Source organism: Azolla caroliniana, unplaced genomic scaffold (genome assembly GCF_043228905.1).
Source record: "Azolla caroliniana isolate FFs.n. ecotype wild unplaced genomic scaffold, voAzoCaro1.0.p SCAF_6, whole genome shotgun sequence".
Lineage (NCBI taxonomy): Eukaryota > Viridiplantae > Streptophyta > Polypodiopsida > Salviniales > Salviniaceae > Azolla > Azolla caroliniana.
Window position 1 is genome coordinate 1,205,181 of NW_028230441.1, and position 72,089 is coordinate 1,277,269.

At 37.1% G+C, this 72,089-nt stretch overlaps 6 protein-coding genes, 1 long non-coding RNA gene and 1 pseudogene across 9 annotated transcripts in view; 3 read left to right on the forward strand and 5 right to left on the reverse strand.

Annotated features, from left to right (window-relative positions):
- Positions 1 to 1,532: 1,532 nt before the first annotated feature.
- LOC147862435 (uncharacterized) lies at positions 1,533 to 2,821 on the reverse strand. The gene is made up of 3 exons (XR_015529900.1): positions 2,432 to 2,821; positions 2,263 to 2,294; positions 1,533 to 1,989 (listed from the first exon to the last, which is right to left on the reverse strand). It is a non-coding gene; the product is annotated as an uncharacterized LOC147862435 (long non-coding RNA).
- Positions 2,822 to 7,224: 4,403 nt separating this feature from the next.
- On the forward strand, positions 7,225 to 11,469 carry LOC147862436 (uncharacterized). Its single transcript, XM_087321101.1, has 5 exons — positions 7,225 to 7,296; positions 7,389 to 7,484; positions 9,393 to 9,503; positions 10,232 to 10,439; positions 10,577 to 11,469. Exons 1-5 carry the CDS (start codon positions 7,225 to 7,227, stop codon positions 11,467 to 11,469), a joined length of 1,380 nt encoding a protein of 459 aa, XP_087177227.1.
- Positions 11,470 to 12,170: 701 nt separating this feature from the next.
- Positions 12,171 to 17,318, reverse strand: DAL1 (E3 Ubiquitin ligase family protein). Its single transcript, XM_087321580.1, has 11 exons — positions 17,151 to 17,318; positions 16,927 to 16,979; positions 14,216 to 14,340; positions 13,932 to 14,027; positions 13,699 to 13,836; positions 13,539 to 13,604; positions 13,290 to 13,402; positions 13,105 to 13,215; positions 12,974 to 13,020; positions 12,771 to 12,885; positions 12,171 to 12,536 (listed from the first exon to the last, which is right to left on the reverse strand). The coding sequence occupies exons 1-11, from the start codon at positions 17,222 to 17,224 to the stop codon at positions 12,434 to 12,436; spliced, it is 1,041 nt and encodes a 346-aa protein (XP_087177706.1). The 5' UTR covers positions 17,225 to 17,318; the 3' UTR covers positions 12,171 to 12,433.
- A 4,036-nt stretch (positions 17,319 to 21,354) lies between these two features.
- LOC147862438 (uncharacterized) lies at positions 21,355 to 30,564 on the reverse strand. 3 transcript variants are annotated; one of them, XM_087321628.1, is made up of 21 exons: positions 30,276 to 30,564; positions 29,231 to 29,327; positions 28,982 to 29,062; positions 28,678 to 28,785; positions 28,483 to 28,581; positions 27,501 to 27,584; positions 27,290 to 27,379; positions 27,130 to 27,179; positions 25,405 to 25,513; positions 25,216 to 25,284; positions 24,204 to 24,266; positions 24,034 to 24,120; positions 23,867 to 23,953; positions 23,701 to 23,775; positions 23,576 to 23,625; positions 23,006 to 23,057; positions 22,758 to 22,895; positions 22,548 to 22,673; positions 22,383 to 22,454; positions 22,185 to 22,214; positions 21,355 to 22,032 (listed from the first exon to the last, which is right to left on the reverse strand). In XM_087321628.1, exons 1-21 carry the CDS (start codon positions 30,284 to 30,286, stop codon positions 21,880 to 21,882), a joined length of 1,731 nt encoding a protein of 576 aa, XP_087177754.1. In that variant the 5' UTR covers positions 30,287 to 30,564; the 3' UTR covers positions 21,355 to 21,879. The 3 variants fall into 3 exon arrangements, with proteins under 3 accessions (XP_087177754.1, XP_087177756.1, XP_087177755.1); XM_087321630.1 differs by lacking the exon at positions 27,290 to 27,379; XM_087321629.1 differs by lacking the exon at positions 25,216 to 25,284.
- A 1,486-nt stretch (positions 30,565 to 32,050) lies between these two features.
- LOC147862439 (protein PHR1-LIKE 2-like) lies at positions 32,051 to 34,488 on the reverse strand. Its single transcript, XM_087321667.1, has 6 exons — positions 34,266 to 34,488; positions 33,667 to 33,743; positions 33,519 to 33,576; positions 33,344 to 33,404; positions 33,073 to 33,142; positions 32,051 to 32,734 (listed from the first exon to the last, which is right to left on the reverse strand). Exons 1-6 carry the CDS (start codon positions 34,486 to 34,488, stop codon positions 32,336 to 32,338), a joined length of 888 nt encoding a protein of 295 aa, XP_087177793.1. The 3' UTR covers positions 32,051 to 32,335.
- A 12-nt stretch (positions 34,489 to 34,500) lies between these two features.
- LOC147862440 (uncharacterized) lies at positions 34,501 to 41,220 on the forward strand (annotated as a pseudogene).
- Positions 41,221 to 46,572: 5,352 nt separating this feature from the next.
- Positions 46,573 to 50,919, reverse strand: LOC147862441 (pentatricopeptide repeat-containing protein At2g39620-like). The gene has a single exon (XM_087321299.1). The coding sequence runs from the start codon at positions 50,753 to 50,755 to the stop codon at positions 47,540 to 47,542; it is 3,216 nt and encodes a 1,071-aa protein (XP_087177425.1). The 5' UTR covers positions 50,756 to 50,919; the 3' UTR covers positions 46,573 to 47,539.
- Positions 50,920 to 67,213: 16,294 nt separating this feature from the next.
- Positions 67,214 to 72,089, forward strand: part of LOC147862442 (electron transporter, putative (Protein of unknown function, DUF547)) — a 4,980-nt gene continuing 104 nt past the window's right edge. Inside the window, exons 1-11 of the mRNA XM_087321485.1 lie at positions 67,214 to 67,497; positions 67,858 to 67,942; positions 68,035 to 68,097; positions 68,193 to 68,309; positions 68,854 to 69,219; positions 69,507 to 69,925; positions 70,080 to 70,179; positions 70,308 to 70,367; positions 70,610 to 70,696; positions 70,796 to 70,924; positions 71,178 to 72,089. The exon at positions 71,178 to 72,089 is cut by the window's right edge and continues 104 nt beyond it. Of these exons, the coding sequence (XP_087177611.1) occupies positions 67,364 to 67,497; positions 67,858 to 67,942; positions 68,035 to 68,097; positions 68,193 to 68,309; positions 68,854 to 69,219; positions 69,507 to 69,925; positions 70,080 to 70,179; positions 70,308 to 70,367; positions 70,610 to 70,696; positions 70,796 to 70,924; positions 71,178 to 71,519 (1,902 nt within the window). The 5' untranslated portion in view covers positions 67,214 to 67,363 and the 3' untranslated portion in view covers positions 71,520 to 72,089. The remainder of the gene's footprint in view (positions 67,498 to 67,857; positions 67,943 to 68,034; positions 68,098 to 68,192; positions 68,310 to 68,853; positions 69,220 to 69,506; positions 69,926 to 70,079; positions 70,180 to 70,307; positions 70,368 to 70,609; positions 70,697 to 70,795; positions 70,925 to 71,177) is intronic.

Sequence of the window (72,089 nt, forward strand, 5' to 3'; positions counted from 1 at the left end):
GAAGCATCCATAGCTTTTATATGTTGACTTGAAACAAACTTCATAAGAAAATGTTTTTGGGAACAAAATTCTCGGTTTATACGTATAATGTTTTGAAATTTATTGCATGGATGGTTATGGGCCATGGCCAAATGAAATTAATGTTGATTTGTATAATTGTGAGGCTGAAGAGCCTTTTTAAACTATATAAGTAACAAGGTTGATGTCACATAAAGTGTATGATCCTCTAGGACTCATGTAATGTAAGTTCATTTTGTTAGGAAACATGTTTAGACCAAACTATGTTGGGCTTGGTTTGGTGTGATACTAGTACTTAAAGCACTTAACTATTAGAGGCATGGAATAAATAACCCTACATCAAAACAATTTATTTTTTAACTATGACACGTTGAACAGAACATTGGTACAATCAAGCATAAACGTTACTATGAGTAAAATGTTGACACCTAATTATTACAGTGGTACTTTGGATCAATATGACACGAGGCTTATAATTACATATAATATTATTGTGGCATTTGAATCCCATCATTTTTATAGTTTGGCAATATATTGTGACACAAAGTTTACTAATGTTTGTACACAATGAGATGAAGTTGTACCAATACTGGAATTGGTTAAAAGTTGCCTACCTTTGGACTTGCTATAAGAGGCGTGTATACTTAGTTTTCCCAAGTATTTACCATGTGAATAAATGGTTAGCCTGTCAAATTCCTACCTTTTACTCAATATAGATGACTCTTGTATTATGTTGGTTTCCCATACTCTCCAACAACATCATCACCTTTTCAATCCATATAAATGGATGACATCATAAGTGGGGTTCCCTCATGTTTTGCATAAATTTGCAAACATATAAGATAGCTGATATTTTAAAGAAGGTCTTGAAAACAAAATCCTATCTTCCCCAAAAATATAATTTCACTTTAATGAACTCAATGTAGACAATTATTTATAACACAATAGAAGAAGAAAATGTGTATCCACATCTCTAGAAAGGCCAATATGGACTATGGGATCAAAACAACATGCACCATGTGACATTTTTGCTTATTCACGAAAGTTAAGTATATGGTATGCATGGTCTGTAGTGGAAGGGGAGACAAACCTTGAGAGGGAATAACTAGAATGGAGATATATATGAAGCTCGTTAGATCAAAACATAAGTCACTCAATTTAGTTTATCATTTGCAAAGTAGATCTGAATCTATGACATCATGGAAATCATTCAGAGTGTCTTTGCATTTGATACTCATCATGGGGTTGGCCATCACGTAACACGTTGTTTAGATCAAGGAGATGCCAATATAGCAGTTTCACGCTTGCAGATATTTTACACTACAAGGACCGTTGGGCAAATCGATGTGGCGCCAATGAATGTGACACGAGATTGTTGTCATTGTGATTTTTTGGTACAAAGATCTACAAAGAAAGAGGATTAATAAAAGGGTTTACATCTCTAGGTAATTTAGATTACATGATAATTCCAAAATGTAGACCACCACATATCATGTAAGAGAGAACTTTATAAGGTGCAAGTAAACATGATTTTTATTTAGTCAAAAATTGAATTATATAAGCACATTCACAATCATTTCATGTTGAGTTTCACTCTAGGTGTGCGAGCTGGACTCGAACAACCTAAGAGTCATCAATGGTTCTTATAAAGAAAAACACACGGGCCTCTGAAATATTTTATGGCCAATTGAAACATCAAAAGATGCACGCACACGACCATATGGCATGGGCATGGCCATTGGAGATATACAAGGGTCTTGGTTGACACACCCCTTGGCAGTTACCACATCCTCCACGACATTTTGGGGGTCGTGAACCAATCTTCATCGACGACGACGAGTGCATGGGATTGGTAAAGGAAATGGATGTCAAATGATTATGTCCCCTCGCTTTCATTCTCCTCTGAATTGGCCGCCTTGGAACATGGATCATTCGACTCCTCTTGTGGTGAGATACCAAGACATGTCGATGCTATACACGATTTAAACGTGAAATTTTTAGCTTATGCACATGATCTTATCGAATAGAATTGGATGCTTCTCAATGTCAAATCGAATTAATCATGTGTAGAATCAATATAAAATGGGTTTGGATCGAAGCTCTTATTTGACATAGTAAGAATCAATTACAGATATCTTCACCAATTTGCGGAAAAGTAGCGTGAACATGAAAGAGCTTAATCAAGGTTACATAATGAAGAAGAGCAAAATATTGTTATGAAGAAAGGTTAGTTTGAAGGGTTACCTTGGGCGAAGTAGCTTCGGGAACGTGATCACCTAGTGACGAAGAAAAGAGAAAGAAAGAAGATTTTGTGGTTACATGAGTGAAAAGACATTAGGAGTTAGTTATAATAATGGTCATAATGAAAAAAACCCATAGCCATAAGAAAACGCGGAAGAAGAAAGAATGTTACCAGGAGATTGAACGTGTTTGGATTGAATGCGTTGAGTGGAGGAGGAGGAGGAGGAGGATGAGGTCTCATTAATGAAGAAAAGAGTGACGATTAGGAGCATATTAAGGAGAACAATTAAAGAAGAAGAAGAAGAAGATTTACTAAAGGTTTGTGAAGGTCCCATCAATCAATACCAATCAACTGAAATTATTATTAATCCTCCTTTCATCAAACCTGTCTTTCTTGGCTTCTCTATTGCTACGCAAGGCACATATGTACAAGCATGAAGTTAGCTTAACTGGCTAGTAATAGTTAGGCTCTTAATTTACTAGCTAGGTTCTTAGAGAGAGTGAGAGCTGCTTGGGTTTTCATTAAGAGGAAGAGAAGGATATGCATATATATAAAGGGATAAAGTGCCTTCCTATTTGGTTGTGCATTTACTCATGTTTTGTTTTTTCATTAGACCCAATGATTTATGAAGCTTACATGTGTTCTTTACTCTTGGCTCAATTTTGTTCGGTGGGAGCTCCTCTAATTATTCAAACTCTTGTATACGTTGACACTGATTAAACGAAACTTGAGTCTAGCTCGAAACCGAGATTAGTCTCTATCAACCTACCAACCTACCAGTCTAACCTTTGAGGAGAATGTGGCACACCATTGTATGTTACATCACTATCATGTACCTAACTAGATCCATGTAGCATGGTCACATCTTGTCCTTTGACCCTTAGCAAATGTATTGAGTATTCGTCTAGGCATTGTAATAATGTGTCAACGAATTTATGTTGTGGCATGTATTTTGTTGGCATTGCTCAAGGATGAGATGTTATTATTTTCAACCCCTCGGTTGTTACACTCTATGCATGTATTAAGTGTTCACATTTGTTTGCACTCAATGTGTGTGCATGCATGTATACATACATACTACTTTTATGTGTAAATAATAAGAGGTAATAGCTTCATATAACGAGTATTGTCTCATTTCGTTTCTTTTTTTTATTCATGGAGGTTATTGAAGGCGTGAGAGACAAGAACGTTGAATAGAATTACCCAACTTTCTATTAATGTATACCATGTAGTGTTGACTACCTACATAGAGTGCATATCACATACTGTATAGACTATATTGGAGTATATAAGGTAGTCCAAATGACTACCATATGTTGTGGGGGTTGAGATGGTTGCTTCACGTCTCCACGAGAATTTGATGGCGGAGGTTAGCTTTGGACTTCCACACCATATTGCACATATTGCCTTGCATGCTTGGGAAATATAGAAAATCACCCTCACACCCTTGCAACTTGCTTTCACAATGTAATGACACTTTGAGCTTACTAATTTATTTATCCTCCTTAGTTTGGTCCTCTAATTTGAGAACGATTGGCACAAGAAGGCCATAATTTGCAAATGAAAGGATTTGGGACCACACCTTTTCCTTGTGTGAAAATGACTTATCAAAATCTTCCAAAACTTACCATTATCATTTTCAAAAAGACATCATACAAATGACATGCTCTACTACAACCATTCTCTAAAAAGATATAATTTTAAAGAAAAATTCACGATGCTGCATGAGCACCTACCGAAACAAATAAAGAAGTTATAAGCAAAATAGTACTACATGAAAGTGACAATATCTCTACATCTTTCGAATCATTTTCCATGCAATTATCTTTGTTATAATCAACGTACACTAGTAGAAAACTTTCAATTCACACTTTCTTGATGTTGTCCTGCAATTGATAAATTTGAAATCGATATATGTTTGCAAAGATGATCTTTAAAGGAACATAATGCTTTTAAGAATTCTTGCCTTTACAGTTGGATTTCCACCACTTCATTCTGGTGCAGCCTACTTTGATTGCATTCAACTTCCACCAACTTGAGGCGATGTGCAATAACATGATATACACCCTCTAAACAAGATCGCAAAGTGATTTTGTTTTGTAATTGTGGAAATATATTGAATCTAAAGTCTATCCAAGCTAAGATAAGTATAATATATATAAAGTATCCCCATTCATTACAAGATTGCACATTACAATTCGATGGCACATATCATGTCACATCATCTTTAAATGAATTAATTCCAAAGGTTGTGCCCTCCATAGGAGTTCACTCATAAATATGTAACTAAAACATGTGAGCTCAACATATGGGGAGAATTTGAAGCCCCTTTTTACATATTTACCAACAAAAAGGTGTCGTTTAAAGGATTGTATGTAGAAATGAAAGGTTGCATTTTATTCATTAAAAATACACAAGGAAATTTTTTAATAACCCCTGAATGCACCTAGTGTAGAGGCTTTAATTTCGGTGTGCCCTATGAGAGTTTACTTTTGTAGTATGCTTTTAATGCCATAATCGACCCCTCCATGTGACTAAGAAACATTTCTCTAAGGATTAAACAAAACATTTTACTTGCTTCTTTCGATCATGAACTTTGTTAAAAGCATTTAATTCTACTAGTGTATGTGCTGCAAAATAATATGGTATACTTCTTTACTATGGAAGCATAAAGTACTTAGATCACCGAAGATTCTACAATACCATTTGTGTATGAAAGACACGATTGAATGTAATCATGTGGTAGGAATTTTGACAAAATCTATTTGAGTTTCGTATTTGGTATCACTGTCATATTTGCCAAATTAGATGATTTATGCTCAATAGAAAACCAAACATGTGACTGTAGCATGTCCCTACTAGAGATCAACATTTAAACCAATAACCTAGGCATAATTACATGAAAACCAAGGATAATTCAAAAGCCAAATGGATGAAAAAGCTTTATGGCACCAAGGGTTCCTCCTCAAGTAATTGATAGTAGTAGAAACTCATATGGTGTTCAATGGAAAACATTTGTGCTCAACCACTTTGATATAACCTAAATGCTCATATTGCTTTTGCCCCTAGATCAACCCCTACATCAAACATCAAGAATTAGTACACATTATACTTCTTCACACGTAAGCCTAACGATTCAAAAAAACTATGGTAATAAAGTCCATTTTATTGAATTGATGGATAATATTCACAATTGTATTCTCAAATGTTTTTAACTTCATAGGGTTGTGCAATCACTCCATCGTATCTACTTTTATACCTAGGGAACATTCCTATAAAGAGAATGAATGAACTTACGATTTGAAAGGCTATTTTTAATATCCCGGTATATGGAGGCTATGACTTTTAAAGTATATAAACATAGATGAGATTGTAACAATGCCTCGTCTTTTTATAATAATGAGATATGGCCAGACCATCTCATAGTTGACCCTTTAGAGATACTTCACATTAAGAAAATACACACTTATATTATGAACGGAGGATTATAGATTCGCTACAATATACATAATACTAGATAAGCAATACAAAAGTGAGTGTTGATCAATATTATTTACATTTTTCATAATGTTGAGTGTTGATCAATATTATTTACATTTTTCATAATGTTGATATGAGCCAATATGTCTTATTTTTTGGGAGATGATTCTTTCATATCATATTTGCATCATAACTTCCTCAAAGATATATTAGTGTACGCGTTAGATAGAGAGCTAATATTTTGTGAATTGCATGATGGACTAGGGTCTTTATTGGGTGGTTTGAAAGTACTCTTTCACACATTATTTACATATTAATGATGGACATTTTCCTCTTTATAGGTAAATAATGTGTAAAAGAGTACTTTCAAACGACCTTTATGTTGCATACTTGCTAATGACGACAATCTGGAACCGCATACCATTGTAATCCATTAAGGGCTTACCTTTGGAATCCATAACGGCATCATTTGTCCATATCACATTTAGTAATGGTTGTTCAACTACATTCCATTGAAAACATTTCGGCTAAGATGTCCCAATTTTTCTTCAACTTTTTGGAATCTAAAGTTTCTTTTATTGCCAATGGTTTGTACCCAAAGTATGTGGACGTTCCTTCAACTATCTTGTCTTTTTCTTATGTGATGCGTGAAGGCAATGCTTCAATATCATGTGGTAACACATAATGCCTTGTTCGGTATTACCTTAAGGCACCATTGCTTTTGTTTCCAACCTTGGGTTGTAGAAAGTGATTTGTAAAGCTATATTTAAAGTAGTGCAACATTAATGTGCATTATTCCAAACTAGAGAAACCAAAAAATACTTCATTGAAAAGACTTAAACGGTATTGGCCTTGACTTCAACTCACAATCTTAAAGTTTTGAAGTACAAACTTTACCACTACACAATCATGTTTACGTTAAAATGTTTGAAAAACTTATCAAATTGAGGAAGTAAAAAGGCAATGCTCTCACATTGTCCTTGTTTTTGGTCACCGTCGACTGACAAAGTAACAAGGTTGGTTCTTGGAACAAGTATCTCTAATCAATGCCAACATTAAATTCCCCTTGACATGACTCCTATTCATCACAAAGTCAACGTTGCATTAGAACAATTTTTTTGATCCTACAACCACATACTCTAGCCCTCTTTGAAAAACCACAATTAGCCTTTGCATTCATAATAGAATGGTTTATATTTATGTGCAAGTGGTATATGTTGTGTAGGAGGATTATGAGTGAGTTCATATTTGGCATAAGTATATTGGCCATTGACCTTATATGTTTAAAAAAAACATTCGATAAACTTCTTTTTTATTTACCTATCCATAGTTATGAAATGAGAATTATGGTTTTCCTTAGCATCAATTCCCTTTATTTGGTTCTTATGGGTCAAATTCCAGAAAACCACTTAAGGCCATTGTTGGAAGGTTCAAATGGTCAATCTTGCCATGGGAAATGAAGCTTCATCTGCATTCTGAAAGAGATGGGCAACCTCATTGCATTGGTTAGCTTAGCTATTTGGAAGGTTCAAATGGTCAATCTTGTTATGGGAAATGTAGCTCTCATTGAGAAGTTTTCATTCCATATGATCATTGATGGGCTTTTTGGATCAAAGTTCATCAATAACTTAAAAGCCATTTGCGAAAGGCCCAAATGATCAATCTTGCTATGGAAAATGTAGCTCCCCTTGAGAAGATTGCATTCTTAATTATCATTGATGGCCTTTATTTTGCGTTATACACTGTAAGTAGTCAATGATTAGAAGCAACTAATGTAAGCATTTGTCTGATCACTTGGAATCAAGGCTATATTTTCTTGAGTAGGGAATATGGTCAAGGAGAGCACGAGATCAAACGAGACATGTTGGTACTTAAGTGCTATGAAGGATAAGAAATGTGGTCATAATTGAGTAGTATATAATGTCGTGGTTGATTGTTTTGCCAAGGATGACATGAAGATGAACCTTAAAAACTCTTTTTAACAATGATATTATGACTTAAAGTAATCATTGTTTTTTGAATTCGCTATATTGGAAGAAAGCTTTTGAACTTTATGACAATGTAAAGGGAACACATTCATCCTAAGTTGTGATTGATGTGTCTTGCCTATAATTTTGCATATGGTCTACTGTGCAACAAGAATGCTTCCTACTTATACATTGGAGAAAGAAATCAACATGCTTGAAATGAAATGTATCTATTGAGACTTTAGTCTAAATTGAAATGATCATAAGCACATGAGAAAATTGTCATTGTAGGATCTTGTTATTGGATTGACTCTATGTTGACATGATTGCTTCTACAACCATCTCATTTTGATGCACCAGTTAATGCATTAAAGGGCATGAAAAGTACATTGTTAATACATTGAAGAGCATGAAAAGTGCATTCACGTCATTCAACAAGCACAAGAGTTATCGATCTGATCACAATAATCACTTGACCCAAGACATCGCATATGCAGCTAGGCATGTGGTGCCACCTCTATCAAAGCTTGTGTGATGTTCAAGAAACACAATAAAATGCTCAGCATAATTGTCGGATTCATTCGAACACCTTGAATTTCTTGATTGAAATGATTATAGAGGGAATTGACTTTTTTATTTGGCTTGTTCGTAAAAGAATTGTCACTTTGTAAACTTTCCTTGGTGGAAGGTATCTTCATGTATCACATGTCGATACATAATTGTTGCCTCATTGAAAACACCCTTTAAGGCAACACATTTAGACCTTCTGGACTTGATGCGACTTGGCATGCGCATGAACCTGAAATTCACCCTAATGAAAAATATGAACTCATTTTTAATCCAAGTATATTCTAGACATTTACACCCATGTCATGAGGAAGGTTCTTTAGTGATCTATCGTACGGAACGAAACGATGACTTCAAGCTTAAAATAATCACACGTGACCAAAAACACGTTATTGTGCTAGAGAGGAAATTTCTAGATTTCTATACCTTTTTTTATAAGAGGAAGTTCCTAGAGTTTCACCCGACAGACAAATCGTACTGGAGGAGGAAACATCCACAATGGTTGGACCACAAACATGGATAAACACATATATACAAACACGTCGACATCGGCATACATCCATGTCCATGAATAAACACATGCACATGGCACATATGCATATGCATAGACGTAGACATCCACATCCTAATACACACACAACGCATACATACACATAGGTGTGATATACAACTATGTACATTATTTCCCAAAACACAAGTATACATGCATGCAATGAACTACGGATACATACATATAAATGTACGTTGGTACATAATGTATGTATACAAATACGAACATTTTCGTACATATACATACATACATACATACATACATACATACATACATACATATGTATGTATACAAATACAAACATTTTCGTACATATGTATGTATGTATGTATATGTATACGATACAAAAACACACATTTTGTTCATATTGTCTTTCCAAAAGGCGCCCCATCATTTCTCTCTCGCTGTCTGTCTGTCTGTCTGTCTCTCGATCTGTCTGTCGAGTGGCTCGCTCCCATGTATGTATGTAGCCCACCACTGCAACAACTATCTACAACGATGATGGCGATGGCGGCGACAATAATGATGATGATGATGATGATGGGTTCATTAACACAGGGCATGATAGAGTGAGGAATTGGGCGTGGGAGAGTGTGCCTTCGCTATAGCATCCTCTGGTGCTCGATGCTTCCTGCACAAGCACATCAACAAGAATGCACGATTTCAATACACTTGTCAGGTCCTCCTGTTTTTTTTTTTGTTACTATAAACAATAACATCACATTCTCTCTGTCTCTGTCTTTGTCTCTCTCAACGTCTTTTTTTTCTTTACATGGTACCATATTACCCCTTGTAGCACTACATTGTCCCCACTCCTGCCGGTTATGTCCTTCACATTGTTGTATGATGTATCAATCAACAATATAAGGAAGGTAACTATTGTGTTGAACGCATCATGTAGTCCAGAATGAGGAAAAGGGTGTCTTTGTTCCAATCATGAACAACAAATACAACTTCCTGTTGGGGAAACAAATTTGGCATGCACAAAAAATAGTGAACGACAACTTTCCTAGTGTGAAACGGGTCATCTTTTGTGAAACCCTTGCACTAGGTAAGAAAATGTGCTCCATGTCACAAAATAGCAATTGTGGTAAGAACGTGTCAGAAGAAAAGGTCTTGTACACTAGGTCCTCAATACATTGGAAATAACTCGCCATATCAATGATTTTGTTTTGTACAATATGAAGTCTCAAGTTGTGAGAACATTGATTGTCTCAACTGCGAGAAAAAGACATGGAGAACTTCTTTTGTGTCAAGTCTGCACCAATGCAATTATTGTGGTTTCACATAGATAAACTACATAGAATTATCAATGTAAAACCCATTCTAAATTACAATTATTCATATGAAAATTTCCATTATGTATATAATAGTAGGTTCCAACATGTTTCTTCTAAGATGGTGTAGACATCAAATATGATGGCTGAGAGGGGTGCAATTGAGTGGATTGAAACTGACGCATGCATAAAGGCATGTGGTTTAAAAAGGCTCTCCAATGGCTTCTCAAGTGAGGAACTGCTGCAGCACACATTCATTAAAGGGATTTGCTCAAACCCATGCAAAGATAATTGCCCTAACATCATGGATCTCTATACTAAACTTGCAGCTTCAGAAGGTATACCTTATTTCTGATAAGAAGTGATAGGTACAAAGTAGCTAGACATAACAAACTTTCTACTTGTCCTACATCATGCAATAGTTCAAATGCCTTCACATATGTTTGAAATCATCATATATTGATGGTGGTTGTAGGTATCTATTTACCGAACCTTTGTGATTCCTTTGAAGATTACAATGAAAAGCAGAGTTATATGGAAGTGCCTTTGAAAGAAAAGGGTCTACATGAGAACATGTCCCAAAAAGTGAGATACTATCTTGCAAGCGCCAATTATTTACAATCACCATCTCCTTCTGAACAATATCCAGCACCAATTCCACATGATAACGGTGTAGACACACCACTCCCATCGGAATCACCTACTGATAATACTTTCCTGCCGTCACCTCCCCAAATCCCACAAAACGACAACATACAATCACCTTATGTGTCACCACCACCACTAAACTATAATGAAGACTCTTCATCTCCACCAACTTATGCTTATAGTGCAGAACCACCAGAGAATTATAATGTGTATACACCATATAGGTATAACCCACAACTACCAATGTATGGTAATGGTGTAGAGCCACCATATAATTATAATGTAGAGTCGCCATACAATTACAATGTAGAGCCACCTTATGGGTATAATGCACCAACACCAACATATGCTTATAGTTTAGAGCCACCATACAATTATAATGAAGGACCATCACCAACATATGGTTATAATGTAGAACCACCATATGGGTATAGTCCACAACCACCAACATATGATTTCAGTGTAGAGCCACCATACAATTATAATATAGAATCACCATATGGGTACAATCCACAACCACCAACATACAGCGAAGGTGTAGAGACACCCTACAATTACAATGTAGAACCACCAAATGTTGATAATGGAACACCACCACCACCTCCACCATATGATTATGATGCACCAGCACCCTATGTCGAATATTCACCAACTCCTATTTATATTCAACCTGAACCTACCTTGAGTGTACCAATCCTACCACCTTTTTTTGGTATATGATATAATTTATGTTTACTTAAACAAATAAAAAATTACACCATAGATTCTTCTAAACTTTTGATTCTAACCTGAGTGCAGTAGTTTTGAGCATTTTTTTGAAACATGGACTGTGCCACTGATTTTGCCAATTGGTCATAATACTACTTGTGAACATGGAAACTAATATAGATTTTTTCATCAACAAACAATTAGGTTGAGAATGCTCTATAAAGTTTTCCATGAGAGATGCTAGCTTATAGAAACTCTTCAACTGCTTTGATATACTTCTCACCCAATTCCATTAAAAAATAAGTCTATTATTGATTACACAATGATAAACACATTCCTTGGAAACCAAATAGTCGTTGAATAAAAAGTTAATCTGATAATACACCATTTACGCATATATGATTTCTCATCTTTCTTTATATACATATATATATATATATGCATTTTTACAAGAGACATTATCATGGACCTGAATACACTCAGAATGATCCCATGTGAAATAAATGCACACCACCATTTTACACAAACATGATTTCTCATTTTTCTTTGCATATATCTACATTTTGACTAAAAACATTATTGTGGATTGATCCCATCTGAAATAAATGTATCTCACCTCTAAAATAAAAAACAATCATGAATCTCTCTCCATAATCATCAGATGGTGGTAAAGTCATCCAATTGAAAACAATAACAAAAACATAATACCGTCATTAGACAAAACTAATTGTACTGATAGATTAAACTGCTGCACATTCATAACTACTGTTTTTAATATAAGTGAAATCATGATGTGTATACAACTATACAGAGATCAGTAACAATACAATGCCTTGCATTAGCAAACCCCACATTTGGCTTTTGTAGGTTATTGTATGGCACCTGAAATAACTGCATAAGTAAAATGTAATGATGTTACAAGCAATGTAGAATATCTGAAGTTCAAACTTAGTCCTTGTCCATGCTTGAACTGGGACTAATGTCGATATGTCCGAACAACTTGTTCAATGCGTCTCCGACACAAAGGACAATTTGAAAGTTGGGTTGAACAAGATGTGCAAGAGCACATATGCCCACACCTGCAAAACAAAAGTCTCCCTCTTATTTCAATAGAATGAAATCGTATTAATAAACACTAAGAACCCTCTCTCTAGATAAAAAAAACCTAGTGTTCTGATGATTTGGATGCAATCCATCTTTCCCTTCTCAAAATTTTCAAAATCTGAATCTATTGCATATCAAGGCCAAATTTCAATACGCACTAAAAAAATAAATGTAGTTATTTTGAGTGTTCAGTATCACGAGAAGCTTACGGAACAAAAACAGCATTGTACTCTTGCTCGAGGCATATTACACAAAGATCAGGCACAGCGGCATCCAGTTTTGATGAGATGATATTCTCTCCAAGACCTACAGTTTCCGTATTCCCTGAAAGATCAGACAAACAAGCAATATATGGTAATTGAGACAATCTATAAATGCATACAGAATCATCAGAAGATTTAGTTCATTTTACCTTCACCTTGCCGTTGTTCACGCCTCTGTGCAACTGCTGCTTGAACCCTAGAAATTTGTTGCAAATTAGAAATTCAGGAAGAACTGATCCATACAGTTCATTTTTTCTTATATTCAAATTATTTGTCATACCTCCTATTAAAAGCTGCCCTTCGGCGTCTTTCTAGGAAATACTTAACCGCATGGGAAGTGACAAGATACATTCCAAATACTGTGAAGCCCAATGACATGTACTTGTACCATCTGAAACGCCATGTTATGGCAACTGTTAAGTTTCTTTCTTTTAGATCCAAAACATTCAACAAAACAGCACGAACCTCGACCATTTTCCAAGATTGGCTATAAGTTCATCAATGCTCTTTGGAGAGACATAAAAAGGTCCTTTATGTGGCTTTTGAATTCGTATTGTGCCTAAATCGTCTCGAACTGCCTGATCAAAATGTGTAAAGTAAACGCTGTAAGAATACCAAGACATTGATGGCTAAAACTTGTGTACAATTAATTGACATGCAAAAAACAATATCAGATAATATACTTCATTCATTCAAGAAAACAAATTTACTCACCTCACCTACTACAGTCAAAGCTGTGCCCACAGGTAGCACCCTCTCCACCCGCTTAACTCCAAGCATCTATGAATTAATACAATCAGAAAACCTTAGAACCTCTGTATAAATTGCAAATCATCGAACCAATCTAGACCTCATAGAATGTACAAGTTACAACCTTGAGCCCTTGCAAATAGTCCAGAGTCCCACGAACCAGAGATCGCCCTGATTCCTCAAACACCTCACTAGCAATAGGCAACTCTAATCCATGAGCACCACGTGCTCCAACAATAAAAACCCTTCCTGTACCATCCTCCTTCCATGCAAAAAATTCATCATAAGAAATATGTATATATATACATATATGGTACACCTTTGATACCCATCATTTACCGGGAAATATATACTCACCAAATACCAGGGCACTTCCTTACTCATTGCAAGCATCAATGCAGAATCTTGTATCCATGATCCAGTTTCATTGTGTTTCAAGAAGTGTTGTTCTGCCTGCAGGAGCAAACATCAAACCCTCTAATAAGAAAAAATCGAAAATGTGAATAAACTGCATGCGAGCAATTTCACTTTATGCACAGACCAGGTGTGTATATGATCATTCACTTTATGAACAGACCAGGGAAATACAGTTGAGAAGAAAAGGGATTAAAGTTCAAGTAATATTGGGTTTAAATCATTACAATCTCCTCAAGGATGACCCCACGCAAGCTGCTATGTTCGCAATTTATCGGAGTATCAGACCCAACCCTTCCTGCGACAGTCACTACCAATGGGAGTGCTTTGCACGCCGATTCCAGTAAGATTGCTACAAAGATGAAAGAACGGATCAGATATAAAAGACCAAAATCACCTACCTCATGAACAGCATGAACTCTGTATTAAGTGGTTCTGTATTTCAAACTGAATACTGTTTTTCATTTTATTCCACAGAAAAATTGGCTTTCACCAAAAGTGTCAGGGTACCATTTTCTGCACGTCAATTACAACAGGAGGATAGCAGGGAACTTTTCCTGATCCCCACAGTCAGTTAATGTGGAACGCATGAAAGGAGGCAGATAAAAATAAACTCGTCTTAGAATGCATCAAAGGAGAACACACAATGCTTTCGATTAGGAGAAATCATATTCATTGGGCAATTTAATACAAGAATCTAAAGGTACACACAGCACACCATTTGAATTAGGTCATCTATAAAGAGACAAAAGAGCATTTTCAGCTAAGTCAAGCAATGACAACCAGCAACAGGAAATTGTTGCAGCCATGGGAAACAAAGGTACCTGAAGTTCAGATATCCACATGGAGTATGCAGCAGCATTGTGGATTATATTTTAGGATTTTCTGTGACATTTCAGCTCATTTTTAACTTTTGTACAACCTTCTGCTCATCACACACATTTCTCTCATATTATTTACCTCAGTTTTCCTATCTCCAGTCTTAATGAAACAAGCCAAATACACACTGTAACAGAAGCTTTGAAAGTGACAAGGATGAGATAGCTGGCTAACTGCTACACAGATTTTGCTGCATCTTTCTGTTAGCCAGGAGAATATATGGTTTAATTCAATTTTGTAGGAATTGCAAGGATATTCATAAAGGTTTTGTAAATAATCAATAACCTTTATCAACAATCGAAGATCTGATAGATCAACTGCATGGTGAAGTACTTCACCAAAATCCATTATAGTTATGGATTTCAGCAGATCAAAGTCGTAACTGACTTCCGAGGATGCGTCAACACAGATTTTTGGTGAAGTACTTCATCAAAATCCATTATTGTTATGGATTTCAGAAGATCGAAGTTGTAACTGACGTCCGAGGATGTGTCAACACAGATTTTTACATATCGTATGGCCATTATCAATATCTTTCCAATTTGGATTGGCCAATGGTCTTGCCACATTCCTAGACATGAGAATGGACTTTTGTATCATATTTAGTATAGTATTTCTTGGTTTTCGTAGATGATTTAAAATCAACCATTAAAACATGTGAAACACTTTAGACTTGCATAGGTGCAACTAAAACAAGAAAACTTTATTATCCCTCAAGAAAAGATCAGGATTCATCTGAAAGTCTAGACAACAGTCAAGTGGCTAATTCTGATGACAAGGAGGTAAAAGGGTACCATTTTTTTCATAAAATGGCATTTTGGCTTGCCACTTATGCCATGGGCAGTTTCTACGTACGAAGAATGGAGAAAGTAGCCAAGTGGAATGCCGATTGAAAAGAGTAGAAAGTACCTTCTCTCATTTGGGCATGGATGGTTGAAATCAATGATCGTGCGCAATGCACTGGACAAACAAAGAAACCTTGGGGCCCATCTCATTCCACTGAGTTCAGATCAGTATATTTGATTCCACTAAGTTCATGCCCATATGTAGACAATCCAAAATATATAGAGTGATATACTTATGCTATGCGATGGAAATCATTCGCATATTTGAGCATATTGTACTGCCAACTTTACAGAGCCCTTACTGTCTCAGATCACCTGATGGATTTACATTCAGCCTTCTTACATATGAACATCTCTCTCACGTGCAATCTTCAGCTCAGCTTTATCCTTCCAAGGCTCAGGTGACTGAGAGAACAATATGCCATACCCATACACCAGGTTCTAGGACAACGATTGACATGGAAGAACATTATGTATCCTTTTTCACTATATTATCGCAGACCACGATGAGATGAATGCCTCCCAAATGGAGGGCTTCTGCCCCTCTCTCTCTCTCTCTGAAAGGTCAAGCCACAAGCTGGCACAACCAGTCCCCCCCCCCCCAAATACACAAGGTTGTTTCTGCGTTTTGCCACACTACAAAGTTATTTTTACACATATACTGCTAAAAGTCAAACCCTAATGAAGCAATCAAAACAACGTTACAACACTCAACAATGGCCCAACGAGAGTCCAGTTCATCACTTGATTCCATCAATTATTCCATATGGCATAAACTAACCTACGAATCCACAGAAGATGAAATCAAGAGCATATGTTTAAATGCATAATGTGACCAGTTGCAGAAAAAACAAAAGGAAAAAATGCAGCAAAATTATAGAAATTTTCTACAAAATTCCAATTGCTTTGGAATGTTTTCCTGTACATTAAAAGGAGAACCAGATGAGAACAAAACTCCAACAAATAATATGTAAGTATTCTAATAAATTCACATATAATTTCCTACCAAATCATACTTATTTGGGGCAATCAATAAATGAAAGGTTTGCAAACACCACATGACAACAGATGAGAAAAAATGGCAATATATTCACAGAATTCTAACAAATTATACAAAAGAATGAACCTTTTCAAATATTTCAAAAACAATAAAGAAATCTCTTCAGAAAATAAATCAAGCCAAAAGAAAAAAACAGGTATTTTTATGATGTTACCTAAATCTTTGAGTTGATTAAATCTCTTCACGGAACTCAAAGCAGCAGCATCTCTGTCCAAAAAGTTAGGGTTTCATTTCTCACTTTCTCTCTCCCTCACACACAGAAATAAATAAATAAACAAACAGAAGCGGAAAAGATCGATCAAAAGCATTAGGGAAACAGAGCACCAGAAGGCAACGATATTATATGCAGTAAATAGAGTGAGCTGTGCATAGTTATACCTCCCAGTGTTGCGAGATAAACAGTATATGGCGGCTCCACTGAGACAGAAAGTAATTCCTCCCCATGAAATCATGATTCGTCAAGTTACAGTCAAGAAGCATCGTCTGTGTTTTCCATGGACAGGGCTAATTCATATACTCTCAAGTTCAACAACCAATAAATCGATCATTTGCACACACTGCCAAAAGAGTATTCATTATTACGTTTAATTTATGTATATACATATTTAAAGGACTCCTCCAATACCTGTCTCGCTCGGGTTCTCTATAAGTCTTGTTCTCGTCCTCGAGCCCGAGTTCGGCTTTTACCCTCCTTTGCAGCCTTTGCCTGAACCCTGTGTCTCCTGGCCTTGGACTCGAGCTCTTTTGCTACCCTATGTTAGCCCAGTTTCAGCTACAACCTCATGTGTTGTACTATTCTATCATTTGTGGCACAAAGCTTGTCTTGTTACATTGTTATGCTTTTTTATTGAACTCTGTGTTTCTCGGTCTGGGCCATAGGTTCTTTTGTTATCCTACGTTGCATCAATCTTCATCCGCAAGCTCTATGTATTTACTATTCTTTGATTCCTTGCCCAAAGCTTGTATTGTTACATTGTTATGCTTTTGATCGACGATTCTGCTCCTAAGCTCAAGTCAGATGCTAAAATAAATTAAACATGTGTAACCTTCTTCAACATTATTACTTTTGATCGTCTAGTTGTTCTTGGTTTTCCTTGGTTCAACCTTCATAATTTCGAGATTAACTGAAGACATTGTACAATCAAAGAGTACCAAGTCATCAAGGAGTTAGAGAGATGGCATTTCCGAGTCCCTTTCATCAACCACGGTCAAATTTCAAGATCCCATCATATCTCGGTCATCTTACCACAAAGTTTATCTAAACAAGGATCACCAATCAAGGAAGTGTTCATCATGTTGGCAACTCCAACTCTCAATCAATAGAAGTCAAAGATCGTACTTCAAACTACACATTGAGAATCCAAAGAACTCTTCAACAAATGTGAAGGCAAATACTCTTCTAGAACATTGACCTTATTGTTTATCCTATCGACCTACAACGTGAGAAAGAACCACCATGGGGCCTAATTATTTAACATTTTTGAAGCCCGTTAGGTACACCCATCTTCTTTGTCATGAAGAAAGACATTTATCTTCATTCAGTTGTGGACACTGAAGGCTCGATAAGGTCGTGATTCAAAATGAATTTGCCTAGCCATTCATCTCAAGTTTATGGGAGCATCGTAATGGAGCCAAATATTTCACAAAGGTGGACATTTGAGGTCATATATAACCTTGTTGAGATCCATTGAGGAGGTGAATACAAATTGTTTTCTGCACTTGATGCAGACATTTCAAGTACATAGTGATTTGTTTCGGTCTCACCAATGTACCAATACTTGTCCAACAAATAGTGAATGATATTTTATTATACTTCTCGGACATCTTCACCTAGTCTATCGAGATGACATCTCACTCTATTCAAGGACTCAAGAAGAGGCATGATATGCATGTTCATCGAGTCTTACAATAGTTCTAGGATATGAACTCTATCCCAAATTCAAGAAGTGTAATTTTGATTATAACCAAGTACAACTCTTAGGGTATGTGGTATTGGCGAAAGGTATATATTATGGACCCATCGAAGGTTCAAATAGTTTTGTACTACTAAGCACTATGTTCAATGTGTGAGCTTCAATGCTCATTGCCATTTGCAAATTTCTACAACAAATTCTTCAAGAATTACTTGAAGATCATATTGCCATAGAGTTTACATGGAAGAACCAAACCTTTACATGGAGTTCAAGTGTAGTTAAAGTTTTCACCACTTGAAGTAGGCGGATGTATCTAATTTTTCAATTTGGACTCCAAGGTCATGCATAACAAACTCTATTACTTGGTGGATTGGTTAGCCCATATACCCAATGATTGGACATGGGCATCCATTGAGAACATCTTCGATGCCCAAACTCTTGTAAAAGAATTTCATGATGGTTATCCCGACAAGCCAAGTCCTAGTTTTATGCCTTGCAACTCGTGGAACTCAACTTCAAAATAGGGGGATAGTATCATGAGCAATGACATAACTTTTTGAGATTTGACCCCCTTAAAAGTGCTATAATATTTTATACATAATCCTATACATGCGTGTAGTGATATACATACATTGCAAAATACGAATGGTATGGCTTGATCACCAAGTGGAATCATGCATGACAACTAGGTGGCACCATTCATAACTTCAATGTTATTTATATTATCAAACCATATCAATTCAAATTAAGACTGACATGCATTCGTGTAATCTTGTCTTTTGTTGATAGAAATGTCTTTTCTAATTTACATATTGATATTGGCTTCCGTCGATAGAAATTACTAAGTGTGGCAAGAAAATGCCCAAACTTAGATATAGACAACCATAGAGGGTGCAATGCACCATCATGATGATGCGCTATGCTAACACATTGAATATATAATGGAGAGTTGAAGGATAAACAAAAGAAGAGGACATATGACCTATGTGTTACCTCAATCTACGAAAAACATAAGTAGCTCAATCTTTGACTATTTGCTTGTGCTAGCTAGAGAGTTCCTCAAAACTCATTATTGGATGGGTCCTTTTGATGAGAGGTACAAGCCATAGGCTTCTAGAAATCCGGTATTTTCGAATCTTTGTAGGGTGAGTATAGAGACACATAATCCTTGGTTATTTGAACCTAAATATCCTGGATATTTTATATTCCACCTAAATCCATCATGATAGGGAGTAAGATCTTACAATTAATGAGAAGGTAATGTTATAGCAACCCATCTTGTAAGGTGTTTGTTCATTATATAATTTTATTCAAACATACATAATTTTATTTTGTATAGTCACACACACACAAAATCCAAATAGACATAGATATCTTTATCCTAATGCATGAGAACTATGGTAACTATAGAATTGTTTAGTTATTTATATTTCCTTCTATATTAGACAATGTAACCAAACTAGGAAAGGTCAACATACTAAAACTCGATGTGTAGCTTAATTGTTCAATCAACTTTTACATTTTGATTTTACTCTACAATTTCAAAATCCCATACCTACACATATGGGGTGAGCAATCTATAACACTTGGGTGATAAAAATTACGTCACCGTCATCTATCTTTGTCTCACACGTTGCATAGAAGCCATCAAGAGTCTATGTAATGTTGCCCCTTTGCACAAAAATCTTAACAAGCCATTACATGCTAAAGTACAATGTGAAGGTATTGCTTATCTACAGCATATAAAAAACTTCACATGTCCCCCAAAAAAGGTTTCCTACAAATTCACATGGTAGCTATTTAAATTCTAAATTTGTGGTGTTGCAAACAAGAATGGCTCTATAAAATTGAGATTGACATTTTTCTATAATGCAAGGAGTGAAGGGTATCGGATTTTTGCTTGTTGAGCTACCATGCATTCTATAGAAAGTTTGAAAACAACGAGCCTAAGGGATGCACCAAAACTCAATAACCAAAGAACTTAGGGGATTATAATTAACCTTTTGCTCACATTAACAAAGAAATTTCAAAAGCTAACATTCATTATAAAGAAAAAGAAGAGATCGATGAATGATTAATAATGTGGCATTAGGCACTTGTGCAAAAAGAACCATGTCTCCAAGTCAATTTAATGATCATGGACATTTTCATAAATTGCTCAAGAAGTAACCTTGCAAACATAACTAAATTAGTTACTGGATCTTATCAATGCACAATGTGTTTGTAAATTAGCTCCATATTTTGATTCATTAAATGGGCAATCATCCAATCATGGAGAAACATTCAACACAATGTTGTTTGAAGGTCACTACGTGATATTTTCAAGAACTTCCATGACATGATCAGAAAAGCATGTTTAAGTTTAATCATTAAGGATACAAAATGGAATTAACTACTAATGTTGGAGTCTATGAGACATTAATGAAAAACACAGGTTTTAAATACTAATATTAATTTGTTTCAGTTTCACTATAGCCTTAGGCTTACAATATCATGGTAGAGAACCTAATTCTTGTCTAAGTTCCACATTTCTCTTCAGTTGTAGGAGAGTGAGTTCATTTCTGGTACTCTGCAACAAGTTCATTTGTTGGAGAACTTTTCCTTCTAGCTTTCATAATTGCGAGTGACACATTTCCATTGCTCGTGGAAATACTCAATTATACAACCAATGCAGAACATGGATATAAATATAAATTTACATACCCAAAAGGGTCCATGATTTAACCAACATTATAAGTTACAATTTGGAAACTAATAATCGTATATCATATCAATGCTAAAGTTTATCGTCTTCTTTCCCAAAAATATCTTTGAAAGAGAGTAAAGATCGTACCAAAAGAATTTATCACAAAACCCTTGGAAATATGTCCCATAATAAATATACATGAAAGCGAGAGGTATGCTTTTTTGCAAAATCGTTGCCTAGACCCTTCATTCCTACATAGAAGAACGCGCTTTCCCAAAACAGTTGTCATATTGCCTTACAATATTGAGATAATGCAAATATTGAACATATCCCTCCTTGGCTATAAAAAGCTTTGTTAGATCAATCCACTCCTACTCCATGGTTGCCAAAGGATTTGTTTGTCCCAACATCCATCATTCCGACCCTTTATTTCGGACCACTCCTGATTCATGTTGCCAAACATTTATTTGTCCCAAGATTCATCATTCTGAGACTTTGGTTTCCAATTTTAGAATCCCACAAGAACCTCGTGCTTTTCTGACCAACCTTCATTATACATGTCAAACCTCGTCCTTCTAATATGACATGCTAATGACTGATCCATAGCATAAATCATGTCGATCAGATCATCAGCCATTGTCATGATGAGCTTGTTGGCATCCTAGGAAGAACACATGTACAGGATTGATAATATTACTTGCCTCTCTGTCCTATTTTTTCATCCGTAAGGATAACGTACACACATGAATTTGCTATGAAGCACAATATAACAATGTATGCAACTGAACAACGTTCTACACATGTACTAAATACCTGGGAGAGTTCCAAGATGAAGCTTGCAGCCTGCAAAAAATAAACTTCTCAAATTCAATTCTTTATCTAAGCGTTATAAGGTTTAAAATATACATCTGTACGTACATATGTATGTTATCTATATGCATGTATATTTATGTATCTATATATAAATATATATTGATAATCTACCATTTTGTTTGTTCGATCGAGATTTACCTGTTCAAATATCTCGAGAAAAGCTTCACGGGTTGAATCAAAAGCAAGGAATCGTATCATGGCATACATGCACTGAACCATTACAAATGGATGAAGCATTAATAGCAACAGAATTAATTTGGCATAAATTAGATTTAACCAACAGTAGGGGGTTCAGGACTTTACCTGCAAAATTATATCAGTATCAGTAAGCCTCTGCATGAAGACATCACAAACAGTTGAGACAATGCCAACTTGAGAGAGCTTGGGTGCACTGACATCTGAACACACTCCTCCAATAAAGACGATTATCTGTCATAGTGAAATACTAATTGAAGTGAATCTCTTGATGATAGTTATATACCATATGATATATGTAATTTAATGTTTGTATACCTGAAGATTAATATCATCTTCTTGGTTTGAAGCATGCAATTGAGTTGAAAGGTAATGGAGAAGGCCCGAGTTCAGAAGCAATGAATCATGCAACGCTTCTAGGTAAGTTAAATTATTCAATGTCCCCATCACTTCAACCTTAATCAATTTATGTATCATATGATTATCATAAGAGACTGTAAAACCACTGCTATTAATCTCTATGCTAAAGATAAATACCATAACCATGAATTGGAATTATAGCTAACCTGAATAGAAGACTCAGATTGCAGAAGGGACTCCACAAGTGCTGGCAAGAACCTGCATCAGGATTTGCTAACACATCATGACCAAATATAAAAACCAAATGCACCCAGAAGGATGGATGAATATATTCATGTTTTCACATGTCTTCAATCAGCCAAGCTATTCATCAATGTTTGCATGTAAGTATGGGCACCTATCCAACAAGATAAGAGTACGTGCAAACGTCCTTTCATTGGAATATCAATAAGCAGAAATTGACGAGAAGTTCCAAAAATAAACTAGCTATACCCAAATGACCAGTGGGTTAAAATGCATATACAAGAACTAATAAGTATGTTCAGATTCATGAGATCAAAACTAAGATCTCTACCTTGGGCTTCCCCAAGATGGAGAGAGATTGCAGTATGTGGACTTGATCACATAAATCTCCATGTCTAACAATATCTGAGTGCATAATGAAAAGATAATGCATAGCAAGCATTTAATACTGTTGTTTCTTAAAGAGTATCTTATATTATAATGTATGAGAAATAGAATTTCAATGCATGGTCAGCCCAAGCCAACAGACTTACGTAGCCCACTGAATTCCAGTGTTTTCTATGGAACTCAAGTTCTTGACAGTCTGTCAAAACCACATATCATTTAGTTGACAAAAAATAATAATTTTCAAGAATTCTTAAAGCCCTGTCACCAATACCTTGAATAATAGCACATTATTTGTCTGGACAACATACAATATAAACTTCTCGCATACCAAAATATCTAAATTCAGCTGCAAAAACATAAATATAAAAAATCGCCCATCAAATTTCATCCATATGGGTTGTATAAAGTGAACCAATAATTTTTCTTAGAAATTATACCATAGCTGTTTTGGATACGCAAGTCAAGTTGACAATAAGAGCATTTAGCTCTTGTGACAAATTGTCTTCTTCTTCACAAATAATTTTCTGTTTCAGGGGAATTGTACACTTACAAATTCAGTATGCAATGTAAACACGTTGCAAACATGTTTTACAGATATAAATACCTCCAGAAGGTTTGACAGAATATTTGATTCCAAAATTTTATAACGCAAGTCTAAATCCCTCGATAAATTGTACAGCAAACAAGATATCTGTACTGAACTATGATTTCAGATTTCTTTCAAAGAGAGCATCCAATTCACCATCTTGGAAAGATTCAAAAAATGAAATATACCAAGTTTGTGAATTTCTGTTCTTCAATTAAAGCATCAAAAATTTGTAGACATCCACAATGTACCTGAAACAGAATTTAAAGTTGAATTGGGTTCTTAAAATAACAATTCATCTTTTTAAATACAGAACCATCTTTGAACAAGTTAGTTCCTTCAGTCATAAGAGTCAACCCAACTGCCAGAAATAGATACGAGAACTGTAAACCAAACAATGACTGGAAATTAGACCTGTCAGCCAGCATAGTAGTCCTCATAATTACCATCAACTCAATGAATGTGCACCCATGGAGAGATGTCATTCAGTTGCGACACATAAATTTCATCATGAACTATAAAAACATGTTTTAAACCATAAAGTAAACTATCTCCAATCTACTATATACGGCATGTGCCATCAACAGCCCCCAGGACCCGGCATTCAGTAGCGACACATAAATTTCATCATGAACTATAAAAATATGTTTTAAACCATAAAGTAAACTATCTTCAATCTACCATATACGGCATGTGCCATCAACAGCCCCCAGGACCCAGCATTAGCATATCATTGAATAAGTCATGATATTAACAAATTGGTGCAACTGAGTAACTTCTCAGTGGTAAGGAATTAAGATGAGAAGTTAGCGTAATATACCTTGGATTTAGGGATACATGGTAGTTATTCAGAGCACAATTATAAGGATTAGTGCTCTTCGGAACATGATCCAAATAATCATCATGGAAGAATTTTTTGCCTAAAATATTTATACATAATGATACAAGGTAGCCATAATCACAGTGAATTGAGTTAATAGTCTCTTGGACAAAACAGATCAGACTGGTGATCCATCAATGATATGTCAAATATTTAACTAGGTTGGCTATGGATGAGACAACTTCTTACATATGTCATTCCTTTTAAATTTTAAGTTTCATCACACATTTGGGTTTCTATAATGTGCATTTCAAAAACTCAAGACAACAATGTCAAAGAAAAACATATTAAATAAGAAGTTAAAGCAGGTTCAACTATACCATGTCTTCTCTAAATCCTCTATCAAACGACAGATTCATAAGAAGTTGCAACGTAGCACATGACAAAGACTGAAAACATAAGACAGTTATTGCTTAAAATTGGAGAAATGATGAATTTCTCAGCAAAAAATGGATTCAGTGCTCTAACTTAGAATATATAGTATGATTAAAATACTAGATGAAACCAACCTCGTCATTGAAATGAAGCATGTGAAGAAGTTTGAAGGTAACCGCATTCTCTCTTATGACAGCAAGATTTTCCTTGTATGCGCTTAGCCTTCTCAAAAATGAGATTGTTCTGTAAGAACAGTAATTTATAAATTTCTCATATCTAATGCAAATTTGACACATTACAGATAAATGTTACAATGCCCAAATCAGCAGTCTTCTCCCCATAATTTCAGAGACAGATTGTGCAAATAAAAAAAACTTGCAGTTGCCTCTATGGTTATCATAAACCTAGACTCGGAAGACAAAGTAGCTATAGGGTATAGATCCGAAGAGTTGCTCTTATAATTGGTCAAGGGTCTTCTTTAAAGAAGGCATGGTAAAAATGCGCCTTCAAGATGGAGATTATAGAAAATTAGACCTAAATATGATGGTTTATAATCTGCACAACAAAATGTAAGCGTGTGTACGGAACATGTATTTTACTTTGTTGGTCACATTCCTCATTCTACCTGATTGTATAAGGGAGTAAGAAGAAATTTTGCATGTAAAAAGACATGGTTCCAAATAGAAAAACAGTGTAAGATAAGCCTTGGGCATGGCCTGCTTTGGAAGGAATTATATGACACGAGAAACCCATGGCAACTCAATGGACTATAATATTGTATAAAATAAAAAGGTACCAACTAGAAAAACAGTATAAGATAGAATTGAGCACGACCTGCTTCAGAAGGAAGCAGACCAAATAGAAAAACAGTGTAAGATAGAATTGATCACCACCTGCTTCCGAAGGAAGTATATGACTACAGATCACCAATGGCCACCCAATGGACTATATTATTGAGCATTGAGTATGGTACCAAATAGAAAAACAGTGTATGATAGAATTGAGCACAGCCTGCTTCAGAAGGAAGTATATGACTAGAGATCACCCGTGGCCACTCAACAGACTATAATATTGAATAAAATATAAGGATCCACAAAGAGGTACAGCTAAAAATCTGGTCTAACCATCGACTACAACAGAAAGATACTGCTGCATGTTGCAACTTGCAATTATCGCACTGGGAAACACATGTACCAGATGTGCTCTTAATGATGGAAAGAGACAGACTGTTCATGAATATGATTCATCTATATACCATGTGAGCATCAACAAGGAAAGGACTGTGTGGAAAAAATGAAAATACAAACTCAGAGTGATAGAGATGTGAGTCTTTGTGCAAGGAACAAAGAAAATGCACTGAGAAGGACCCATGTCAAAGAGACTCAAATGGCTGAAATAACGATCTACATGTCATGAAACTGGACATGACAAGAGTATTATCTTCAGCGGACAAAAAACAACACAGACCAATAAAATATGCCTTTTAGAGATATTGCTGTATTTTTCATTCGTGTACAGTACTTATTTGTAGTTATAGTCTATTAGTCTTTCATCATTTACTATTTTTGCTTTATTCTCTTGTAGTTATAGTCTATGTCTTTCATCGTTTACTATTTATGCTTTGTCCTCATATTAATGATGATTTGTACTTGTTCTACAAATCTTATCATGGACTTTTACACCATGTATACTTCTTTATCCTATTATTTATTTGGGCATCAGCCATTCTAATAATGTATTTCAGTTAGTCATATCTTATCAACATACATTAAATCTACAAGTGTATTTTCCTATCTCCACAATTTTAATATAGGGATATATTGAGTTTGTGTTCGCAAATTTAAGGAGCAGAAAAATACATCACCAACAACAATCCATTTGTTCGATTCAGTATCGCACATAAAGACTCCTGTAACAATATGAGAAAGCTTCACCTTCATATACTTACACCATGTCATTATGCTCAGTATTTATATATCAAGCATATACTATTTTAGTTTTCAGTTTCTTCCATTATACCACAAGGTTGCATTTTCTCATTTTCCGCTCAATTTGTATATTTACTGCAATATTGTACAACAAATAAACAGATGCATAAAGAACTTTATCCTGCATCAACAATTATGAAAAGTTCAAGAATGAGATTTACTTCATTATTCACAAGTCAGCATAAAACTACTGAAATTTATGAAATATAAATTTGTTGTTTATAAAGCAAGACAACCTTCACCTGATCATGCAAACTTTTGTTCATTGAGAGATTAGTTGACGAAAATAACTGCTCCTCTTCAGACTCATTTGAAGCCCCGACTACCTTGATAAGAAATGTGACAATCATTAGTTTTATCTGGCTACAAAATACATAGATCCTTCAAGAATAAGATTTTCAGAAAAAAATAACCCATGGGTTATGCGCATTCTCAGATTAGAAACATTCATAGAAGAGAGCATAGAAGGAATCGTAAATGCGGGATATTGAATATCATTGCCAAACATCCATGCAATACCATAGATCACAAAAAATCCCAGTGAAAAAAGATAGGTTGTCCTTAAAGCACTTCAACTTTGCAAACAAACAGCCAGAAGAACAAACTGAACTCATAAGTTGAAGTGTAATTGTAAGTCACCATTCACTTGCTATGAGGAGACCATTCGTGAGTACATCCACAAAAATGAATTATAAATTCCTTGACGCATGGTATGTCTGCCAACAGCACTTGCAAGGGGCAAGTGAGACCTTGTCGAACTGAACAAAACATCATCCAATTAAGCATCTCCAACACAACACATGCTCCTTAAGATCCATGGAGCTCTTTCATATTGTTATCAGTCTCCTTTTCCACCAACACAAGAGTTTTAACATCCTTCGTGAGGAGCATTAACTACTGGGAATTCACATAGGCCAACATGCAGAGAAGTATCCGATTAAAACTGGACACCACTTGTCTACCAGTTTGAGACAGGAAACTGACAAACATGCAAGACAGGTGAGGACACAATCACATCAACATGGAGAGAGATCATTTGTACATTGAATGGTGGTGGGACAATTTTGGTGGAAAGGAAAACCCAAAAAGTATGAGGAGAAGGATATTGTCCAGTATTTGATCTCTCTTAGATTTAAAAATAGGAAGACCCCAGGATGGAACGATCTCAATAGACACATGAAATCACTTTATTACTTGCACGAAGACAATGGAATCTATCATTACCTGTGCCTTCAATGTCTTGATAGAAACATTTGGTGTTCGTAAGTTCTCCAGATCCAAAAGGTTTAGTGCTGTACGTCCGATTTGATTGTCGATTAAAACCTATATTCACCACAGAAATACCCTTGAGCACCTCATTGTCAGGAAAATGTATCATGATGATGTAAGTTTTGGTATAAAAAGTGCATGAACATATACCTGATGAAAGTTCTGAAAAAAAGAAAATATTAGGAAAGTGGAAACCGTGTTCAACCGCAACTGAATGCTTTTCCTACCTTCTTCTCGAAGCACTCTCACGAGTGCACCCTACAAAGTAGATAATGAATTTCAGAAAAATCATATCTTTGTATCCTACACTACTTCCTAAATCCTTTCTTCTGATAGTCATTGGCTTCTAGTGATTTCTTTAAGAGAGAGAAAGGAACATCAAAATGCCAATATATGATTAAGAGATTCAAAACAACAGCATTTAGATACAAATAGAATGAGACTTAGTCTTCACCATGGCACTTGTATGGGTTGCAATGGCTCCAAGATTATCTATATGTAGACTCATTGAAAATATCATAAAGGTTGCTTGTACCTAAACAAAAGAACAGGACAAAACAATTAACAAATTTTCCAATCCTTTACTTCATTTAATTCAATAAAGAAGATTCCATTAAAATCTGTTCATGGTTCAGATAGAGAAAAATTAATGAAAATGTACCAACATGAAACTGATGTAATTAAGAGGGAGAGGATTGAGTACCTTAGATTCCATGTCATCATAAAGAAGCCCAAGGAATGTATCTAAATCATATTCTTCGGTATCCAATTTGGAGTGTCGTACATTGATCCAACGATCGCTTTCGTCATAAAGAAAGAAAGAAATATACAAAAATCAGGAATTCAAATTCAAATGGCCCCTAGCTCAGATTCTTTTGAAACATAACAGTACCTCATACTTGTAATGATGATACTACCACATACAGGATTTCTTTGATTAAATATTTGTGACTTTCTTTGACAAGTTAACATAATCTCTTATGATCTTTGTTAGGCAGTTATAAGTAGTAATTATGATCTTTTAATGACGTTAATAATCTTTCTTTCTTTCTTTCTCTTGGGAAGCGTTGAACTTTATCAATGCCTCCTACCCATCAGCATGATGACACCAGCACATGCGTGATTTGGTGATCACGTATCCCTATCTTAGGAAAATTGAAGTCTACCAATGCTTCATACTCATGATCACGGCACCAGCACATGCTAAACTGTCTTGTTCTGGATTCTCGAATATATTTCTCTTTGGAGCATTTTAAGTTTTTCATTACATTTCCTGATGACAATGATGCCTCTATCCAATGATTTTTCTTTCGAGCAACTAAACTCTATATCTCGCACAAGTGATTATGATGACATCACATGCCAGATTTCCTTGATCTAGATGATCAAATCTCTCTACATATCTATCTTTGGGACAATTGGAATCTGTCAATATCTCGTACATGATGATACCAACACATTCAGGATTGCCTTCATCCGAATGAACAAAACTTTCTCTCTCTCTCTCTCTCTCTCTCTCTCTCTCTCTCTCTCTCTCTCTCTCTCTCTCACACACACACACACACACGTTTTACTTTGGTCTTATGAATATATTAATATAACATTCCTTTTTATTTCATTTCTCTCTCTTTGAAAAAGTTCAATGCGTTTATGCCTCGTAGTCAAGATGATGATGATGATGAGAATGGCGACACCAACAAATGCATCAAATTTCCCTCTCGCTTGGTAGAATGAGAATATTTCAATACCTCGTACTCATAATGCGATAAGAACGATGATGAAGAACAAAATGATTGACGATGATGACAAAAATGATTGACGGTAAACGAGTTTCTTCTTCCTTCCGAAAGTTAAGCCCTGCATCTTTTTCTTCTTCTTTCTTCTTTCCTATTCCTCCTCCTCCTTCTTCTTGTTCTTCTCCTTCTTCTTCTTCTTGAGTTCTCTGACTGTCCGGCTGTCCCGTCTGGGTGACAGGTTTTTTATCTCCGCGCACAGGTTCGTTTTGAAAGGGTTTATTATATGTAAGTTGTTAACTCAGGATTGTCTCTCGCCCCCTTCGTATTCTTCTTTATTTCTGCATCTTTATTCCCAAAAGAATAAAACATCTACATACTACAGATGGCTCTATCATGTGTGTGTGTGTGTGTTCGTTCATTCCTTCTTTATTTATTAAGAGCTAGCTCTTTTGTGCATGTGGGGCTTCGCTTCAAAACCCTCTCGTGTCACACGTGATCCACTCACTTCGTAAGACACCGCACGTAGACTCGTGTTGATGTGTAAGAGTTCGGCTCCTTGCCCGGCTAGTGGCATGCTTTGCCACGTCTCGCATTGCACTTGACGGTATCTCTAGGATGTAGCTTGGGGTTCATATGTGCTCCATATGGATTGACCACAGAGCAACCTTCATGAATCCTTCTTCTACACATCCCACCTATTTTGAACTATGAGAAACAGATTCGTCGACTATAATAAGTTTGGTTTTCCAATTACATACGGTAGGAGACTTAATATCAGAATTATATGCTACTCTCTATGGGGACTACTTGTTAGAGACCTTAAAAATGACATTTAACTCAATAGAAAACCCTAGAGAGTATAGTCTATTATGAAGGGGGGAATGTGTATAGGAGGGAGATAGGAGAATACACATATTACAACAAAGACTTCTCTATGGGGACTACTTGTGAGAGACCTTAAAAATGACATTTAATTCAATAGAAATCCCTAGAGAGTATAGTCTATTATGAAGGGGGGTATGTGTATAGGAGGGACATAGGAGAATACACATATTACAACGGAGACTTCATATCATTACATGATGTTCTCTTACACTATTCAATGTCCTCTTAATCTGATTGCAATGTGATGTGAAAATGGAGACAAACATACCATCATGGAGTTCTTCAATCTACTGTAGCATGACGTACAAATGGAGACAAATGATGTAGAATTCATTTCTACTTTCAAACTACATCCATCTTATAAATTTGTGTAAAAATGTTTGAGAAACAAAATTTGGTAAGACACAAGAAGTTCATGGGCAGATATACTCTCAACTTATAATATACAAAAGAATTCTTGCTACGCCAGTGCTTTTCAAACATTAATTGACAACCTAAAACAAGCATAGAAACAAAAACTAAGGGAATATTGTACCCATAATGCAAACGAAAAGGAACAAACAAACTCTAAAGAGAAGAGAGAACAAAAAAAAAAGTTGGAAATCATGCCGTGGATAAGAAAATTAGGTAAATCTGAAGTTCTCGTTTTTTCACTAAGAAAAATGACTACACAACATAGTAGCAGCTGGCAACTGCCATGTGGACCTAGAATTCCCAGTGACAAATGCTCAAATCATCGAGCCATGATACAATGACATCATATTTAGTAGTGTTGGTTGATGAAGTTGTTAAGGATGTCTATCTCAAAGGACATGATTGTGTAACGACTGATAAGATGGTGAATGTTAGTGTTTACAAATAAAATGATGTAAATAAAGCAAACAAAAATTAGAATTCATGCAAAGAATAAAAGTTTCAGGTATGTTTTCATCAAGAGTTCCCTTCGAAGTCTTCATATGATCATCTTAGACGAAGAGCTAGTGTCCATATCAATGTCATAAACTAAGAAACAAATTGGAGATGAGGGAGGACACCCGAAATGGACCCTCCACCCAACCCCTTCCCCCTGAAAATGTGGAAGTCCCTACCATGAGGACCAGGGACATGATCTCCATGCATGATCATATGTTAAGAGCCAGCTTTGAAACAATGGTGCCTATACGAGATCGAAGAATCATGTTACAGCTTCATGAACTAAGGCCATTTGTAACTAATCTCGACCGATTAAATGCATCAATTCTATGCAAAAGACCATCATCTTGCTCACAAAACCCGATTTGGCCATCCTCCTTACTGAGTGCCATGCTCTCATTGTAAGCAACACTTCGGCCAATCAACTCTAGGTGAATATCTCGGGAAGCAGCCGTGGGTTTATCACGTTCCCATCGACTTTGATCATTTTCTGAACGCATGCTTTCATAAATCTTATCAACATGGCATGATTGCCATGGTAATTCATCAATGCCCGATATGTCATTGAACCTCAACCCAGCTCCTTGAGATGCCAAAAGTTGCTTCGCTTTCTCAAGAATCGATTGAAGATAGTTCCCGTGCACCTCAATGCGGGTCTGAAGCCTCCTCTGCACCTGGTCAATTTGGTTTAAACAGTCACTAACACAAAAGAAAAAAGGAAGAAAGATTTAAATACCCTTGTTTTTTCAGGAAATAGCCCCAAATCTCTCTCTCTCTCTCTCTCTCTCTCTCTCTCTCTCTCTCTATTGAAATTGACAAGAGCAATGAGGATTTTGGGAAATCTGAAAATATGAAGGGTAGTTTTGGAAATCCATACAAATTTAGGGGGAATTTAGAAGGGATTTTGGGAGATTTTGCAGAACCAAGAGCCGATTGACTGACACTAATTCTATCCTTTCATCATCGACCAAAACCAAAAATTAAGCTTGTAAAAGACTAGAAATGAAATGACCTCCAGTTGTTCATGGAGCTTCTTCTGAACTTCCATTTGCTGCCTCAATGCATCTGATATGTCTTTCCCCCTACAGAAAGAAATTCACCAATTTTGTTTATATGGTTTGAATCCCTCATTGATACGTTTTTCACCATAGAAAGGCACTCTTCAAAGAAACAATCTGGATATATACATTGTGTGTACGTGTGGGTGCGTCTATATAGTATATACACGTGTATGGTATATGTTATGTGGATATGTAGATACATGTGTATACATATATACTTACTGGTTCTCCTCTTTGGCTGCAGCTGATGCATTGTTGTTATCATCCTTTGTCAAATCCTCTGCTAAAAAGACATTTGATCCTTAAAGCTTGCTTACGAATCATCTATGCTTTTAAAACACTGGCAATAGCATGCACATATCTAGAGATGAGAAGAGAAGCGACTCAGAGGACTTACCCCCTTTGTCTTTCTCACCAACACTGTCCCTCTGTTGCTGTTTGCCCAGCCTGTATTTCTGTGCAAATTGTGGTCATTTAAGGTAAGGCCCATGGATATGGAAGGGATAAAAAGAAAGATGTGTAGAAGTGGTCTATTAACTGTTCACCTGGAGATGGCTTTTAAGATGATAGAGAGTTAAACCCTTGACATTCATCACTTTCATAACAGATTTAGGTGTAGCTTCTGTATGAGAGATGGGAAAATAATATATGTCAATCCATGTATTAAGCAAGCAGAAACGTCAGACAGAGAGAGAAAGAGAGACAGAAAATCTTATCAAAGCAAAACGACACATTGATGATCGCTCTTGCATGAAATATATATCCTGTGCGTGGCTTCTTCATGAGAAATGGAAAGCCATGCTAGGTTAAGACATGTCTTGAAGCAGAAATTCTAGACAGGAAACAGCAATAGAAATATATCCTGTGCGTGGCTTCTTCATGAGAAATGGAAAGCCATGCTAGGTTAAGACATGTCTTGAAGCAGAAATTCCAGACAGGAAACAGCAATAGAAAGGCAATCCTTTTGACTTTCAGGCCGAGATAAAAAGCTAGGCATGGCGAGAAACGCGACGCAGAAAAAGAACATCAGAGACAAAAGCGAGATTCAGCAAGGAATGGCAAGGAATGTGGTTCAAGCAGAAACTATGCACAGAAAAGAGAGCATACAAAGAGAGAATGGGAGAAACAGAAGAAAGGGGATTACTGTCGGCTCCTCCGAGCTGCAAAACGGCATCCACGAAGCGTTGATGGAGCTCGGGGGTCCAGCGCAGACGGGGCTTGGGGTCAGCAGAAGAAGAAGAAGAAGACATGAGGAGGCTGCTCACGTCCCCTGGGAGGTTTGTCCCCGACAACAAACCTTCGCACAGAGATGTCCCCAGGGCGACAACACCATGCCGATGTTCTTCATTTATCTCTGATGCCGCCATCGCTGCAATTCCATGAGCTTCCAAGCGTCTCCGGTGCTGGTGCTGGTGATGATGATACATTATTCCCTGCAGCGATCATATTCCAAAACAAAACTCATGACCATCCAGCAATCATTCTTCTTTTCGTCATCTATCACAATTTGGATGATTTTTCTTCATACATCCAAATTAGACACTTTCTTCTTCCTCATCCAGACAAATGGGAATGCTTCTGCTTTCTTCGCCACCCATCAAAATTGGAAAGATTCTTCTTTCTTCTTCCTTCCATGGACAACAAGGAGCTTCTTCTTCCTCCTCTTCATTTAATAGATTCGAGTTATAATTACAGGCAAAAGGAAAAAGGGAAGGAAAAAAGAAAACAAAGGCAAAAGCTGAACACAGACAAACCAGTGGGAAATAGAGAAACAGAGACCCTTACGCCATTAAAGCTGATGATTGCTTTAGAGCTGCAGCATTGATTGAGCTCAGCCGAGCAGGAAGAAGAAGAAGAAGAAGACAAAAGCTCATGGGATGAGAGAGACACAGACTAGACTGACTGACTGATATGAAATGAAATGAAATGAAATGAAGTGAAATGAAATTTCTCTGTGAAAGCTATATTCCTGCATCGATTGTGCTTTTCATGGATAACAAAGATCTGGGTGAAAGTACAGATTTGAACCCATGACCCCCTTTAAGTTCATTTAGATAGATGGAGGGGCTATATCTAGCAGCCTTACCTCTAGTCTCTAGAGTTGGTGCAGACCCATTTGCTACTTCTAACTTCAAACCCTCGCCCCATCCCCAAAAATAGCACAAAAACTCGTGCAATGAATACGAAGGCTGTACCCTTAGGAACGGGGGGGGGGGGGGGGGGGGGGGGGGGAGGAAGTGCTGAGGAAAACCATCATGCAAGCGAAACTCGTTGAAGATGGTATTACTACCCCCCATGCGAGATCACGGGCCATGGAATCGAAGAATAGGTGAAAATGATCTTTACGAAGACGTTATCCTTAGACACTATAGGAAATGCTCAAAGAAAACATCATGCACGCGAAACACGTTGAAGGTGGTGTTACTACCCCCCATGCAAGGTCATGAGCTGTGGAATTGAAGACTCTATCATTAGGAATTCCTCTTTATCTCGTAGGCCCAAGAATATCCAAGTATAAAGGCATCCTTCACCTTTATTTTTAATACAAAAGCTACAATCTATGATGGAATTGGAGACTATATCTTGCACGCGTATGTATATATATATGGAAGACCATCTAAGTGAAATGGGTGAGAGCATCTCGACAATTTGAAGAAGATGCATTCCAAAACTTCAAATGCTATAAACCATATCCTCATTATCGCCAAGGTTCACATCTCCACCAAGGACCATCCTATGGAAAATGACCCAAAGAGTGACGATCTACATAATTGCATAAAATACTTTTCATAATGAGGGTGGCACAACATACCCAAACATAGGATACAATGCACACTAGAGGGAATGTTGAATTGGTTAGTCATTGTGTGAACGCACCTAGACAAGTCTAATTTGTGAGGAACTTGGGCTTCGAAGGAGTTTATCTTTTCTAAGTTGTTGAGCATTGTTGAGTGTGAGAGAGCTTTCCAAGATGGTAACACTAATAGTTGAAAGACTATAGAGCATTGGCACCACCATAAACTAGCTCCAAGGTGCATTGTTAGGAAAAGAAGCATGGTGTCAATAATGCTATGAAATAATGAAATAATAAGGTACAACTCACTAAGATTACCTATAGTTCTAGAAATGCTATGAAGATGATTCTTTCCGACTTCTTCATCTCCTACATACTTAGGCTTAAGTCTTCCTTTTAGTTCTCTCTCTCGTAGTCACTTTTGTATCAAGGTAATCATTAATACAGAGAGGTTTCTTTGATTCCTCTTGTGCGATTAATACAAACTTTTAAGTCATCAAAGAGTGATTAAGGCAATTGTAGTCAAATGATTATCGATCTTAATCTTTCGAGTTTGTTTATAAGTGTAAGGTTGATTTCATAATGCCCATTACCAACGTAGCAACTCGAAGCCAAGAAGAATCTGGCAACCTCCTCTTTGCATATTGCATAAGGAACAACTCTCAATACAACCACAACAAGGAGAACTAAATTTGATCGAGTAAAGATGAATTACAAAAAAAACTTGAAAATGCTTAGAAATAAATCATTTCAATGTCATAAAGCCCCACTATCTATAGGTCTAAAACTGTAACCATGTAATGTATAATAACTCTTTTTGAAGGTTATGATGATTGGCAACGTTTGTAACTTTAATAAATATGACTCCTTGCAATTCTTGCTACTATTGAATAACATAGGCCCACCCAAGTTTTTTACCTTCATGGATAAAGACACATTTGAATGCTAGACTTTAAGAATTTGAAATTAACTATATAATCTCGATTATGGTAAATTTTGTGGTAAGTGAAATCTTTGATGATGTTATTTCTAGAATTGCATAAAGTCAAATTTTAAGGTGATTCTTGGTAGTGATCTTATGTCCCTCAAATTATTTCTATAAATGTAAGGTTTTGGTTAATATTGACCTTAAAAGCCCATCATAAAGTCCACATTGTCTTTATGGTGCGTTTGTATTAAAGTCATACCATCACTTGAAGCAATGATGAGCTTTCCGTAATTTCCCAAGAGCGTGACTTGTGTTGGAGAAGAAGAATCCAAGAAGAAAAAGTGAATAGAAAGGCGGCTTGATGGTATCAAGGAGAACCACAAATTCATTTTCGTTATTTTTCCTTAATCAAATTATTATCAAGCTCTAAAATGTAAGAGGAGATATTTCTTGAAAACGTACTAGTGATTGCACAAGGGGGAAACAAGGGGGAAACATAGTTCTAGATATACCCAAAATGTAGTAAAGTTGGTTGCATAATTCAATTGGAAGACCAACCCTTGTGATATCGTAAACAAAAAAGAAAACAAGCTAACATTCCCACCGAGATAAGTTCTTCATTTAAACAAACTAAGATGCTTTGGAATCAATCCCTCGTTGTTTCTGGAATTGTACAGAGTCGATTAACATTTCGGGTAGAAGTCTTAGGATCGTGGCAGGTTACAGGGTTTGAAGTTAACAAGGGAAGGTTGGGCATAACAGTTAAACCCACAGGGTCATGGATTTATATTGTAGGGTGGCAATTTTTTTTGGGAAAAAAAAGATGCACAAGATCATGAACAATGATAAATATGGAAAGTGCAAGGAAGTCTCACAAAAACTCAAAGTTGGTTCAAATGAAGCACAAAGAATTTGGTTCTTATGCCACTTAGGGTCTGACGCACAATAAAATCCCAACTCACCCAAATGTTGTTTAGTCAACCTTCAACAAATCACTCCACACTCACATAAGCAACATCCCGACCTCACGGACTTCACCAATTGCAACTCCGATGCCATGATAGAGAATATCTTGGATTTCAATTAATCTCTAGATTGTCAAATCCCTTTGCCATTCAAGTAGGTCTTGTCCGAATCATGAGCCCCCTAACACATCATTTGTTTAGGGTTGGGGCACTCCATGATGAACTACCCCCAACAACCCATGTGTGTTATTTGCATCTCTAGCTGACTTGCAACAAGCAACTTTGAATGCAACACGGTCATCCACACATCAAGGCCATGGCCACACAACCTTCACACATCCAACTTTGTACCAAATGGAGGTTTTCCACTAACTGATAGATACACAAACCTCTCCAATTAGTACTCCTCAGGCTTCCACAACTCGATTGGCATACTCTCTTGTTGCCTCTACATATCAAGTTATGCAACCAAGTGAGTTGAGTTTCCTGAAGGGGTCAACACAATTCGTACCTTCCAAGAGTCACTATGAGCCTCATGCCTCATAGTAGGCTAGGATACGGATTGGCGGATGTCACTTTTTAAGTTAATATAAAATTAACACACACTAATTGGCACTAATATTTAAGAAATATGTTAGTGTTAATTTCATAGATAGGCCCTACATGAGAATTATATGAGAAGTCTCAATTTAATACATAATTACCACATAAGAATCATATGAAACTTTTCAATTAAGTAGACAAGTTCTATGTAAAAAACATGTGTATCCAAATTATAGTTTGGAAATTCAATATAGATGAAAAGGAGAGCTTTGTAGATGCAAAGAGGAGACAATGAGAACTAAAAGGTAGCCCCAAAGTTGGGGCACAAAAACCTCTTTTATGAAAGCTCATGCCATTTTATACAAGTTGGAAAAAGAACATACCCTTTTATATAACAAAGTCATTAATCATTCCTATCTAATAAAGCTTAGTTTTCTACACATTACAATATCACAATGTTTTCTTATCTACATTTGGCATATGGCCAATATTCTAGGTTTGAATTTAAGTTGTTTGGGGTTGTTAAAACTAAAGAATATGACATTATTTCCCTTAACATCCAACTATTGGGGCCACTATAGAAGTCATCAACGTGTCATCATGGTAATTGCTATCCCAATAGCTCCTCACACACTAAGGATCTCCATGAGCAATGTAGTCATCATCTCATAGGGAATGCCAGAACCACTATATACTAGAGGGCAACAAGCCTAATGATCACGAGTCTTTACATCAAAACTAACAACGCCCTTACCATCTTGTTTGAATTGGGTCATATGGCCATTCACACCACCCTAGGATGTTTCAATATAATAAGCTTAAGCACTTCAATACTAGTGTGTTTTTCTTGGACACCACACAATCCATTAATAGAGTATGTGGATGTCTTCCAAGTCTAGACAAGGAAATAGACAATAGCACTGAACCTATGGGTAACGCATGAAGCAATTTTCAATCAAGAGAAAACCTTACGTGGTCCAAGAAACAATTGCTAAGAATGAACCTCTTAGCAAATTATTAGTGACCAACTATAGCAATTGGCTTTCCCATGGTCACGCTCACCATTGCCATTGGAGAGAGACCAATCACTTGGTTGCATTCTAACTTGACGCCCCACATAATATATGGCTTGCCAACAAGCTAATGAGATCACCCTCTTATTGAAATAACTATTAGGTTGTGTCATGATGTTGCATGGGTGATGGGAAAAAATGTAATTAAAGAAAATTATATGTCAAGCTAAGGATATAGCGAAAACTAGTGTAGATGCAAGACAATGGCAACTACAAGTCACAAATTAAGTAGTATGAGTTATCCATTGAAACAAAGAGGTTAATAGTTTGACCCGCTGGAGTTAGCTTGAAGAAAAGGACAAAGTGATAGGGTGCAAGGACAACAGAAGGTCACACTTGGGGATGAAGGTGCTAGGTGCACTTTGTGTTGTTTGCGTGACATTTGACGTACATCCATAAAGAAAAAGTAGTGAGTGTCCATGACTTGGAAAGTAAGGGAATCCCCAATTATTGTCTATATGAGAAGGTATAGGGAGCTATAACATGCAAGGAGTTTTACTTCGTCGAATAGAATTCCATTAGAACTAGAAACAATTGTACTTGCACGAATCTATACACACCTCCCCAACCACTTTCTTCTTCTTTTTTATTTTAAGCTAATAGGATTGTTATGTTGATTCACATGAGATTCATGTGAGTTGAGATTTGTTTGATCCCTATCATGTGCTTGGCCTAGATCCCTTTTATAAGTCTAAAGCGCACTAGCCCAAAGAGCAACACAATTGCTTATCGTTGGAGCAACAAAATTGCAAGAGCCTATACACACAATGGGAAAGATCACGAAGCACTGAGTTGTTTAGAACATATGCAAGTTGAGGGAATTTCTCCTAATGCAATAACATTCATTTCCATCCTGAAAGCATGTGGCAACACTGGAGCAATAAATGAAGGCATCAAGATTCATGATGAGATTGACAAGGAGGGACTTGTTAGAGAAGAATATTGTGCTTGGCATTATGCTTGTGATACGTATGTGAAATGTTAGATGCTTGCAAAAGCAAAAGTTGTGCTACAACGAAATGTTGTCTGTTGGATTGCACTAATCATAGGGTACACTGAACATGGACATAGCACTGAAATATTTTGAGCGGATGCAAAGTGAAGGGTTCTCTCCGGATGTGATCACATTTCTTTCTATTATGAAGGCATGTGGTAGAATCGGAGCTCTAGACAAGGCCAAACACTTTCACCATGTGATTTTGAGTAGGGGATTTCTTGGGAAGGATGTGATGCTTTGTAATGCCCTTGTTGACATGTATGCTAAGTGTGGTACGATTGCACAAGCACAAAAAGTGTTGGAAGAGTATCCTATTAGAGATGTTGTCACTTGGAATACACTAATTCAAGGGTATGTTGAGGATGGGCAATGTCATAAAGTATTAAATTGTTTTGAAAGGATGCAAAGCGAGGGCCTGTCTCCTAATACAATTACTTTGATTTACATCTTGACGGTTTGTGGAAGTGTAGAAGCCATTGACAAGGCAAAAGAAATTCACGGTGAGATTGCGGATATGGCTCTAGTGGATAATGATGTGATGGTATTTGGCAATGCTTCAATGGACATGTATGCCAAATGTGGTATGTCTGGAACAACCAAGGAAGTGTTGGAAAAGTTTGTTTTTCAAGATGTGAATAGCTTGGAATGCACTCATTACAACATATGTCCAGCATGGACAAGGCCACAAAGCACTCGATTCATTTGAACAAATGCAAAGCATGGGCATTTCTCCAGATATGGTTACTTTTATCTGTATTTTGAAGGCATGTGGGAGTACCAAAGCCATAAAGAAGGGGAAACAAATTCATCATGTTATTTACAGTAAGGGTTTTTTGGAGAAAGAAATTATGCTATTTTGTACATGGCCTCTGGCCACTTTCATTTTAATACCAATGGAGGATTTTTTTTCAGGAAATAAAAAATAAAAAATTTGCAAGAGCCTCGCAAACCAACCTTTCTTGCTTGCATCACAACACAACATAAGAAGGTAGAAGTAGAAAAAATTATATTTTTGGGAATCTATAACTATCTCCTACCCATTCGCTTCTTTTATTTTACTTGAGTTAATAAGTTTTTTTAATAATTTATTTCTAAACAACTTTGTACCGAATGGAACTTTCTCTTGTGTACTTGGTGTCACCTTAGGCCGTTCCTTGGGGCTTAAGAAAGAACTAGGGGAATGCTCGTCCGTGGGGGAGAGCTCTTGTAGTAGATCAAATCGATTGGGGCTCATAGGCGATGGAGGATTTTGTGCCTGTGAAGTTTTGCGAAGGACATGGGTTTTTTCTACCACTCGCCATTCCATCACAGTCTTATCGGGTCGTGCTGGGGGAGACTACTGATGTCTTATGGTGTCCTGGCCTTCCAGAGTCTCCTTTGTAGGATCTTTAATACGTCTTGTGGGGTAGTTCTTTTTTAAATGACCAAGTTTTTTGCATGCAAAACATTGCCCCGGTGCGCCAATCACTTCTATGCGTTGTTCAATCCGCATTCCGTTTTTGCTGGGAATGAGGATCTTGGAGGGAAGTTTGTTGATGTCCTGCACCAATAGGCGGATAGAGGAAGGGCCTAGGTACTTCTTTAGCCTATCCACTAACGTTAGTTCCTCATCCAAAAGCATGTACATTTCCTTACAAAAGCACCTCAAAATGAAAACAGGGCGATTTCTATCGGCAAATCCAATTGTTGTTCAGTTTTCCGCATGAATAACCATGTGTTTCGGACCTGACAGGGAGACATGGTTATGAGGTTCGCTATGGAATCCTTGTCCTCTAGAACGATTTGATAAAAACCTTTACCAAGCAGTTGGACTTCTTTTATTCCACCTATTTGTGAATGAAATTTGCCTTGCAACATATCTCGCAATAGTCCTCTATTTGGCCGTGATCCCACCACGCGGCATATGACTGTTATGCGCTCAAGTCAATCTATCTCCTGCTCAAGTAGAAGCAGAAGCATTTCTTCGCTATTGAAGCTAATCTCAACAGGACACCCGTTATCTGGATTGTTTTGATCTTGCATTTGCTCTTTATCGATCGAGGGGTCTGTTTGAGATACGTGTTCGGTAGTGTCGGTGTGTGGTGTTTCCATGATTGATGGAATCGTCCAATCTGCTTTAGCTTGTGCTCCGGCTCCGCTCCGTTGTTACCACCCCAACTACCCTTTTCTTGAAGTGATTATTGTGAATTTTCCCAAATATCCCATTTTTTGTTGTAAACCATTTGTCTCATGGGCCAATTTTGGCCTTAGAAGACGTTAATACATCTTTCTTTCTTTCTTTCTTTTCGTAAATCAATGTTTTGTTATTAAAACAAGATGATAATACAACCCTTGCTATCTTCACTACATCATCAGTAGTGATAATGCATGGGAAACCCTCTCAAGTGTTGCAAAACTAGATGGCATACCTCTATCTCCTCTCGAGACAATGTCCCCAAACAACATAGTTGCAAAAATTGCCACATCAATTTCCCTTTCATCCTACGAAGTTGTTGTGTTACCCCATGAAGTCCATCAAACAAGAACCCATTTCTCATGGTCCAATTAAACCACATCCCCCAATACCTAAGGCAGTCAAACACGACCTTATATGATGGTGCAGGCATGCATTTATCGTCATCAATAAAAACCCAGTTAAAATGTGACAAAATATTGCATGTTATCGATGCCCAAATTTGTGATATAACCACCCAAATGGCTTTAGCAACCGGACATGTAATGAACCTATGTCTGGCATCTTCCTCAACCACCGTGCAAAAAAAACATGTCCCATTTGAAATATTTCGCCGTTTTAAAGCCATCGCCAAAGGCAACCCACCAACAATCACACACCAAAGAAATACCTTAGCACGAAACGGAATATGAGACTGCCATCCTACATCCAAAACTCTAGTCCACCACTTTGCATGTCGAGTAATATACCATGTGTTTGCAGCCTTGGTTGCTAACCAAGCTCTATCTTCAACCAACTTATGGTATACATCATTAGTGTTCACCACAAAAATTGATTGTCCAATACCAAACATATTCTCTATGTACTCATATCATTGCAATTTCATTTGTTGTGTTATAGCAACATCCAATGCAAAACTTGTCCAAGTTCTTCACATATTTCTTTCTCACTCTCTCTGTTACACACACACACACACATTCTCTATACACACATATTCTCTATGTACTCATATCTTTGCAAATTCATTTGTTGTGTTATAGCAACATCCAATGCAAAACTTGTCCAAGTTCTACACATATTTTAACTCTTATTTTTAGTTAATGATATATTAAATTCATTTTTTAAAATACACATGGCAAAGAGGGGTATGGTTTTAGATTACTACAAATTTCTTAGACTTTCTATGTACATCAAACTTTATGTACCCACTTTGGGACCACTAGCACCTACCTACTAATCCTCGAAGAATCATGACTCTCTAAGATGAATTGAAATTAAATCACCCTTCAAATTTGATATTTGTAAGAATTTTCAATCCAACTTGTACTTGCATTATTTGAAAACTACATTTAAATTTGATGCTTAAAAGTATTTATTATAGAAGTTACTTGCACTAGCAACATTCAAAAGTCACCGTTAAATTTTGATAATGAATGAGCTTCATGTAATTTGTAGATGAATCGTTGAAAAATCACCTTAAAGTTTTGCAAGCTTAATTAATTTAGTAAAATAGCATGCTTAAATATTTAGATTCAAGGAAGACATCTCCTCTAGAAATTATGAGATGTTATTTAATGTTGAGTCCATGTTAACCAAATAATCTCAACAACTATTGGTAAAAGTTAATAAGCTTCACGTAAAATTGTTGCTTTTTAACATGGTTTTTAGTCCTAATATCATATAAGAATGTTCAGGAAAAATGAATTTACTAGAAACTAATAAATATTCGTCCAAATTTCTTCAAATGATTTATTGATGTAAATCTTTGATTCCAATTTCAAATGTAAAAGTAAAATTTGAAGGAATACAAGTCACATTATGTTTTTGAGCAACGATGGAAAATATCATTCTTTGAGTGACTCACATCATTATTATTCGCTTGCCTTCAAAAAGTTATTTAGTTTATAAAAGATTTTCTACTAAGAATCATGCACAGACCTTCGGCCCAATGTCACTTCTCAAATTGGGGAACCCTTTAAAATTTAACAAGTGGCATAGAATTTCAACATTTACTTTGGTTGAGTACCTATCTATCTTTACTTCTACTTTGTTTTTCTTATTTTACTTTCACTTTTGCTTTTGCTTTTAGTGGAGTTGAAATGTATGGATTAAAGTGACTTAAAGTATATTATATATAAGAAGTATTCTACGTGCTCTTGACAAGGTTCAAATTTAGTCAATTCCTCTTAACTAGGCTATCATGATTTCAAATTGATTTTGGCTCTTGTCTTATTATTAAGAACTTGGGACACATAAAGGTTAAATCCTTCATTGTTTCCATATTTGTTGTGGGCTATTGCCCAATTCTTGAAACAATGCCACAACGAAGTTCGGTTTTGTTGTTACATTGCCTTGATCTAGATTTGTAACATGTGAAGTATACAATGACCCTCTTAGTTCTTTGGGCTAGCAACATAGATTCCTTTCAAATCTTCCATGTGGAGGTATGGAAAGTGGTCACATTAGACCACTTGCATCTTGTTGGTGATAGAGATGACGATCATTATAGGCAAGAACGCTCGAACATCTTCGTAGTATAAATGATGGGCCACTAGAAAGCATAAGTAGATACTATTCATTCAACCACGTAAAAAAGTTGTGCAATCCCACATCTCTTCTCATCATAAGTGGCAAACCAATTGTGACGAGGCATCACATGGAAGGCTACTTTTGAGAATCAAAGGTCCATTCATGCTCGTTTTATGATTTGCATCTTTTGCTACCAAAAACAAGTGGGCATAATCAATATGAAAAACATGTCATCATGATCATTATTATAAGCATCGTTGATCATAGCATGAACATATACATCGGCATATCAACACCAGGGCACCATCATGGGCATGTATGACATTTATCTTTTGAAGTATTTCTTTCCATGTCCTTGTCCTCTCGCTTTGACTTTGTGCCTTCATTTTTATTGTTCCCACTTACCTTGTTTTCTCTCTTCCACTACATGCAATCCAACTTCATACAAACTACCTTGTTGGACTAGAAACATTAAAGTGCAAGTTAATCCTTTACTTTTTTCATCATCTGAATTCCCCATTTTACTTCGACATCGCTCATGTGCTACATGCACTCTGGTGAGATTTAGGACTTGATGCTTACTTGTTTGCCTTTCCACTTAAGAGACTACTCACCCGCTCTCAAAATGTTATGAATCCATTTTGGGTGCATCTCCTCAACCTCTTGCAAAATGTGAACACAAAGTTGAGTTCATCAATGTCTATCCACCATCATGTGTGCTCAATCTTTGTCTTGCAATATTGGAGGCTCTTCATTAAGTAGAGTTAGTTTGGCACCAAAGCTTTCTCATATGTGGAGCACAGTGTCTCTCATATGCCCTCCACCATGTCCTCTTTCATTGCATTAAGGCAATTTAAGTTGGGGAGATTTAGGCAAATGGTAGAACTTGCAAGCTCTTCCAACTATTCCTGTATAAAAAACACTATACTTAGAATATCTTGTGAGAAAAGACATTGATATGCAGTTCAACCATAATTCCCTCAAACTCTAGTTCATGGTTTTCACATCTTGTGCACCTACAATAATGGAATGCATTATTTATCAAGCACCAATATTGAATATTCCTAAGAGCGACAACAATCAAATGTGTACCCTCATTTACATTTGGCTTTGGTAACTTATGTACAAAATTGATATGATTGTATACTAATCACCATTTGGTACCTAGGTAGAATGATTCTACCTTGAACAATAAGGTAGAACTTTCTTAGTTTCAAGCAATATTGTTGCTTAATATTTTCTTGGTATATCTTTATGTTTCAATGGAACTTTACATAGCTTCTAATAGACAGGAATCTCGTGCATGTATTTGCTTGTAAATGACATGATGGGTTAAAACATTGACGTTGTTAATGCTGAAGGGGCTACTAATGGCATAGCCTATTCCAACCTCTATCTAATTATAGAAGCTATTACACAAAGAAACAATCCCAAATTACAGAATATACATAGTGAATTTAGGACTATATAAATATAGGCCAATGCGATGGTCAATCCACCATGGTGCAATTTTGGTTTTCCTGAATGCTCAGTTTTTTGTGATCCAGGGAAACCACAAACTACATATTTACGCTAGCATAGTCCAGTTCAATTCACATGAAGCAGAATAATGCACCCAATGCTCTAGTCTTCATCTTTCTTCTGTTCAAAGACCGGAAAATGTTAAGTGAGGTTCCTCAATGCCACATCTTTGCATTCTAAACCGATCTCGTACCTCCACTATCTTTCTTTGAAGGTCAACGAGGAACAATTATAGGGAAGCCATGCTCTAAATTCAACCTCTACAACAGACTTTCGGGGTGGCTCGCCAAGCAAACAAGCCAAATATTTCCTCTGATTAATCAACCAGTGTCGGAAGATGTCCATGCAGTCTTTCAAGTACATCTGTTCAAATATCGGAAGTGACTGGTTCCTCGATGCCACATCTTCGCTTTTGGAGATCTGGTTATCGGCCCTTTCTATGCCTTGAGCCCTCTTTCTGGATCCACCCAAAACAACTTGTGTCAACCAAGCTTAATTGAGGGGACTGAAGCTTGTTTAGACCTGGCCTCTACTACTGGTTTTCTTTCTGCATGCTGACCTCATGACTTATCTATCCTCTCGCATTCTTTATAATGACCCCGCTCCCAATGAAGGTAAGCTAAAGCTAGGCATCAGTGAGCTTGGCACAGACAACAAACTCCTTCAGATGTTTAGCATATCTGTTATGCTTCTTTCCCCTTAGACAATCAAAATTGTTTCAGTTCACATGACATATCCTCTCACATACTTTATAATGACCCCAGACCCTTTGAAGGTAAGCTGCATCTAGGCATCAATGAGCTTGGAATGAAGAACAAATTCCTTTGGATATTTAGCATATTTGTTATGCTTCTTTCCTCCTTACACCAAATCAGAATTTTTTTGGTCCTGACAGCTAAGCACTTTCCATCAGTTGCATATGACCAGTCAATTCACTAATTTCATCATTTTGATGTAGCCCTGAACAAAGCTTGGATAACAGCATATAGCCAGAAGCATTATCGCAATCGAGGTGCTTGATTTCACCAAAGCATTCTCCACCAAGTAATTTATTCCCATATAATCCACAACCTGTAAGCAAAGATACCCATCCCACAAGATTAGGCTCGATTGGCATTGTTTTTAGCGTGTCTTCAGCCTCATTCAAATGACCATGACGACCAAGAATGTCAATAACACAATTGAAATGATCAATTCTTGGAGCCAATCCATGCTCCCTTTTCATTTGTACAAAATTCGAAAACCCTTTGTCAAGGAGGCCATTTTGACTGCAAGCAGACAGAATACTAAGGAAAAATGAGTCATCGGGCTTCACCCCATAAATTTCCATGGATTTCATCAACTGTATAGCCATATCCCAAACACCATGAGAAGCATAGGCTCCAACAATGGCACTCCATGAGATAATATCTGGTTTGCATACATGATTGAAGACATTATGTGCCTCTTTCAGACTACCACATTTAGCATACATGTCAATCAGGGTGTTACCTATAAAACATTCATTTTCAAGTTCACCTTTTATGACCCCGTCATGGATTACTCTTCCTTGCTGCAAAGCTCCAATATTGCTGCATGCTTTCAAGATACACAAGAAGGTGGTAATACCTGGCTTCATACCCTTTTCTTTCATTGACTCGAAAAGTTTGAGGGCTGGTAATTCATGACCATGCTGGATATAACTAGAGCACATTGATACACATGGTACTTCATTTGAAGTCTGAAGCTCTTCCAGAAGCTTGTGACCATCTATAAGTGTCCCACATTTCCCATAGGTATGGATAAGGGCAGTCACAATGATCACATCTTTTTCAAGTGCACACTCAATAATTTGTAAATGCAGTAGCTTAGACACCTGAGTGTTCTCAAGAATACTACATGCTTTCAGGACACACAGAAATATAGCTCTATCTGGGTTTACCCCAGTCTCCTGCATCGCAAGGAATAATTCAAGAACAACCGCTACATGTCCATGCTGCATATAACCGAACATTAAAGTACCCCAGCACACCACATCAGGGTTCAGCAAATTTTCAAACACTTCTTGAGCCTCCTTCAAATATGCACAACTTGAATACAGGTCTATGAGAGCACTGCCGATGATCAAACATGAATCAAGCCCATGTTTTATCACTAAATTATGAACTAGTCTACCTTGTTTTATATCTGCAATACTACTATAAGCTTTACAAACAGCAACATAAAGTGACTTATCAGGTTTCATGACCTCTTCTTGCACCTGCTCAAGAACAACAAGACCTTGATTAACATGGCCACACTCTACATAACCTGAAATTATGGTGCCCCAGCAAGATGCACTTTTTATCGATGAAACACTGAAAAGTTTGGATGCCTCTGATATGCACCCACACTTAAAATACATATCTATGAGAGCATTCACAACTGTTTCATTCAGTTCAGATGCAACCTCCTTCAAACAATCATGTATTAGTAGACCCACATCCACAGCTCTTACCCTTCCACATACTCGTAATAGAGAGATACATAAAGCTTCGTCAGGTTGTATGCCATCATTCTTCATTTTCTTAAAAAGCTCAATGGAGATAGAATCATATCCAAATTGAGCATAAGCTGAAATCATAATACCATATGAGACCATGTTTTGAATAGGCAATCTATCAAAGATGGTATGTGCCTCTTTTAAACTTCCCACCATGCCATACATATCAACAAGGGTGCATCCTATCATACCTTCAGAATCCAATCCTCGTCTAATCACTTGGTCATGTATAAATCTTCCATGTATTAAGCACCCAATATGACCACAGGATTTTAAAGTCCACAAATAAGTAACTTTATCAGGTTCTAACGTGGCACATTGCATGCATCCAAACAAATTTAAAGCAGAAAAATGGCGCTCATTGTGCACAAACCCTGCAATCATCGATGTCCATGAGACAATATCTCTATTCAACATTTGATTGAACACATTGTAGGCTTCACCTATGCACCCACACATGTTATACATACTGATAAGACTATTTCCTATTGTTATATTCATTTCAAGCCCTTCTTTGATGATTTTCTCATGTACAAGTTTCCCCTCTCTTGTAGATCCCATGTTTTGGCAAGCTTTTAATATGTATATGTATATCACTCTATCTGCTTTTAATCCATTGTGTTGCATTTCCTCGAAAAGTTGAAGAGCTCCGATGCTAGAACCACATTCAACATAACCCGAAATTATTGCTCCCCAACACATCATATCTTTGTGTTGTGCTCGAATAAAGATGTTAAAGGCCTCTTCTAAGCTTCTAGCAATGGTATACATATGAATTAGGCCAGTTTGGATTCGGATATCTGACTCAAGTCCAAAATTAACAACCAAATAGTGAATAAATCGACCTTCTTCAAGAGCTTCTATAGCACCACATGACTTCAGAATACAAGAGAAAGTAACACTGTTAGGCTCACAATCCCCTTGTTGCATCATATACTGGAAAAGTGTTACAGCTTGAACGTTATGTCCATTCTGAACATAGCCTCCAATCATTGCTCCCCAGGATACGACACTTCTGTCATGCAATTTATTGAACACATGGCGTGCCTCATCGAGCCGACCACATTTTCCGTACATATCAATCAAAGTATTGGCAACAATAACACTCTGCTCCAATCCTTTCTTAATGATTCTATCATGTATATGAAATCCATGAATTATAAAACCAGTGAGACTACAAGCTTTGAGAACCTTTAGAAAAGTATCTCTATCAGGTTCAATTGTTGTATGTAGCAACATCCTTTCATACAATTCCAGTGCTTTCTTGCATTCTTTGAACTCCACGTGTGAATCAATGATAGCATACCAAGTGGATATGGAAGGTCTCAAAACTCTGAAAAACGCTTGCTTTGCTTCGTCCAAGCTTCCACAATGTGTGAACAAATTAACTATGTTTCCAGCCCAAGCAGGAGAAGATTGAAGCCCATGTCCAGATATGAAAGACAAAAGCTTTCTTGCCTTTGAAAGGTCTTTCTTTTTCGTGTATTCATGAAGAAGTGTATGAATGATGTCTACGGGGCATTCACGAATCTCTGTTCGTCTGATAAGTTTCTCTGTGAAAGCTATGGATCGACGACATGGAGATTGCATTAGGGTGTGAAGACATAGTCTGACATTCTTTTCGGCGATAAAAGGCGAAGGGTCGATCAGATACGCTGCTTAGCATGGATGGATGGATCGATACGGGTTCAGGTTTCCGTATTCCATATTTATTTTCTAGTTAGAGCAGCAAGGCGATCCTCATCTGAAAACCCCCTCCCTCTCTCTGTTTCTTTCATATGGCTAAACTGTTATTATGTATACAGAAGAAAAACAAGAGCTAGAAGGATATGGTTATGGCCATTGGCAAGGCAAAAGCCGCCCGTCCGTCCATCCGAGAAGGTGTATCCGACGACACGACACGAGAGGATGCATCTGCCACGCTTGGTTATGTGTATGAAACTTTCTCTGTCCAAATAACATGTTCTGCTATAACTCCATGTAGCACAGCGAACCACAATTCTAGAGACCCCCAATCCATGAAGTACTTTGATGTTGTCACACACGACATAGAATGTAAAGTTTGGCTCCCTCCATGGATATCTCCCCGAGAGGATGGTAAATTTATCCTAGTTAACGATGCCCAAAGGTGTGGCATAACAACCCGAATGGCTTCAGCTACCGGATGCGTAACGAAATTGTGTGTGGCATCCTCCTCCTCCTCCTCAAAGTGTTGACAAGTGATAATATTTTGTAATTCGAGGAATTTCGTGACAATGATGGGGTAATTCGAGGAATTTCATGACAATGATGACAATTTCTCCATTAATTAATTTAAGTATTTTAAGAAAAATAAATTGAAGTTAGATAGTGAAAGTACCCTCCCACGAATCAGGTAATATTGATATGATATTAATACGAATATCATTGTATGTCCCTAGTCAAGAACTCCTCATGCATAAAACATGTTTTATTGTTTTGTGAAACCACTCGTCTAGACATGCTATTAGATAACTTCCTTGTTACATTGAGGCAAATTGTAATGTAAACGTTTTGCTTACAAATGAGGCATTAGATTTTGTATGATTTGAGTGGTTTTCCAAATTATGAGGCACATAAGTTTAAGCATGTGAGTATATACTCTTTTCTTTTTGTGTGAGTGTGGGGGGGGGAGGGAGGGAGGCATACAATGATATTTTTAAAACACATAAGAATTGGGATATATCCTCTTGTCGACTAGGGGCATAAAACGATAAAAAGCTCTAATGGTTATATGACTATTAATAATACTAGGGGTATATTATATTTTCTAACACGATCTTTTGAGAAACTAGTAACCACTTTTTATTTTTCTTTCCTCTAACCCTTCGGTTTACCTTTGCTCAAACATTTCTTTTTAACTCCAATTCAATCCATTGAGTTTGCCACTTTGTCCATTTCCAACATTGGTTCTCACTCAATATGGTTGTCATAATTGTAATCTCCTCTCATAACAATAACATTATCTTTCAACCATTCATTCAACTTGCTTACATTATCTATTAACTTACCTCTGTAATTAATAGCACCTTTTATGACAATGACTTGATCTTTCAACCATTAGTCCAACACTCTCATATGGGTTTTTTAGACATGTGAGGGTCTTTCAAAGGATATCCAGTCTTGAGCTCATTCCATGAGCTCAACATTTCGGTGCACTTATGAGATGGGCACCTAAAACCCCCCAAGCCAATGTGAAGAACTCACCGAATGAGATTGGGCTTCCAATGTGTGAGTGTACTCTTCGATGAAGGGAGTATAAGAAAACCTACAAACCATCATTTTGATTGTTTTTTTTATTTCTATAAAAGATTTTCTTCAATAGTATTAAGAACAAAACGCCCGAAGGCTACAACTTGAACCTAGCTACCAAGAAGGTTACAACTTTGTTTATACAATGATATAAAATACGAGGATGTTTACATTTGTTGACATTCAAAGAGTCCATGGAAGTTGATATTGCCATTGAGGCTCTTGAGCTACCATTGTAAACAGGGGCACCTTTTTCCATAAGTGAAGAAGCTTTTTCCTTTTCTTGTTCACAGTATCTGGGGAACCTTGCATATTGTCATATTGACCATGGACTAAAGCCAACAAGTTCTCCCATAACTCAAACAACACCTCTGAGAGATGAATGTCTACCCCATCATAAAGTTGGGTACATCGATATTTCCATAATACCCATAATGTTATTGTGGACACAGTTTTCCAAATTTGGACAGATCGCACATGCTTTCGAGGTTGCTAGAAGGGACTAACTAATATCAATCTTCTATTATGTATTGTCATTGCCTCATGAACATCGTTTGCCTCATACAACATTAAACCGGAGTGTAATACTCCCCACATTGTTGATCCCCGTGAGAATAAGCAACCTACATTTATTGTTAAGACACGACTTTCTTCCATACTTGTTGAGCAAAAGAACAAGACCATAAGACATGCTTGGTAGTCTCTTGAGGTTCATGGCAAATGGCACATTGCCGCAAATTGGGTGTCACATTCCCTTTCAATGCATGACCAATTGGTAGAGCCATATGCACTAATAACCATTGAAAGAGAATAAATTTAGTTGGCCCCTTGAATGACCATATCCATTTCCAATAGGTTCTCAAATGCAAAGTGGAAACACCCCAATTGGTCCAATGTTTCTAAGCTGCTAGTATCTTTACATTCTGAGAGAGTAGTAATGATCTTCCAAGTTTTACTGTGTACTGAAAAAAGGGGACTTTTACGATGATTGTTGGGAGTTTACTGCTATTGATTGTTTGCCTTTGATCATCTTTTCTAATACATCTATGTGGTATCAGATGTTGATCACCTTGGGGGGAAGGATAACTTATTCGTTGATGATTCCCTATATATAATGATAGGTGTTAGGAAGTTGACATTCATGCTTACACATAGCCTTTGTGAATTTAGCTCAATGTGTCATGACATATGTGTACGTTGGGATCTTGGGGAGTTTCTCCACCGAGTTGTACCCCTACACTTGCTATTCCCACCTTACACAATCACATATAACCCTATATATTAATGATGAATTCATCAAGATCAATTCCAGAATATATACTAATGTTATGTTTCTATTCATGAAACATGTGTTTTGTGTGTGTTTGGGGTTTACACCGTATTACACTTTGTTTTAGTCACTCATAGTTTGGACCATATCATCATGCATCCAACATGGCATTAGGATTTATATATGTTTTCAACTTCTAATTGACCCCCTTCAAACTTCTTACCAAAAAAATGTATGTGGGATTACATTCGAAACCATGGCAGAATATATTTTGTAATGATATGTTTAAGAGGAATGACTTATTCTTCTATGTATCCACACACTATTACCTATGATTCGTTGAAAGTTGCTTTAGGTTTCTATCTCTTCCTAAGTCATTCTTTCACCGTTTTCTTCACTCTATTGAACACAAACTACTAATTATTCTCATAATACGAAGCATATGCAAAAGACATTGGTGTTGGGTGCAAATGGTTATCAAAGGGCATGCAAGTATTTGTTGCCTCTTTTCTAACATCTAATTGGGGTCCTACGTATTATTGTATTGTCATTACAATCAATGATTGTTAATTTGCCCACTTTGTAGTCAACGTGGATAAGCACATGAAACCCGCCTTCAATAACTCCATACTTGTTATGTACACATAACGTTGGTGAGGGTAGGTCACTAATATTTACATTAGTGAAGGGTATGTTCACTATTATTAAAAAGGGGACTAATGATTGGATAGAATGAATGATATGTGCATGCACTATCATGATTTAGACAACCAATGAATAGAGAGCCTTTTAGAAAGGCACATCTATTCAAGGGGCCTAGGAAAAGGTATAAATATGAGGCTTAGCTACCCTCATAGGGATCATCACGTCGGAAGGCTGCTGTCGTAGACACCGGTGGTGCGGGCTAGGCTTTCGTCTCGACGATCGTGTTTATCTCTTCCAAGGTATTAGTCATCCTAATATCCGGCGGTATGGGACGTCGGTGGTAGGTTGGCTATGTCTAGATCATAGCTCGGGGGTGGTCGGGTGGAACGGGTTCTTCTATCCAATCTATTTTCTTCCTTTTTACTTGATTTGGTCTATTGATTAGTAATAGACTCTTAACAGTGGTATCAGAGCTTTTACTAACAATTTTTTTGTTGTTTTGATGTTTTTTGCGTGTGAGCGAGGGGGATCTAACAAGGCTCGTCATGCTATTCTCAGGATCAAAACAACACTCTAAACCCGGTATTCTTCTTTTTTTATCTCTTCTCTTTTTCTATTATGCGTTCTTTATGGTCGAATCAAATTGGTATTACGTTTTATTCTCTTTCTTTCTACCTCCTACTACGCTACGATTTTACTTATTATTATGCATCGGGCCAAGCGTGTTTGCACTAATCGCACACGCTCAACTCATGGCCTTTTGCATATTGCGATATATATCCCAATCTCTCCTCTCTTGAACTCTTACGATAATAATTATTCTTGTGCATTGGGTCGAGCGTGTTTGCTCTAATCGCACACGCTTATCTCATGGCCGTTTTGCATATGATGTTGAGTATACCACTCTTCCCCTCTATTGAGCCATCACTTGGCCGATTCTAAGGGATGATGTGGCCTTGACGAGGTGTATGTTGCCTACCTATGCCACTCTACTCTCTATTAAGCCATCAATTGGCCGATTCTATGGGATGTTGTGGCCTTGACAAGGTATATGTAGCTTACATATGCCACTTTCCTTTTTAATTAGCCATCAATTGGCCGATTCTAAGGGATGATGTGGCCATGACGAGGTATATGTCACTTACCTATGCCACTTTCCTCTTTAATTAGCCATTACTTGGCCGATTCTAGGGATATGTGGTGGTCTTGAGGAGGTGCATGTCAACTACCCTAGGGTTTCGTATCTTAGGGCATGTTTGATTCCATACACCTAATTGTTGATTATTCTAATTAAATTTTAATTTCATAAGTATTGTTTCACTTATATGATTTTCTAGTAATTATTATTTACCCGCCCACAATTAACTCTCCTTTTTCCACTTCCTTTTCATGTATAAAGTATTTACATCGTTTATTTTTAATGTAACCTTTACGTGTAGACTATTTTTTCGTATGGAGTGGCTTGTTGAATGATTTTTTTTTCAACGGGTCATCTAGGTTTAACTCTTATCATCAAGCCTTAGAAAACGAGTAAAACCATATGAGTTCCCTTATTGATGTTTTACTCATGGATTTGAGTATTACATCTTTGCGCACAACACCGTCATCACTTGTATCAATTTGTGGCTTATGTCACAATTGTGCAAGTTATAACAATCATATTGGGATGTATATGTGCATACCTTGCACTTCCCATTTATTTGTGACATTGTTTTTTTCGTAGGTAACACATGGGTTCTTTTTTTTTACCCTTGTTTTCGTCACTACTTAACTCTTATGAGTAGTGCCTTATTTTATCATTTTATCATCACGTTTGCTTATTGCTCGCAAGACTAGAATATTACTTGTGAGTGCACTTGTTTTTTCACGTAATACACTTTCTCGACCATATAATACATGATGGGTTGGCATTAATATAAGGCTATCTAGGAAATTTCATTGATGTAAGAACCATGGTTGAGCCTCGGGGAGCCGCCATGATTACTCAAGATAGAGATCCGAGAAATACATCTTAGCTATGTTTTCCCCCATGGTTTTTAAAACACCATAGTGTTACCATAGTTATCGGATCTCGAATCACATCTCATATGTCTAGAGGGGTAAAGACATGAGATACTTTCTTGGATAAAGTTCTTTCAATCAAAATTTCAAGCATTCATTTTGCTTGTGTATTTTCTGAACCTCCTTATTTTATTGCATACCCACAGCGTGCATCATGGAACAAGTTTTGAACGCAGTTGGAACGATCTCTCCAAATGAGACCTCTCAACCCCAATCCGCATCTCGCACACAAGCTGAGATCACTATTGAGCAATTGCTCACTACTACCTTGAATCAATTGGCCGAAATGAGACAGGCCAATATGGCATTGGAAAAGAAATTCCAAGAATTAACTATTGAGTCCAAGAAAGAGGGTGAACCTTCCTTCGTAGTCACGCCTTTCAAGGGAGATAAGAAAGAAAGAACCGAGGAGGCTATTAGCACTTGGCTTGGTCGTTGGGAGTCTCACTTTGAGCTTCATCCCAAGCCCGATGCAGTAAAAATTGGTTATGTCGGTCGTGAGTTAGGTGGCCGAGCTGCTGCTTGGTGGCGTGGCCTAAGGACCGCAAAAAACTTACCCACAACTTGGGAAGGTTTCGTTGATGTTTTTAAGAAACAATTCTTGCAGCCACCTTCTCAAACCGAACAAGCGCAACACTTGCTCACATTGTCTAGTAAGCCATTTACCTCTCTCGAGGATTATGTGCATCACGCTCGGACCCAGATCCAAAAATCGGGACTTACGGGTGAGAAATGGTTTGTCGCTTGTTTTTTGAATGGTATTCCCAATGGGGATTATCATTGGATTGTCCATGACAAGGACCCCACAACTTTCGAGGAAGCCGTCAACATTGTGCTGCGATACCATAGGACTTCCAAGAAAGACCACAATAAACCTGAGTTCGCCAAAACTCCGAATGTCAAGTTCATTGGGAAACGTAAGCAATCCAGTGACACTCTTGACCGCGACTCAAAGAAACCGAACCTCTTCTGTGCATATTGCAAGAAGCGGGGCCACACAAAGGATACCTGTCGTCGTCTTGAGAGGAAGTCAATGAACACCCCTCCTCAAGACAAATCTACGAGTCACACAGGTGAGTCTTTTGATATTGTTGAAGTTCATACCAATCACTTAAGTTTATGTGAATGCACTTTTCCTTCACATTTACTTGGACCTAATGATTTACTCCGAGCAGTCGGATATATCAATGGAACACAAGCACATTTCTTGTTTGATTCCGGTAGTTCTCCCAATTTTCTTAATGATCACTTTGTGCAGCAAATGGAGCTCCACATAAACGCAAGTGATCATATCTATCAAGTTCACATGGCAAATGGAAACGTTCAATACATCAGTGGCATTGTTTGTCAACTGCCAATTCAAATAGATACTTATTTGGAGAAGCTTGACTTTCATGTTATGAAATTACAATCCGCAGATGTCATTTTAGGATATCCTTGGTTTTTTAATAAAAACCCTTCTTTGTCCATTGATTGGGTTAATCACTCAATCACATTTGAACTTAATAATTGTAAACATTTTATTCAATGTTCCAAACTTCCTTCTCATTCACTTGTGTCTTCTAAATCTTTAAGTCAGTATTCTAGTTCATTAATTTATTCGTGTGTAATTGATCCTGCGGTTCAATTTTATTATTTTAATATTGACGCCACACAATTACCACATTTTGAGCAATGATTACTTGACTCTATTTTAGAGGATTTTCAAGATGTGTTTCCTACTGAATTACCGCTTACTTTACCACCTAAACGTAATGTGGACCATCAAATTGAACTCATCCCTGGGGCTGCTCCTGTGAGCATTCCACCTTACCGACTTAGTCGATTAGAAGAGGATGAGATCCCTAAACAACTTAAGGAATACTTGAGTATGGGCCACATTAGGTATAGTAAATCACCTTGGGGTGCGCCAGTTCTATTAGTCAAGAAGAAGGAAGGTTCGTGGCGAATGTGTATCAATTATCGCCGTTTGAATAAAATGACAATTAAGAATGCATATCCATTACCTCGTGCCGATGATTTGATTGATCGTTTGCACGGGGCTCGATATTTTACGAAAATTGACTTACGAACTGGTTATCATCAGATTCGCATCGCCGAGGATGATATTCCTAAAACCGCTTTTCGTACGCGCTATGGCCATTATGAGTTTTTAGTCATGCCATTTGGGTTGACTAATGCTCCAGCCACATTCCAACAAGCGATGAATGATGTTTTCCGAGATCAACTCGGTGATTTTGTTGTCGTCTGCTTGGATGATATTTTGATATATAGCCGTACCTTGCAAGATCATGTTCAACATGTTCGATTTGTTTTGCGAAAGTTGCGTGACAACTCTTTCTATGCAAAACATTCAAAATGTGACTTCTTCCAAAAATCTATTGTGTACCTAGGTCATTTAATTACAGAAAATGGCGTTGAAATTGAACCTTCTCGTATTGAAAAGGTTAAACTTTGGCCCATTCCTCGTAATATTCGTGAACTTAGATCATTCTTAGGGTTTGTTGGATTTTTACGAAAATCAATTCGTAACTATTCCAAATTGACTACGCCATTAACTGACCTTTTAAAAGGTCATCCACGTAAGTCTGTCAAACCAATTTCATGGAATGAACAACTTGACAAATCATTTGAGACACTCAAGGAGCATGTGTGTCAGGCTCCCACTCTTCTATTACCAGACCCTTCTAAGCCTTTCTCAATTGAAACCGATGCTAGTGATTATGCTATTGGTGCCGTTCTTTATCAAGGTGGTCACCCTATTGCTTTTGAAAGTAAGAAGCTTGATGCTGCTCAATCTCGGTATTCGGTTCAAGAGAAAGAGTTGTTTGCGGTGATACACGCACTTAAAACATGGAGGCACTATCTCTATGGAAATAAATTTGTGGTTACAACAGACCATCAATCATTAAAGTATTTTTGTGACCAGCCCGATCTTGTTGGTCGTAAAGGCCGTTGGGCTGACCTTATGCAAGATTTTGATTTTTCCATACGATATCGCAAGGGTTCTATGAACACCGTTGCTGATGCTCTTAGTCGCATTAAAGAAGTTAACATGCTTAGCTTCACGGAAATAAAATCTGACTTTTAGATCACCTTCGAGGGAAATACCTTGATGACAGTTATTTCTCAAACTACTGGACGAAAGCCGAATCTGGTTTAGATGCCGATACTAGCACCCTACCCTCGAAGGCGACCTTTCACATTACAAACGGTTTGCTCTACCGTAGTGGAAAGGTCTGTGTTCCAGATTTACCAAATGTTAAACAGAAAATTTTTCATGAATGTCATGATGCACCATCTGCTGGTCATCCTGGAATACAACGCACACTCGTTCTCATCTCGTGTACTTTTTTCTGGCCTAAGATGCGCTCTGACGTGCATAAATACGTAACTCAATGCTTACAATGTCAGATTAATAAGTCGGAACGACTTAAAGCTGCTGGTCTTTTACATCCCTTAGATATTCCCAACAATAAATGGGAAAGTATCTCGATGGATTTTATTGTTAGTTTACCTCGTACACAGAGGGGTCATGATGCCATATGGGTTGTCGTTGACAGGCTAACAAAATTAGCTAGATTTATTCCTACAAAAACCACGGTAACCGCTCAACAGTTGGCTTATCAATTTGTTGATGAGTTATTTCGTTTTTATGGATTACCGATGGATATTGTTAGTGATCGAGATTCCAAGTTTACTAGTGACTTTTGGACTCAGGTCTTTAAGAAACTAGAAACTACGTTGAGCATGAGTTCCGCAGATCATCCTCAGTCTGATGGACAAACTGAACGAGTTAATCAAATTATTGAGGACATGCTTCGAGCTTATGTAGCAAAAAACCCCTTCTAAGTGGGAGCAATACCTTCTTATCTTAGAATTTGCCTATAATAGCTCTAAACATACATCCACTGGATATAGTCCTTTTATGTTGATGTATGGTTTTCAGCCACGTGCCCCAGTTGATGTCACGATTCATCGTGATACATTAGATAGTACACGCAATTTTTTGCAAGACATGAACCAAATGTTGCATATTGCCAAAGAAAATGTCAAGACAGCTCAAGATCGTGCTCGATTTTATGCTGATCAGGATAGACGTCCTCGTGCATTTACTATTGGTCAAAAAGTTTTTTTGCGTGTCCCGACTGATTCTACGTCATTATCTACGGGCAAGTGCGCTAAGTTAGCCCCACGATATTGTGGCCCATTTGAAATCCTTAAGCAAGTTGGGTCATCTGCTTATCACCTTGCCTTACCTCGTAACGTTGGTATTCATCCTGTTTTTCACGTCAGTCGTCTAAAGCCATTTTTAGGCTCTGGTGATAACACTATCACAATCCAAGATCTCGTAACATTAGAGGATTTTTCTTACAAACCTCATGTTCCTGAACGAATTCTTGATTCTCGTACTAAACGTTTACGTTCTAAAGAGATTCGGCTATTCAAGATCAAATGGATGGATAAACCTATTGATGATGCCACATGGGAACGCGAGCATTCGCTTAAGGCACAATTTTTTCACTTTATATTGCAAGAGTGCAATCTTTTGAAGTAGGGGAGTATGTTATGTACACATAACGTTGGTGAGGGTAGGTCACTAATATTTACATTAGTGAAGGGTATGTTCACTATTATTAAAAAGGGGACTAATGATTGGATAGAATGAATGATATGTGCATGCACTATCATGATTTAGACAACCAATGAATAGAGAGCCTTTTAGAAAGGCACATCTATTCAAGGGGCCTAGGAAAAGGTATAAATATGAGGCTTAGCTACCCTCATAGGGATCATCACGTCGGAAGGTTGCTGTCGTAGACACCGGTGGTGCGGGCTAGGCTTTCGTCTCGACGATCGTGTTTATCTCTTCCAAGGTATTAGTCATCCTAATATCCGACGGTATGGGACGTCGGTGGTAGGTTGGCTATGTCTAGATCATAGCTCGGGGGTGGTCGGGTGGAACGGGTTCTTCTATCCAATCTATTTTCTTCCTTTTTACTTGATTTGGTCTATTGATTAGTAATAGACTCTTAACAATACTTTCCCCAATATTATACTTTTTATTGTACCAAGTTTCCTATCATCTTTGATTATAGTTCCCTGGTCATTAGTTATGAAAGTTTTTTTGTGTTTGGCTTTATAATGCAAGACCTTGTGCCTTCCGCCATTATTTTTCCATGGTCTAGACTTTTGCTCTATGGATAATATGGTTTGCTCCCAACCAAAGAAATTTAGGAATCTCCTATCAATCTTTATCGACTTTCCACGTTTTCCCTCTACAATTCCTTCATGTTTCTTATGTCTCCCATGACATTGACCTGCTATTTATGCCCTAAATGTTTCGAGCATGACGTGTGTACAACATTCTTTGTGGGATTTCACCTTGCTCTAGGGATTAGTAATTACACTCTAGTAATATCATGTGACCATCATGCATTACTAAAATCAAGTGTGTACATATATGTTTGTGTGGGCTGTGCATGTGGGAATTCAATTATATAAAAAATGGGGGACTAATTAAAGATCATGATCTTGCACTCACATCAATGTTCCCACCATTTCATTAAGAGTGGTATTTTACATTGAGCACGTTCACCAATCACCATTCATAGTGTTTCTTTAATAATGAATGAGCATGTACTCAAAGTTCTTCCTATTCTAATGCAACTCACGAGTCTTTGGTTAATTATCAAGACCTTGATGTGATGTGATGTGCAAGTTTTTAAAGCTCTAGGGAACCCAAAGTAGAAGAACTAGGCAAAATCATTATTATGACAATTAATGAAGGCCATCACCTAAAAATAGAGATCGATGTAAGTTTACACTATGGTTCATGATATGGATTGGCCTCCATATAGGAACCAACTAGACCCCAATGTTGTGAAATGTAGAGCAGAAATAGCTGAAGATGATTAGAGTGAAAGAAATAAGTTTAGGATTGGTTAACGAATAGCCAAAATGCTTGCAATGACTCAAATTCACAAGCTAAATATAAACCTAGATACCAAAGTTATCCTTCCTTTTTTGAAACCTTAATTAGTACTATCAAAGGTTTGTATCAAGGCACCAAAACTATATTATCCAATTTTCTTTAGGGCAATCCATGAATCTAAATTTAAAATGGCATTTATAAAGTGGTCATGCTTACGGGAAAATATGATATTGTTTCCAAGAACTATCCATTAGAGTTTTGATTCACGTTCATTGTAAATAATAATCACGCCTCTCTAAACCTTTGGACTTTAGAGAGATGATTCTATAATAATCACGTTCATTATATATATATAATCACGTGCATATATACATCTAATGCCCGACTTTAGATGATTCTATAGCCAATTATGAAGGGTGAGTGGAGAGATGCATATAATTGATGCAACACACCATACATACAAAAGTAAAAACTATATATACTGACAAATGATACTACGGAAAATTGCATGTATAGTGGTTTTACATAATGGGGAGGCCTACGAAAATAGTAACATCTCCGAATGATTTCATTGACCGAACTTTTATTGCTTAGTAGAATATTGCATAACATACAATTACTTTATGTCCTCTCATATCTCAGCTTGGAGAACAAAAGTTTGTAGACATGTTTTTATCCACAGGCATGCACTTTTCTTAGGAAAACATGGTTTAAAATTTAAATAAATGTAAGCAAAACACATAGCCCTGGAAAGTGCCCTCAAATGGAAGCTTGTATTGGACATAGGACATATCCATCGAGGACATAGTTGACAAGTTCTTGAAATGTGCATATTCGCATATGCGGAGGAACTTCATAAAATCTTCTAAATACTTTGTAAATAAAAATAATTATAATGTGTAAAGTACATGTGAGAGGATTACCACATGGTAAGCTCATAACAATGACAAGATTGAAGACTCATAGTTGTGTTGAGTTAATAACCTTGAACAATGACCATGTAATTTGTGATCCCATGGTCATTGAGATTTAGAACGCAAGAAAGCACGAGTGTGTGCATAAGTTATAACATTGAATATAAATCATGAGGTGTTTGTCTCCATGATCGGGTATTTCTTGTATTATTTACAAAAGATGTTACAAAGAATTTGATAATGATCCCTAATACATATGATGTCCTTGCATATTGCATGTTACTTGGTAATTGCAAAAGGTTACTCACACTTTCCTTTTAAACATTAGAATTAGCATTGAGAAGACTTGCGCCTCCTCCATGACAAATCCTTGCTAGTGAATGGAAAATAATAACATGACAATTCCAGCAAATAAAATTTTTGAGCCATTTGGAGTTCAAATGATCTCATGAGTTGTCTCAAGTGATGATGCATACCTAATGTCCTTGCAAATATTTATGAATCGATAACAAAATTCCTTTTTGACAATCATAAATGTCATCGATTATATTGCTTAGGTGGTGCCAACAAGCTAGTCTCAACTATTTTTAATTGGTGCATCTATGGCATGTATGTTTGATGTAGGAAGCATAGTCAAAGACGGTACAAACTGACACCCATAATTTCTTTATTTGGCAAGGACCAAGGCAATGACAATTTCTTTTATTCAAGCATGGAACATGAAGTAGAAACAACTTTGTCTTAATTTTGTATTTCTAATGTTCAAAATATACCTATATAGTACAAAATAACCAAAATACTAGTGTTAATGGAAGGGATGAACTATAAAAAATAAAATAAAACCTTCAGATCAGATCTAATTTGACAACTTGAATTGATCATTACCCCTTGAGATCATGAATCCCTGGACTAAGTAAAAATGTTGTCGGCCTCAATAAAATATCCATTTCTAAGAGTTAGAAACATTTTTTATGCTAACTAATGATGATCCATGACTTTTAGAACAAAAACAAACATGGTTTATAAAGTGATATCTCAATTTTTTTCTGTCTTTAAGAGAGTTTAGACCATGGTGAATACAATTGCTCGAGCATCCCCGCCCATACTTCTTAACAAGTGGAAGCAAGTTCATACGAGATTTTCTCGTGGCTCAAATCTATAATTTTGGGAAAGACGTGTTAAGGATTGTAGGGGTATTGTACTAAAGTTTACACACATGCACCAACATTTATTTGGTCATCCGAGCCATGTTTTACCATTTTATATGAAATCCATATCCATGTATTATTATTATTATTATTCCAAAAAAAAAACGCCTTCCATTATCCATGTAATATTTTATGTGCATGACGATGGACAAATGCGGCACATCAGTTTCCACTTACCTCAATGGTGTGCATCAACAATTGAATATAGTTCTTATGGAAGGTTTGTTAAAAGCTCATCCTCGGTCCCGATTGCATTTTCACATGACAAGATGGATGCTGCATAAACATAATGATTACAGTCTTTTTAGAAAGCCTCAAGGCTATGTGTGTATGGCATGCAATATTGATGAACATTAAAAACAAATGTGTTATGAATTCATACACTTACTCCACGAAAATGTGCAATTAATAGCACCATCTTTAAGAGGTGCACAGCCAAGGACAATGAAATAAAAGAAGCATTAAAAAATGTCCCTCTCTAGTGGTTAACTTGTAAGTGTTGCAAAAAGACATGACACCTATCTATTACCTATTAGTATTTACCACTCATGCACATGGATCAATCACCAATGAGTTATGGTAGATTTATCTCATGGGCAGATTGGGTCTTTGACTCCATTATAAACGTTCGCAATAAGAGAGTCATTACCTTAATCTATCATTTCTCTAAGATTTACTTGATTGCCACTTATTTCTCATATAACTTGTTGATCTCTTAGCTTGGTGGGCTTGATATATGTATAGATAACAATAGACAATAGCATTTCTTAATTGAGAAGATTTTTGGGCGCAAACCCTATGCTGCATGTGAATGGGCTCCCCTTCAATGTTTTGTCTCATATAGATCAAATCCTCATACCCTCTAAGAGATGGATATAAGTACATTCTCAAGATTAATGTAAATTCGTAGTAACATAATACTGCGTGGATACATAAGGCCGACTGTAAATAAGTAAGGACATGTCACCCAAATAGTGGGATTCAGTAAATGAATGATGTGACGAATCATAAGATTGCATGCATTTGAGCATCTCTTTCTCTCACTCTATAGACTATCCGAATCCCAATATATATACACATGTTTATAAAATATGCTAGTCTTATTGAACATCGGCGATTCCATCTAGTCTCTTTCAGTATTGTCTAGAATTTGATTGACTAGAAATAAGAGGTTCTACAAATCGGTTTCATTGACACAACATTCTATTATGATCGTCAATTCTTTCTTTTAGTTACAAACCAACACATGGAATTGGTTTAGATAAGAGGTTGTAAGTGTGTCTTTCTCCGTCTTGTTGATGGGAATCAAAGATGAACTCGGTGCAAAGATCAATCTTTTTCACTTTCTCTCTCTAGGCTCTTTAACTTCCAAAGATTAAACAAATGAATGATGTAAAATTATATATGGGATGTTGACTATAATCCTTGTCTTCTCTTAACTCTTGAGAAGTACAGATGCAATTATACACACTTGTCGCAGGGGAAACACCTCGTACATGTAAAAACCATGCCATATTTAATCCTTTGCCTCCACAAATGTATTGAATGTGCAACCTCCCTACTAGGTCTTTTGTCAAGTAATGCTTTCACATTTTGGGGGGACAAAGATTGTTGCCTCTTCGAACCACAACATCGAATGCACATAGAAAAACAAGGAAGAAAACTGGTTGCTTTGAACTCCAAATGTGAAATGGGCATAATTTTTTTAGGAGAAACTCTCCAATGTTTTTAGGGTCAATCTCCATAATTATTATAGGCTAAAAGGTCCGCAAAAGCATTGAGTGGCTTAATGTCCCCGAATGTCCTCGGGTCAAAGAAGTGGATTAATTGACGAGTTAAGTGCTGAAATGCACATAAATTCGAGACAAAGAGGATGACTGGACCATATAACAGAGTTACCAATTGTCCCAAGATCTTATGTCCACACCCCCCAATCTTAGTGTGTGAAATGAAAGCATTGTTCCTTGCTTCTTCACGCGAATGCGAACTTCCGACGGGAGTGAACCAAATTCTCGGCGGGTCCTCTTATATGATATATGATATACATATCTACATGTGCAGGGCAGTCAAGCCAAGTCTTTTTGAAGTAGTGTGTGAAAAGGGTGAGAGAAAACCCAGAGACCCATCATGCTCCTCTTCAATGGCAATGGTGGGCATTTCATGCTCATGATACACACACACACACACACACACACACACACACACACACACATACCCATCTTCTGTCTGCACTCTGCACATGATGATCATAAGAACCCTTCAATAACTAGGTGGTGCCCACTTGCATCAGATCTCTCTCCTTCCCTCTATACAAGCATACTCTCTCTCTCTCTCTCTCTCTCTCCCCCTTCCTCTGTCTCACTCACATGTGTGAGGAGCTAATTCAGCTCCTATATTAGCTTACAGAACAAATAATTCTCTCCAATTGTTGTGCTCTGTGCTCTCTAAGCTCTCTAACTTTGTTACACAGCATTGCTTCTACCCACTTTCAAACAATCCAGTGTGCAGTCTGCTCCTGTGTCTTCTCTCTTGTAATACAAACTAACTATCCTGCGTTTTGTATGCATTCCGACTCCGGAACTCAGAGGGAAATCTTGTTCCTAATTCGAGGGTTGTTGGTTGGTTTGAAAACCTCAACAATGCATTTCCTTTTTTCGCTACATTCTTCCACCACCATAAGGAATTCAATCATTCTCAAGCTCTATGCTATCTATCCTTAACAAATCTCCGGGGCTCATTATCCGGAAATCGTTTGGGAACAGAAGAACCTGATTCCATCCCCATACAGCTCGAGGGATGTAGTGTGACCATAAACAAAATGCTTCTAGCTTAATATGCTTCTTTTTTTCACTGTATAAGAACTACCAATGCTTCATAATTTGAGGCAGAGATCACATGTCTTTAACAAAAGGAACTTCTTGTAACCCAAATATAGATCTGCGGAAAACCAACAGCTCTTGCTCTTCTAAAGGGTGTAATCCGAATGAACGAGCAGCTAGTACACCATTAATGCATCTGCGCTCATCAAGGTAATCATAGAATCGCATTCTAGAGTTAAGTAGACGTTCATAATTGTGAGAAAGTCGAATGCATTCAAGTTTCAAAGGGACTCATTAACATTCAAGGTCTGCAGATATAGGCTTGTGCAATACAAGGTAGATGGAAAAAGGAGCAAGTTAAATGGCTGATTTAGTTGAATTATTGATTTCATTCATCTAACCCGGAAAGCTTGCATTTACCAATCCATTGTTATTAATAATAATATGCATATCTGGACCAAAAGTTTGCACAAATAATTATGGTTTAGGTTTATAGAATGAGAAAAGGTCGATCTACTCACTATCCAATTTTAATGACTGTCTTTTTTCGGAACTTTTTTTGGGTCACAGTGATTCCAACAATAATAATAATCTTGATCTGGAAAGCCGGGCCAGCATTCCGGCACCTAGCAACGACGTCCACACCAGTGAACAGGTAAAGAACGAGAGCTTTACATTTCCTTAGACAATGGTCGGTTGCAACAATTCTCAGGCTCTGATGCCATTACTTTGTGATTGAGATCTCAGAATAGGGCTTCAACAGTGAAAAGGAATGCCTTATCAGAACAAATGAGTACACTAGAGCACGATGTAAGTGATTGCGTTATGGTAAATATAGTAGAAAGTCACATGATGTATTTAATCTAATCCCTGACTAAATGCCGAATTCTGTATCGATTCTAAAGGTAGAAGAGCTGCGAAAGCACCTCATGAATAAGCAATCTGTTAGGAAAGCGTTGGAGCAAGCTATGGGCCGACCCGTGAATGCCATTTCACTGGGACACAACCACCTTACTCCACAGGTATACAGGGAAAAGGGGAAAGAAAATTCCCAGCATACCACCGAGTTTTTCTTTAGCTCCCCAAATGCCCCTAAGTTTTCTTTGCTTTATGCAAATGCTCTTGGTCTGCAATGTCCAAAAAGGGAGAAAAAGAGGGTCTGAAATTGACCATACCATATAATTGCTTAAAGAGTTGGGTAAATTGACCATAGACAAATGGGATGAATCTATCTATATGCTTGCTTAATTAGTGCTTATAATTGCTCTCAAGGGCACCTGGGGAAATAACTAAAACTTGGGGAGCATTTGGGGGAATAATGAGAAGCATTTAAAGGGCAGTCCAGAGTTCTCTTAAGAATTAAAACTTTGAAAATTAAGATATTCAAAAAGAGAATTTAAGCAACTGTTAATATTTAGCATAAAATGTACACATACTGCCTCTTGTGCAATCTTTCATGATTGGTCTTTTGTCGTGTTTATGATGCGCCAAGAACCTTTTTATGGAGACTAGAACTGAATCTAAGCCATCTTGACATAAGCTTTAATTTGTGTTTGTGTGTGGTAGACCAAAGAGCTTATACATGAAATAAAATATCTTGAGGAGGAGGTGGTGGACCTAGAGAAGCATGTGCTTTCTCTTTATCGCCAATTCTTTGACAGATGCTTGTCACGTTCATCCAGTCTCATCCATGTCAGTCAGAAAAATGACCTTCAGGACTCATACAATGAAGACCCGCAACCCAGCCCTGATCAGAGAATGTCGATGAAACTCAAACTTAAACCCAATCAACATAACACCACACCAAAACGGGCTTCATTAATTCGGCCAAATTCGAGACATGGATCAGGACTCAGTGGACCGGCCATAAACATAAAAGGCCATTTCCACTCCGTCGATTTTGAGAATAATTCAAGTCATGCTCGAACTGAGGTATTGATTGCTTTATACATTCCTATATATGTTTGAACAGCTTCGGAACATTGGTTTGTTCTTAATTTACGATCTAATATCATCGCTATATTCTCGATGATGTATTACCATTACTAGGAAGTATGAACTCCATTATTGTATCCTCTGAGGCTAAATATATATGTATCATTATAATTTTGCATAACAGAAATTGAACTCCTGTTTACATGGGGCTACTGTTGTGGTGCATATATGGTAGCAAGTATTTTGAAACCAAATGCTTCATCTTATTCCTCTTATTATTTCAGATTCTCAAGCAAAGGTTTACAAAGAGTAATCCAAGTTCTTTGAATGAAGATGGACCCAGAACACTCAAAGAGTATCTATGTTACACACCAAACAAGTTGTCTGAGGAGCTGATTCGTTGTATGACTGCCATATACTGCAAACTTGCTGATCCAGCCTTACCACATTTTGGAGTTCCTGAGTCACCAACTTCGTGCACATCTTCCTCGACTAGCATTTCATCGGTTCAAGGTATTTTCAGTGATGGGTGGTCACCACGATCCAAATCCGAAAAATTGTACGAGCCTCCTTTGATTGACCCTTTTCAAGTGAAAGGGAGTGTTCGAAGGGCAGGAGCTTATAGCTGCATGGTAGAGGTCCCCTGGATCTGTGTGGACAAAGAAAGGCTCAGCAGTGTTGCCATCAAGCTCCGCGACTTTAGGTAAAGCTCTATAACGTCGACCCACCACTACAACAGTGTCTTGCTCAAATTTGTCCATTGAATATATGCATCTTAGATGCATGCCCATGTGATAGTTATCATATTATACAACAATGACCACTTGAGTAATGCATTCTTCTATTGTCACTGCCAGATCAATGGTGGAACAACTAGAGAAGGTCGATCCCAGTCAACTGACGCATGATGAGAAGCTGGCATTCTGGATTAATGTACACAATGCACTTCTAATGCATGTAATATTTCTAACTCAAATCGTAAAAGCCATCCACTTCAGTTCAATGAAAACAAAATGTAGTATGCATCCAATACAATATTAGGCAAATATGGTAATTTGTTTACTTCTTGTCTTTCTGCTAACCAGGCATATTTAGCATATGGAATATCTCGCAACAATCTGAAACGCATGACACTTCTGCAACGTGTAAGGAAATTGATGCTCTGTACTTGCTTGTTCAACCTTTGTAACAATAGATAATATAAATAGCCACAATTGATGATCAATATATGGTATGTAACAATATATGGCAATCATGAATGTATATATGGTATGTAACAATCAATAAATGCAGCATTAACGCATACCTTATTTGCATGATATCCATATTTTATATAAATTTGAAGTTCCCTAACATTCATGAAACTAACCATTAAAAAAAAATACAGGCTGCTTATAAAGTTGGCGGACGATCCATAAATGCACACACGATCGAATATTTCATTTTACGATGCCGATCACATCGACCCACTCAGGTATGAAATGCAATAGGCCGATCAACTATACATATACGAATCCTTATGAAATTATTCTGTCAACTAATGTTTGGCGTTTCTGTTCTGTTGGTTCTGAAGTGGTTACAAAACCTACTTTTACCTGGATCAAAGCTGAAAAGCAATGACGAGAGACGCTCATATACCATCACAAAGCCAGAGCCATTAGTTTGCTTTGCGTTGTGTTGTGGAGGCCTATCGGATCCTGCGGTATGTGTTTGTTTTCATGACAAATTTCTCTTATCATGGCACGACATTCATTAAACAGAGTAGAAAATCAAAACAGAGTATTCTGCTAACTAGTTTTAGCATGTCTTCACAATTACAAGGTTATGGTTCTAATAAAGGGATGAGTAGCTGTCCAGGAGGAATTTTTTTTTAAGGTCTATAATATATGCATATATACTTGGTTCATCGACATTGAACTTTATAACTGAATACAAATAATCTATGTCAACAATAGGTTCGAGTGTATACGGCCAGTAATGTCCACAAGGAACTCGAAGTTGCAAGAAAAGAGTTCTTACAAGCAAGCATTGGTTTCCAGAGCGATAAAAAAGTGCTTTTGCCGAAGATTCTCGAGTGGTACTTAAAGGAAGCTTCCATATCGTCGAGCACTCTATTACAATGGGTCTCACAGTATGTAGATGAGAGAGACAAAGAGACCATGTTAAAGTGTGCAAGATTGAAACCTCACAAGAGCACATCACATTGCATCGAATGGATGCCCTACAACTTTAACTTTAGATACATATTCGATCGCAATCTAGCAATTGGAAGTACATCACATTACCTTCACCATTAACATCTTATTGTTAACGAGGTGGACTAGTCCTACCCACAAATGATTGTGCCATTAGAAACAATGATCCCCCAATATGTGTGCATCATACTGCAATGGGATGGTATACAAATGTGCATTGCATTGCAGAAATGTACATGAGGATGAGATTAATGGTGATGGTGATGATGACAACAAGGAGGATATCGATAATGGTGAGGACGATGTGATTCTGATTCTGATGATCGTATGTGAATGATGATTTGAAGTTACGTACCCAGACATCATCATCAGAAACAATACTCTTTTTATGCCATTATTTGCATCAGAAAATGCCCATGGAAACGATGGAGTATGTGATGGTACCTACCCAAAGCATCCAAGATCCATCATTAGAAGCAATCTCCGTGACGTGACGATTGATTACGATGATTGGTGGTGATGATGGTGTTTCTCAACACTTCCTCTTCCATTGGGAGCTTGTCACTTTTCCATGTAATGTCTCACAACTTGTCTCTTTTGTGGTCACCCATAGTAAGGTGGCTTCGTGATCAATCTATAGTAGTAGTATCTTTTGCATATTTACAAGAATAG

Bases quoted from the DNA above. Each gene is read 5' to 3' on its own strand.
- LOC147862439 (XM_087321667.1), bottom strand. From the start codon at position 34,488: ATGGCGGCATCAGAGATAAATGAAGAACATCGGCATGGTGTTGTCGCC. The intron at 33,577-33,666 runs GTGAACAGTTAA...CAATTTGCACAG, and splicing joins ATCTTAAAAGCCATCTCCAG to AAATACAGGCTGGGCAAACA. The intron at 32,735-33,072 runs GTCATTTCATTT...CAAATTGACCAG, and splicing joins AGCTCCATGAACAACTGGAG to GTGCAGAGGAGGCTTCAGAC.
- DAL1 (XM_087321580.1), bottom strand. From the start codon at position 17,224: ATGATTTCATGGGGAGGAATTACTTTCTGTCTCAGTGGAGCCGCCATA. The intron at 14,028-14,215 runs GTAATGATTTAA...TTGCTCCTGCAG, and splicing joins GGGTCATCCTTGAGGAGATT to GCAGAACAACACTTCTTGAA. The intron at 13,021-13,104 runs GTATGACAAATA...ACAAATTTCTAG, and splicing joins AGGGCAGCTTTTAATAGGAG to GGTTCAAGCAGCAGTTGCAC.
- LOC147862438 (XM_087321628.1), bottom strand. The intron at 29,063-29,230 runs GTACTCAATCCT...TCTTTTGTTTAG, and splicing joins ATGATGACATGGAATCTAAG to GTACAAGCAACCTTTATGAT. The intron at 24,267-25,215 runs GTATAGTTGAAC...ATTCTGTTTCAG, and splicing joins GAGGATTTAGAGAAGACATG to GTACATTGTGGATGTCTACA.
- LOC147862441 (XM_087321299.1), bottom strand. From the start codon at position 50,755: ATGCAATCTCCATGTCGTCGATCCATAGCTTTCACAGAGAAACTTATC.
- LOC147862436 (XM_087321101.1), top strand. From the start codon at position 7,225: ATGGGCAACCTCATTGCATTGGTTAGCTTAGCTATTTGGAAGGTTCAA. The intron at 7,297-7,388 runs GTAGCTCTCATT...CATTTGCGAAAG, and splicing joins TCAATCTTGTTATGGGAAAT to GCCCAAATGATCAATCTTGC. The intron at 9,504-10,231 runs GTCCTCCTGTTT...AAGATGGTGTAG, and splicing joins GATTTCAATACACTTGTCAG to ACATCAAATATGATGGCTGA.